Source organism: Beta vulgaris, chromosome 9, assembly GCF_026745355.1.
Source record: "Beta vulgaris subsp. vulgaris cultivar EL10 chromosome 9, EL10.2, whole genome shotgun sequence".
NCBI classification, from domain to species: Eukaryota; Viridiplantae; Streptophyta; class Magnoliopsida; order Caryophyllales; family Amaranthaceae; genus Beta; species Beta vulgaris.
In genome coordinates, this window is record NC_079210.1 from 6,041,708 (window position 1) to 6,113,796 (window position 72,089).

Genomic DNA, 72,089 nt, shown 5'->3' on the forward strand with positions numbered 1-72,089 from the left:
TATGAAGAAGCTCACCATTATAGTCCCTAGTTTCCTCTGAAAATATAATTAGGATTAGAGTATTATTTTATTTTTCTTTTATTTATTTATTTATTTATTTTAGTTTTAATAAGGCTTGCGTGCCAAGTAGTAAGTTAGCATTGTTTATTTATTTATATTATGTTTCCTTGAAACGATAAATTTCCCATTTTAAATAATAATTTCTTTTCATTCTTTTATTATTGGATGTGATGTCTTATTCGAGATGTTTATATTGCAAGTCCATAGAGACTTAATATCTGCTCGCAATAGAAACGTGTTGTATGAATGTGCAAATGTGTAATGGTTAAGTGAATAAAAGATTATGTGCATGTCACTGAGATAGTCGTTATGTTATTTTCAGCGTAGAATGGTTCGGTCGGGAGGCACGCGTGAGATCCCTCTGAATGTCGAGCAATTGATACGTGACATAGTACAAATTACAGCTAACCTAGCCCAAGGTCATAACCGGGATGGGGACTTGTCTGAAAAGGTTACTCATAGGAACCCACCAAAACTGAATGGGAAAGGAGGGCCCGGGGAATTGGAGAATTGGGTTGGGGAGTTTGATAAGCTTTTCTTCACCCTCACCTTCCCAGATGACAAGACTATTCCCTTAGTTAGCTATTACCTACAGGGAGATGCCCACTTTTGGTGGACTCAAGCTAAGGACAACCTCTTAAAACAACCTGGCTTTGGGTGGGAAGCTTTCAAGAAGGTCTTAATGGATAAAATATTACCCACCATACCTCAAAAAGCAGATTGTCCAAGAGTTTATGATGCTAGAACAAGGGATCATGTCTGTCGAGGAATATTACCGCAAATTCATCGAGCTAATGCGATTTGCTCCTGAACTTACCCTTACTGAGGAAGTAAGGCCTTACGTTTTGAATTAGGCCTTACCCTTGACATGTAAGGGAGACTGGGGGAGATACCTTCACTTCGTTAGACCATGTTTTTGGCAAAGCTTCTCATTTATATGCCATAAGGAAATGAGAGGAAGAAGATAAACAAGGTGAAAAACGGAAGGAGAATCCAAACCCCGAGGTTCAACGATTTGAAAAGAAACACCATGGGAACCAGAACCACCAAAACTGCCAAAGAAACTTCAATAAGGGACCCAATAAAAACAACACTCACCATAATAACATTAATCGTAATAATAACACTAATAATTACAGACCTGTGCGTGTGTACAGGTGTAAGAAGTGCCCAAACAACCATCCTGTGAGAGATTGTGAGGGTAATAAGGTGAAGTGTCGTGAATGTGGGAAATTGGGGCATAAAGCGTTTCAGTGTTACTAGAAGAATAAAGCTAAGCCCAATGGTCAAAAGAAAGGGAACTACGGAGACAAGTCTAGGGATGGGAATGATGGAAATGCATAAAATGGGTCAAAGAACTCCAATTATTTCAAACCACCAACCAACACCAACAATCAGGCACAAAATAGGAACCATGTGACCAACAACAATGATAATAAGGGTAAGGAAAAGTTGTATATGATGACAGCTAGCAAAAAGGAAGCTCGTAGGATGTTGTCACGGGTACTTTTTCTATCAACTCTACTCCAGTTAAAGTATTGTTCGATTCTGGAGCATCATTTCCTTTTATTGCCCATACAACTGTTAAAACTCTAGCACTGGTTCAGTCCGAGTCAATTTCTATGCATATAGTTATTCCGTCCGGGGATATTGTTAATTGCTCTAAGAGATTCCTAAATGTGTCGCTGAAAATAGGGGAGAGATTCTTTCCTTTCCGATCTTATAGAGTTTAATTTATTGAATCTATACATCATTTTGAGAATGGATTGGCTTGGAAAGTACAGGGCTAAGATAGATTGTGATGCACATGTACAGAAGGTGGAACTGAGAGATTCTCCGGAAAAAATAGTGTCATATAGGAGAATACCTCGAGAACCTGGGATTAAAGTAATCAATGGTTTGCAACTTAAGAGCTTTATAGACAAAGGATGGCCTTTATTTATGTGTTCCGCGAGAAGGGTTGAGGATGATCCAGTGAGACCTAAGGATGTGTCTATAGTTAGGGAGTTCCAGGATGTTTTTCCTGAAGAAATACCCAGTATGCCTCCAAGGAGAGATGTAGAACTAGTATATGGGACTGGACCTATCTCCAAAGCCCCATACCGAATGGCTCCAGCAGAAATGAACGAGTTGAAAAACCAGCTGGAAGAACTACTCGAGAAGGGGTATATTAAACCTAGTATGTCACTGTGGGGAGCCCCTGTCTTATTTGTGAAGAAGAAGGATGGTAGTTTGAGGTTGTGTATAGACTACCGTTAGTTGAACAACGTCACTGTGAAAAACGAATATCCATTACCTAGGATAGATGACTTTTTTGACCAACTTTAGGGTGCAGTAATGTTCTCCAAAATTGACTTAAGGTTAGGTTACCATCAATTGAGGATTGCTGATCAAGATATACCTAATATAAGACTGCCGTCAAGACTAGATATGGATATTATGAGTTTACTGTCATGCCTTTTGGGTTAACCAATGCACCTGTTGTTTTCATGGATCTCATGAATAGGATTTTTCGACCCTACCTCGATAAATTTGTAGTCGTGTTCATAGACGAGATATTGATCTATTCAAGGAGCAAGGAGGAACATGAGGGTCATTTGAGGCTTATTTTACAGACACTTAGGGACAACTAATTGTATGCAAAGTTTTCGAAGTGTGAATTTTGGTTAGAAAGAGTGTCATTTTGGGGTCATATCATCTCTAAGGAGGGTGTCTTAATAGATCCTACAAAAATAAAAGCTGCGAGTGAATAGCCTACACCAAAGAATATCACGGATATAAAAAGTTTATAGGGTTTAACCGGTTATTATAGGAGGCAGTGGCGGAGCCAGGATTTTAAACTTGGGGATACGATGAATAACTATTTAAAAATACTCTCATGTATATTACAAACGATTTAATATAACATATCACAAATTTCACAAACTAATTCATCACACAAATTGAAATACTTCTCTTACTCAATAATTCAATTAATATTTAGTAATTACTAACCTAGTTTAATCATATAATCATAATTCGTACAAATTAAATTACAAAGAATGAATTTTCATATTATATAATTTATTACCTATAAACATATAGATTATATTTTAATGCTATGAAATACAAGAATACAAGATATAATAATGCAAAACTAATTTTTTAAAAAAATTAACCTGCGAATTGCGATGCTGCTTTCCGGCGACGGCGAGGCGGCGACCGGCGGTGTTTCCGGTTAGATGTACTCGGTGCGACGCTGCGACCGGCGGTGCTTCCAGTTCCCAGTCGCCGGGGTGGTGGTTAACGGCGTAGGCGTTCACGGCTTCACGCTGTGCAATTTAAAAATAGAGGTATTTGGGTTGGGTAACTTACTGAGTGATAGTTTTGGGAGAGAGAGTTTTTTTTTAATTTTGAATAAATATTAGATTTAATTTTGGGAGGGAGAGATTTTTTTTTTAAAAAAAATGTTAATTAATTGTGGAGGGGCCCACCAGTACTTTTTTGTTTGATTCCCCATGCTTACATATGTCACTGTCATCAGTTGGCACATTAAATTTTGCCAGCCAAAGGCCCAAATTAGCCGTTGAAGTGTTGAACAATGAGGCACCTTTTCGGCTTTTTCTCACTCATAGAGATTTTTGTTTTTTTTTTTTAATAATTGCTTCAATTTTTTTTTTTCAATCCGGGGATGCGGCTGTACCCCCACCGCCCCACGTGGCTCCGCCACTGATACGAGGTTTGTGAAAGAATTTCCCAAAATAGCAAAGCCCATGACCAACTTAGAGAAGAAAGATTGCAGGTTTAACTGGAATGAGGATAGTGAAAAAGCCTTTTAAAAGCTCAAAGAGAGATTAACTTCAGCACCTGTCTTAACCTTGCCTAACGAAAATGAGGAATATGATGTTTATAGTGATGCGTCAAAGAATGGGTTGGGTTGTCCTCTTATGCAAAATGGAAAAGTCATAGCCTATGCGTCCCGTCAACTGAAACCATATGAAGTTAACTACCTGACACATGACCTAGAGTTGGCCGCAATTGTTTTTGACTTAAAAATATGGAGACATTACCTTTACGGGGTGATCTGTCGAATCTTCACCGATCACAAAAGCCTCAAATACATCTTCATCCAGAAAGACCTTAATATGAGACAGTGTAGGTGGTTAGAGCTCATTAAGGACTATGACTTGGACATACAATACCATGAGGGTAAATCAAACGTTGTTACTGATGCATTAAGTCGCAAATCTAGCCATAGCCTGAACACCTTGGTAGTTGCCAACAAACTTTGTGAGGAATTTTCGAAACTCCAAATAAAAGTGGTTCATGAAGGGGACGTAGAAAATTTGTTGAGTGCGCTAACCATCCAGCCTAACTTCCTAGATAAAATAAGAGAGAGTCAGCGTGGAGATGTAAAACTTGAGTGAGTCAAAGCAACACTTAAGGAGCGCAAAGCAGGATGGTTTGAAATCCATGAAGATAGGAGTATACGCTATAAGGGTCGATGGTGTGTACCGCAAAAATGTCAGGGGTTGAAGCAAAAGATAATGAGTGAAGGTCATAACACGAACTATTTCGTCCACCCAGGGGGGATAAGTTATATAAGGACTTCAAAAAGATGTTTTGGTGGCCTGGGATGAAGAGGGCAGTAGCCGAGTTTGTTTTCAAATATCTGATGTGTCAGAAGGTTAAGAGTGAACACAAGAGACCTCAAGGAAAAATTTAACCTCTAGATATTCTAACATGAAAGTGGGATTCGATATCCATGGACTTCCTTGTAGCCTTACCTAGGAGTCGGGGAGGCAATAACACAATATGAGTAATAGTGGACAGAATAACCAAGACTGCGAGGTTCATATCCATGAAAGACACGTGGAGTATAAAAGCCCTAGCCAAAGCATACGTTAAAAATGTCATTCGATCGCACAAAGTACCCACGAGTATAGTGTTGAATAAGGATTCGCGATTCTCTTTGAATTTCTGGAAAGAGGTCCAGGAAGCATTTGGTAGTGAGCTATTGATGAGTACAACCTTTCACCCAGCTATAGACGGTCAAACAAAAAGAGCCATTCAGACCTTGGTAGACATGTTAAGAGCTTGTGTGCCTTAGAATACTAGGGATCATGGGAAGACCAAATGGACCTCATAGAATTCTCATAAAACAACAATTATCATGCTAGTATTAAAATGGCTCCATTCGAATCATTGTATGGGAGAAACTGTCGTAGTCCCTTGTGCTGGAACGACATTAGTGAGACTATAGTGTTAGGTCCTGAAATGATGTAAGAGACGATGGATCAAGTGTGAGTCATTCAAGAAAAGATTAAGGCTACACAAGACAGGCAAAAATATTATGCAGATCAGAAGTGAATGGAAGAGAACTATGAAGTTGGTGAAAAAGTGTTGATTACTTAAGGTGTCGCCAATGAAAGGAGTGATGTGATTTGGGAAAAAGAGGAAGTTAAGCCCTAAGTTGACCATATTAGATTTTGGCGAGAGTAGGCAAAGTCATTTATCGCCTGGAATCAACCAACGAGTTAGAAAGGGTCCATAACGTGTTTCACGCATCCCAACTCCGGAAATACGTACCTGACGAGCCACATGGCATAGAACCTGAAAATGTAGAGTTAAATGAAACCTTGTCTAATGAAGAAAAACACATCAAGATCCTAAACCACAAGGTATGTAGTACAAGAAATACGGACGTCAAAATTGTGAAAGTGTTGTGGAGAAATCAAAATACTGAATAAGCCACATGGGAAGTACAAAATGCGATGTGTCTAAAGTGCTCGAAGCTTTTTCAAGAGGTAGGTGAGTTACGGGGACGTAAGTTTTCTTTTAAGGGGGAAGACTGCGATAGAATTTCGCGCTTCCACCCTAAAGTTTGTTAAGTCTATTAATTATGTGTATTTATTGCTTATATGACGTGCGAAAACTAGAAAACACTTATGAAATATTGGGACTTAATTAAAAGTGCAAAAGATTGTCACTAAGACTGGCTACCTCAAAGTTTCGGGAAGAAACTTCCTTTAAGGGGGGAAGCCTGTAACACTCCGTATTTTTGGGAGTTATTCTTTTATAAATGAAAAAGATATAAAGAATATAAGTGAAATTATTTCAATACTATTTACAAAAAAATATACAGTTTAGGTAAGCCTATAGTTACACCTCAATTGTATAACCTACTAAATAAAATAAGAAACAGAAAGTTGATTTAGGACCAAATCCTATTAAACTTAGGTTTACCATCATATAAATAGGAGAAAAGGAAAAAAAGATAATAAAAAATCAACAAACCCTAAATACTACTAGTCAGCCGTTTTCCTCTTGCCCTTCCTCAAAATATTCTCTCTCCTCTTTTCTTCTCCCTTGTCACTCTTCTTTCTCCTCCTTCACACTTTTCTTCTTCACTCCCCTGTACTGTCGTCAGCCTTCGAGTGGTCAGCGAGCATCCGAGGGTGTTATAGTGTATGTGTGTGAAGCGAGTGCGAGACTCGAGGAGTGGTTTCGAGTGCTGCGCGAGAGTTGCGAGTGTTCGAGGCGAAGTTGTGCGGGTTGTGTGTGCGGTCGAGCCAAACAAGGGTGCGAGGTTGTGTGCGAGCGTCGAGTGTGCGTGTTGTGTATGTGTGCGAGCATCGAGTGTGTGACGATGTGGGTGTGCGTGTTGTGTGTGTGCAACGAGCGATTAGTTATCTCGGCTGATGTGGGTGTGAACGCTCGAAGGCGAGCGTCGTGCGTTGTGTGTGATTGTGTTGTGGTCGCGCGAGGTAGGCGACGGGTTGTGCAATGTCGTAGGTTGTGCGACGCTATCGGAATTCCATCGCCGGCGAGACTGTTCGGTATAAAAAAAAAATAATATAAACTTCTCTTGTATGACTTAATACTCCCTCTAGTTTTTTATCATTCTCACTTAGAATCTTGACACTATTCATATTTAGAGAAAATCTTCTCAAGAAAAATTTCAATTTATAAGAAAAAATATAGTCTTGTAGGATCTTGTTTGATTTATATCAATTAGTACATTATTAATATTCAGTTGTTATAATTTTTACTAATATATGATGAAAGATATTTAAGTTCAAAGATGTGCATTGGAAGATGTGCACAAAAAAGTGAGAAAGATAAAAAAAACAGATGGAGTATTTTATAATCTGATTTTGTAATTTTAAGTTGTAATTTGAGTAAGTTGTAAATTGATTGAGTTTTTAAGTTGATTTAAGTTTGTAAATTTGATTAAGTTTTGTAAGTATAAGAAAAGTATAAAGTAAGTAAAAGAAATTAGATTTTTTAGTTATAGTTGTAATTCTTATAATAATCCTGTTATTCAAATCTGATTTTCGGTAATACATGGGTATAATGGTTTAAGTTGAGTTTGTAAATGAAGTAAAGTAAAAGTTAAAGAAATCAGATTCTTGACTATACTATTAGTTCTTAGGATGATTTTAATTCTCAATTTTGATTTAAATTATACCTATGTATAGTGGGTTAAGTTTTGGTTATTATGAATAAGTATAATACTCCATCATTTTCCTAAAGATCTTCCTTGTTACTGTTCGTACACATACCAAGAAGGATCTATTTGTGTGGAGTGGGTAAAGTAGGAGTGAGAAAGGAGTTAAGATAAATAAACAAATAAAAAGGGGTTAAAGTAGGAGGGAGAAAGGGAGTAATATTAAATTAATAATGTTATGGTGGACCATGTGATAGGGACATGAGAGGGTAAAGGGGGGGGGGGAGAGGGAATTCCAAATAAGGAATAAAGTAAAAGAGGGAAGATCTTTTAGAAACGCACTTAAACGGAAAGAGGGATTTAGGAAACGGAAGGAGTATAAGCAAACTAAAATCAGATTCGTAAACATATTATTTATTAGTTCCCAAAGACGTTAGTGTCCATAAAGTTTATGAAAAAAAAAGGAAGTAAACAACAAGCTTGTATTTTTATATTCCAAAATACTAAGTTTTATATAGTTAGAAGTTGTTTTTATTTTAATAATATCAAGGACATAGCACTGAAATATTTTATTATTCGATTAGGTCCCAATTTCATAAGCGAACGTTTAAATAGTCAACGAAGATTCTTCGTTACAAGGTACGTACGCGTACTATTCAGCTGGATATGTTAGTATCATGTTAGGTCATGAAGTCTTTCATTGGAACCTAGAATCATGATAGGGAACAATTGTATGATTAAGATTGATGAGATTATTTGGTAGCATGAAATGGATTAGAAATCTGTATGTATTTTCTAATTGCATGACTTGTGAATTGGATTGCATTATTATTGGAATGCGTAATTTATCGTATCACAAGCATGGAAATTATTGGATTGGTATCTTTTGATATATGGTGTACTGTAGCAAGGATGTTACAAGAATCAAATAATTGAGCAATGTATCTAAAAAAGAACATTAAATGATTACATGTTTAATGTTATGTGAATGGATAATACTAAGAAAGGATTTTGGCAATAAACTTATAGTCGGACTCCCTACAAGTAATGAACAATGGGGGAGTGTGGGACTTGTTCTACACTCCTACGCAGGCCTACTATGACGACAATAATGCCCTTATAAATTTTGATAACTCAAGTAAGCGGAAGGCTCCGTGAGATCTTAGCTTGGGGGTATGCATACTAAAGTGATGGATGTGGGACGGAACGAAACCGCATTTGCATTTCATCTAATAGAGCAAGTTGTCTATTCAGGATTAAGTAGCCCGTATGATTTTAGTAAGATGACGTTGCCCGTTCGCTGTCAACTAAATTATAAAAGTAATAAATGTAATACTATCGTAGTATCATGTTTAGGAATGATTCTTATTATTTTGATTATGCATAGTATATCATCTCACCGTTTAAGTACGTACTCAGCATAGTTGATTGTTTGTTATTTGTGTTTGTTGTTAACTTGTGATGAACCATTGATGCTTATTGAAGGGGTAGCAGACTAGATATAATGGTGTTGCTGCAGGAGATTGGGCATACGGGGGATATTCATAGTTTCTGAACTTTTAAATGTTTTGGTTTATAGAACTATTATAATTTACTTAGTTTGTGGTTTGAATAAAAAGAGGTCAATGATGATTCCCGAGTTGTAGTTAACATTTTATTTCTGCTGCAGTTTAGTTTTCACAATAATGATTTGAGTTAATGTCTCATTTCAATAAGCCTTGCGTTTCACTGTGGCGGTAACACTCCCAAAGTCGATGCGACGTAGATAAACGTGTACGGATTTTGGGGGTGTTAGAGTTGTGATAACTAAGTTTTAATGATGAAAAAGGTTTTTAAACACTTTTAAGAAAGATTTAAAGTATTTTATTGTTGCCGTAAATTTATAAAGCATAGATTGATTGTGTATTTATATTGGTTGTTTTAGGCGGAGAATTCTCTTTAGGCGATTTTTAAGGTTGTGAAAGTGGCCTCTCGATTTGTCTACACAAGGTACGTACATACCTATCTTTTGATTGGATTAGTATCATGTCCTAAGGATAAGAATCATGTAATATCATGTATAGGGAACTTTTATTAGTTCATATGTGATTTCTATTAAGTTGGATTTGTATGTTTTATGATGTTGTGTGAAGTATATTAGTTATGATATTTATATTATGTTTATATGGAAGAATGATGCAAGCATATGAGATTTGAGAACTTTATTGTATTAATTTACACGAGGGATTAATATACATGTTGATTTGGATCATGAATCATGTTGTTTCCTTATTTGAATTATTTAATTACTTTATGAGGACCGATGGCCTTATTTGATTAGTGGATTATTATACCTATAAAAGGTTGGTTGGTTGTTGACTTGGTTCAACGTATAAAGGAAAGTTATGAATTAAAGTTGGAATTAATCTTGGGTTGTTAAGTTGTTGTTGATCACCTTATCTAATCCTAAGATAAAAATAGAAGTTTATGATTGCTTGATGATTGTATTATTTTTCTTACTTGTGAGTCATAACAAGTGAACAAATTATTAATCACCGTAAAGTAATATATGGATAGCAATAGCTTTAGACTTGTGCACGTCTGAAGCGTTGGACAAGTATGAGTTGCAGTACATGGTGATAGCCCATGACTTTCCTTAGGAACGTATTGACTTTCGTGTTCTATTTATATTTCAAAGGTTCCTCGATATCGTAGGTCAGGGGAATACAGAGTCGCTCCCGTATTTCGTCTTCTAAATTGAAGACTGGATTTGGTTTAGACAACTCGTTCCATTGACTATTCCATCTAAATTAATTAATCTATTAGTTGTGGAATTTAGTTCAGTAAAAGTAGTTTGCAATGTTATTTTATTTTTATTTATCCCTGCTTATTATTTGTTAGTATCATGTCAGGATTGTTTATTTATTTATTTCTTTAGTATGTAGTACTCAACTTTGCTGATTACGTGCTTTGTGTGTCTATGTTGATCATGGTTATGCCTTATAGATCATGTGATAACCCATTTAGTGAGCAATCTCTAGGGATCAATTATGCATCGTCATTTACAGATTTTGAAGATGATGCATCATGGATTCGGGATTGGAGAGCTTGTTTTGACTTTTTAGTATAGTTGACTTTTGACTTTTTGTAGTTGACTTTGACTATGGTCATTTACTTTGACTATTCAGTTTGACTTTGACTTTTGTTGCTTTGACTTTTAGAGTTAACTTTTTGGTTGACTAAGTTTTCTTTCTAAAGTTTATTTATTATGTTTTCCGCTGCAAAATTCTGAATAAGCCGATAAGTTATCACACGTGCGATAATACTTTGATAATTCTCTAGCTTTTGTATTTGAAAGGTATTTTGGAAATATAGAATTGTCGGGATGCTACAATCAGGGTCCGTTAGAACTGGAGTACTTGTTCTTTGGCCTTGCGCATAAAAGAACCAAAAAAAAAAAGACTACAGTGAGATTGCCTCAACTGGAACTTGAAGTTCCAATGAGACAGTGGAAATAGTTCAAATAATTCAACAAAATGCTATAGAAACTAATTGTCTCCTCGACAACGACAACAAAAAACTTAATGGGTTTTAAAATTATATACTGCAAGTACATGGTGTCTGTTGTTATCAGAGACTTAGAAATTACGGGTCGATCTACAAGGAGAGAATTTATATAGATTGATATTCAATTACTTAACTATTTCAGGAAAAAAATGTTGAATGAGTAATAACTAAACTAAAGTAAACTAGATCATAAATGGATGGATGTAAATCAAACAATTTAAAACCTAGGGCATTCAGTTAGCCTACCATGCTTATACTAGTTCAACCAATACAATATAATTCAATAATACTTGGATTGAGAGACGAGCAATTAAAGTATTTTCTTAATCCTACGGTCGGGCTTTATCACTCTTAGATCAACATATGCAGTATGGACGCTAACATAATCAAATCTACCAAATTGTAACAAGCCTCTAATGAGTATGAATTAAACAATTATAATAAATCAATAGGAATTACTCTAATTTAATCCAAACATTGCATAACTTTAGTCATAATTAAAGAGGTATAAACATGACTTCCCTCACTTAACCCTAGAAATAAGCTACTCACTCCTGATGTTAACGAACATATAATGAACACAATCAAAGTAAAGGAATCCATCAATTTAAACTAAGTAAGAAAAAATACCGAATGATTGAAAAACAATGGAAGCGAAATAAGCGATCTTTAATAAATCTTCAAGGAGTAGAATGCAGACAAAACTAGAGAGAAACTAAGTCTTTTAACCTAATAAACGAGAAAAATAAGATGGTTTAATTGAAAATTCTAAAATCCTATATATATTGTTTGGTAAAAGTACGAAAAAATACGAAAATAAGTCATTCCGAGAAACCGCCTGGTAGGGTGATTCTTTAATTACAAGCTCGGTTGGAATTTCGTTGTCGGTCAACCAGGCAACGCCGCCTGGTCAGGCGCCCAAGAGAATTTGGAGTCTTTTTTGCCCAGTCAGTCGGGCCATTTGCACATGGGAGAACTTACCTCGCCCGGTTAGGCAAATTCCCCAGTGTACCAGACAAGAGCTTTTCTTTAGCTTTTAACACGAATTCTTCATCCAAACTATTTGACTTGCTTCCCGAATCTGCTATGGGCTATGTAGTATCATCGGACTTTCCTTTCGTGGCTAGATTAAGGCATGAAATACATAATCTGCACAATAAAATGTAAAGGAATAAAATCAAGCCTAACCATATCAAATCACACAAAGATGAGCTCAAAACAGTAGTCAATGTCAAGGAAGCAAGGATAAAAAATCTAGAAAAAATAGACACATCAAAGCCCACATTACAAATTATTGTACTCCCTAACTCCTTTTGTTGTAATCCATATACTATGTATGTATACACTTTGTACCTTCACACTACAAATAATTACTCCACTTATTTTGGTTAGAGTGCTTCAAGCAAGGCTTGACCTATTGGTAAATGTTTAGCTCTCATAACTTAAAAGGTCATGGGATTAAACTCCATTAGGGACTCTTTGGTAGGGAGCTTCCCCCTATCATTCTCCCTCATTTTCAACGAGTTTGACTTGCGAAATTGACTAGATATTTAGGAAATAAAACTGGTAGAACAATTCTAATGAGCTTATATTAAAGTCGTAGCATAAAATTAACACTGCCATAATGTTGAATTTACTACATTACGTACACAAGGACTCTTGGCAATCAACCTCCCGGGATACACGACTACTTCTCATCCGATTAAGTACAAAGTAACAGTTTGAGAACACCTCGAATAATGCCTAGAATATAAGATAAAAATTAGACTGTGTTTTAAAGCTTGAGAAGAGAGTCGGATTTTTTTTTTGTGTAGAAGAAGACTGACCAGACTCTCATATAAAGGAAAGTCCATAAAACAAAAATGACAAGCAATCAATTAGGCGTATATCAAGGCATAGTGTAAATAATAATAAAGAAGGCAATAATTTGTAATGGCGCAAAATCAGAGAGAATAACAGTTATGAAATCTGTGAAGATATAAATGTTGATTTTCGGCAAAAAAAATATATAAATGATGTGAAAAAAACACCAAACAGCCACGACCTACCACTGCGCGTGTGTGGTGATTTTTCCTTTCCTCTAAACTTCCAACAAATGTATAAAGAACATTGTATATAAAGGATGCAGGAGACTACTAAACTACCAATGAGGTACAATGAGCTTTTTGATCTTTTGAAACAGAACTTGTATTGAGAAATACTATCACTCAATTACTAAGGGTCTGTTTTCCCCAACTTATTTTCAGTTCAGCTCTGGACAATACTTTTACTTTCACATATCACTATTCATTTCAGTTCAGTTCAATCCAGTTCAGTTCAATTCAGTTCAGTTTAGTTTAGTTCAGTTGTTTTATACCGAAGAGAAGAGGCCCAACTCCAACATGATATACATGTGAAAGGTGTTAGTTCATTAGGGTCTTTCACACCTCACTTTGACCATATTATTCTTAACAAAAATCATCATATGAAATGTTGTTGGATTTGTTTCAATGAATATTTTCATAATATCAACTTTTTATAGTTATTCTTACTAATATATCAAAACAAAAATCATCATATGAAATGTTGTTGAATTTGTTTCAATGAATATTTTCATAATATCAACTTTCTACTCCCTCCGTCCCATAATATAGTGCTTGTTTCTTTTTTCACGGTCTCCAAAACGTAACTTTGACCTTTAATATCTTCAATTCCTTATTAATAAAAAAATATAAAAAGTTGATATTATGAAACTACACATTGAGACGAATCAAACAAGATCCTACATGAATATGTTTTTTATATATACAAATGAGAATATTCGGTCAAAGATTTTAAAGTTTGACCACCAAAAATGAAATAGGCACTATATTATGGGACGGAGGGAGTATAATTTTTACAATGCATAATCGGAGATATTAATAGTCAAAGTTGTGCATTAAAAATCGTAAAAGTCAAACTGTTACACTTGCTTAGAAACGAAGGTTCGTAATTCCCGCCAAGGTTGAGAGCAAATTGACCGGGTACCCGGTTCCAAATATGTGCTGTGAAACCAAAATTTAGGTTCAGCTTTTGTTCTAATCTTGGGAAGGTAACTAAAGACTCATGCAAAGAAAGCCTTCTTGTTCCTACTATCTCCGAAGTATTACTTCATATAAACAAATATAATCGCATGGTGTTATAGTGCATATAGTAGCTTTATCGGTATTAATAATAGCTTAGCCAAATTAGCAGATGCTAAAAGCATAGTATTAATTAGTTGGCACGCTTCTGAACCTTTCACAAAGTTTTAGAGTTGCTTGCTTTTCCTCTTTTCTAGCTTGTAGGATTATATGCATCAAAAGTTGCAAATGTATTGACCCAACCTGGTAAGTGATATAATAGTGCCCTGTTAACTATTTATTCAGTAAATTAATCATTATAGGCTATAGCCTTATAGGTTTAGTTTTGCAAATGAATGCTAGCAACTAAGACTATATTTAGTTGACCTGAAATTTTCTGATCTGAACTTCGTTTTTCTGATCTGATCTGAACTGATCTGATCTGATCTGAACTGATTTACAAGATCTTATCTTTTAGATTTTTCTTAATATATAAGAAAAAATATAGTCATGTGGGGTCTTGTTTGATTCGTCTCAATGAGTACTTTATTAATATTCAATTATTATAATTTTTACTAATATGTAATGAAAGATATTTAATAGTAATAATGATTTTTAAATATAAGCATGATCTGAACTGATCTGATCTGAACTTATTTTTCTGATCTTATCTGATGAGATCTGAAATAAGCAAAAATAGGGTGAACTGAATATAGCCAATGTAGATTTTAACCCAAATTTATGTGGTACTACTGAAAATTGCACATTTTTATTTCTTTTGGTTGAAAACTTTTTTTAACATCGGAGAAATTTGCATTAATTGAAAACGAAAGTATAAGTTACAGAAAGTATATCCAAACGATAGACGAAAACTCAACAAACACTAAAATGAGGTAGACTAGCTCTTACAACCCAATGAAAATAAAATTGGCTAAACGTTACAAACCGTTATGTTACCTTAACAATCTAACGTTCTATGCATAGGATATGATGGAAATCGCATAGAAAACTTCCCTTGGGAGTTTGTTGATGGAGATGACCTTTGTGCATGTCTTGTAGCTAAAGAATCATTGACATATGGTAGATACTGTCGAGCGATTAAACCAAAATGATTTTCAAAGATGGATTGCCAAATTTGTTCTTGTGGAACCACAGGTTCACAAGACAGTAAATCCCAAGACCATAGAAATGAGAAGTCTTCTTCAGATTTTAAGGATGGAATTACCACTAAAGTCATATTCTTACTTGACTTCGTTTCCTGCACAAAGGGTATGATGATTATCTCCTCAAGAGTCAAAGACTCGACATTTGTTGAGGTCGAAACTTACCCCAAATCAAATTGGAGAGCTTCCCACAAGATGCATTTTTAAGTTGTGATGGCTTCCAAAGCCATCACATGAACATAGGTTGATATGAATTTCTTTAATTCATCACCCAACCACCTGATCCAAAGTTCGAAAACGAAACATGCATGCTACAGTCCTCAAAGAAGAAGATCGAACAATGACATATTTACATTCTAATTGAACCTGAGAATAAGGATCTTGATAATAATAACTGAAACCTAAAGTTCTACATATCTAATCATGGTAAACTTCAAGATGAACTATACTATTTATTTTATTTCTTAGATCAGTCCTTGTCATAGAAAAATCAGATCTACCCATCTGGACAAATACACATAAACCAAGACAAAATCTCAACAAACTAAGTTGTTCGTACCACCAGCTTGCCACGCGACCCTCCATGCCACCTCCGTTGGACCATCGGTGCTTCGTACTCTTGCTACGTTGCACCTTAATTTCTAGGGTTTTGCCCCCAATTCTTCATGTGGGGTATAACAATGATGTGAAGGAAGAACTTAGAGAAGAAAGGACAAAAAAAAAAATGGGGGACGACATGGGGAGCTCGACCGCCACCAACAGAGCGATGAGGGGCAGGCGGCGATCGAGCTCTCCTTGGGGACTGAACTTTGGCGAGGAAGGGTTTCACGTGTGAATGGGAAACCTTCCTCCTAATTTAGTATAATGTTGGTTTGATTAAAAACTTATTGCCTCTTTTTAACATTCATTTTAGCATTTTGTTCAAAACATAACAACTTTTTTAATTTCCTAAATAATTCGACAATGAAAAAGATCTTTATTTCGATTTGGTTTAAAATATAGGAAGCTATCAAAACATATTACAATAAGATTGAAATGGCTTTAATATAACATGTTGAATATTTAGCCATCTATCTTATCCATTTACTTGTGTAACTTTTACGAAAAAAGTAAAAATATAATATTTACTTTGTTTTACAATATAACAGTTTTTGTGGCATGTAAGGTGTTAGATCGATGTTCTACCCAATTGCATTGCTCACAAGTAATAATAGCATGTAACATACCCAAGAAAGAACAATAAAGAAAACAAATTTAATTAACGTGGAAACCTGAAAAACCCACGTAATGTACCACCAAACAATGCATTACAATTTTCGGTAATGTGTACGATACGAAGACTTATATAAAACTTTAATATAAATTGACAATCATTTTTAGAAGACCCCTTTATGAATTGGGATCATTCCAAATTGATCGAAAATTGGGATCCTTCTAAAACAAATTGATTATAATTTGCAATTTATGGTGCTAGATGTTTTGGTAGAAATAACAAAATGTAAAATTTCTTTTATACTCTTACTAATAAAATTTGAGAAATGTTCACATATAAAGAATTTAAATTCGAAATATAAAGATATCATAAAGGAAAATGATTTGAATAAAGATTTGAATTAAGCATTTATTACCTTAATTGATGTGAAATTTTATTGTCATGAATTTATAAACTGTTTCCATTTTAAGACATGTATTTAATGCTTATATCTCTATTACATAAGGGAAGGGGGGACCTATGGTGTCCTCTTTTGAACTGACTATTTTGCCCCCCTTTCCCTTACTTAATTACAAAAATAATATCAATACCAAAATGGGGATTCAAACAAAGTTACCGGAAATTAAATTTCAACATCATTCCCAAATCACTTATGTTAGGAAACTTTACAAATCCCTTTCTAAATCACGTTCAAGAAATCCCGCAAATCACTAAACTTTGCAAAAAACTAAAAATTAACTTACAAACCAAAACTAATACAGTAGGGCGTAAATACATAAAAAAAAATATTCACAAAATTCACTTACAAATGATTGTTCTCAAGAACTCACAAATTCACTTACAAATTATTCTTTACCTATACACGTTATGCATAAAAATCTGTAAAAAAACATAAAATTTCGACGGGGATATCACACATTTCCATCGGCGAATTGCAAACTTCCAAAAAAAGGTACATAATTTTTTTAATCTTCCAAGTTATTTCAAATTAGTTGAAAAAACAATAGCAATTGTTATGTAGCGACTAACAGAAAAAAGGGAGATGATAACAATTAGTTAAAAAGGACTTAAATTTAACCCTTTATTTTCACATGAAATGAGAGAAAAGGAAAAAAGTAACAAATTTATTTTTTTTAAAAAAAATTCCAATATTAAAAATTCTGCTCATAACTTTTGCAAAAAAACCATTTTCACAAATAAATTTTGAAAAAAAAAAAAACAAAATCAAAGTTTCCGCGAACAGTTTTCGCAAAAATCAATTTTCAGAAAAAAAAATTAAATTAATTTGCTAAAACCATTTTCAGAAAAAAAAAATTACATTATTTTGCGAAAACAAATAGTGAAATAAGCACCAAGACAACTATAAAATTTTGAAATGGAAAAAAGGGCTTTTATACAATTTAAATTTAATTCATTTTCATGTTAAATCAGAAAACAAGATAAAAGAAACGATTGTTTTTTTTTAAAAAAAAATCCAATATCAAATTGTGTATGAAAATTTAGAATTTTATCTCAAATATAATTTTAAATATGAGACTGATGAAAATTTTAAATATAAGTTTGTGAAATCATAAATTTAGATGTTAGGCAAGGGGAAAAAAAAAACTGAAATTGATTCATACTTTTCGGATTAAATTTTGGGATGATAGATAATCGACCCAACAAAAAACTGAAGTTGGTTTGCTTCCTTCAAAAGTGGTTGATACGGCTGATGGATTCTTGATGAACTAGATCTACTGCTTTGCTTAATACTTGAAAAGGCTGATTTTCTTATTGTATAGTATATAGTTTGATGAACTAGGTTCCTTGAAAATATGGTTTGTAGATTTGTAGTGAGAGGTGAGAGAAAATGAATAGCAAAAGTAGTGGAATTAAACTGATGTTGCCAAGTAGTGGAAAAGGTAGTGAAATATTTTTTGTTAAAATTCTAGAAGGATGTGCCTACAGGCTACAACACGTCACTCAAAATTTTGGGTCTAAAATACAAGTGTGGATCAAAGTATAGATTAGCCAAATTATAATATGGGTTTCAAATACAAGTGTAGATCAAAGTATAAATTAGCCAAGTTATAATATTGTTGCACTGGAAATTCAACGTAACAGATAATATGGACTCAATTTTTTTTTTGTTCAATAGAGATAAGTTTAACTAAGGGAGTAATACTGTAATGCTACTTAAGTGCAAAGAGTTAATGACTGCAAAAGAAAGAACAGAATGTAGAAGGAATACTATTTGATTGTATTCACAAAATGGAGGTGAGCTTAAAATACTAACTAGCATTTTCTTTTTGTTTACTACTTAGTAATAATAATTAGGCCTAAAAATGTCATCGCACGCATCGCGTGCATAAAAAGCTAGTGTAACCTTAAGCTAAGGTTACATATAACATTACCCTAAATTAAACTGAAAAGGGAATATTTAATCTCAAACGAATATGCATTAGGGAATTTTCATTGCATCAATTTGAACAAATCTTCCTAGGACTAATGATACGAAATGATGGTGGAGGGGTCTAGACTACTTCTTAGTTGAATATGTAATGATTAAGTCTGATATATGCCTCAATATGGCCCATTAATTTCAAGCTTAAAAGAAGGAGAGACAACCTCAGCTCCCCCAACCAGTTGTGAAATGAAAGTTGTTAATTCATAAAAAGCATTGTCCCATTATCTCACCCACACAATCAATGCACATGAAAACAACAAATTGACACACTTTCATGTTTCATCTCAGATTATGTTTATTGTTTGGTTGAAACTATACTTTCATCAAAGGGGTTGCCAGCCATAATTCTGTATTAGTCAACTTGTTCAAGCAATTGATGGCAATGATTAGGTTGGATAATTAGATCCATTTTTTTTTTTTTGTTATGATTTGAGTCACTGTTATACTGGATATATCTTTTATTTTATGATTTCTTTATATGTTGCCAAACTTAAGATGGTTCAGAATAAAGTCTTCCAATCAATGACAATGTATAGATACACATTACCTAACATTGTTGCATTATACTATACTTATGTTTCATAAACTTGGTGCTTGTTTGGCATAATACAGAAAGTGGTTTTTCCAAGGAAGTTGGTTTCATATGAAATTGTTTTTTCTAAGAAATATCTAATCTTTATTTATTTATCATAGAAATTTTAATTTTTAATGTGCATTTTCACTTGTCTGGAGGACCTAATTAAGTAAATCATTTAGACTGTGCGAGATAAATCTTTCTTGGAAGTTTTAATTCTCATGTTTTTGCCAACCAAACAATACCACATTTTTTAATATTTTATAGGAATTTTGACTTTTTATATATTCTACGGTTAACCAAACAACACCAGATTAGGAGGTCATCATGGGAGCCCAATGGTTGGAGCTCCCACCTCCCAACCTCATAGTCAAGTATTCGGCTCTCATGAGCCCAAATTTAGGGAGTTTGTGTAAATATTTGCTTTTGGATATTAATCTCCAGTTTTAAGTATCTGGAATTTCTTTATAGGTTGGGATTCCCCTTCTTACCCCCCTATTCATAAAGGCTGACCCTGCTTGGACCAATAAATTATCCGATAAAAAAACACACTAGATTAACTAATACGATGTAGCTAGTTGCTAGCTAAATATAACTACAATGACTCGTCTTATACATGGATTAAATTTTTTTATTATAAATTGATATATATTTATTATAATCCCACTAGAGGCACTTTGGAGATGTCATTCTCTTACCTTTCTCCCACTTACAAAGGACATTGCTTGTGTAGTTAGGTTAGATTGATCTATACAAGATGCAGGTCCAGTGTGACATTTCTACTTAGCAATTTTAATCTCTTTTTTTTGCTGTAACCAGATTTAATAAGTTCACGTGAATTCGATTCAATAAATTTCAGTGAAGAAAGCACATCTTAAGTAATAGAATCTTTACAAAAAAATATAAATTATGAGATTTCTTTGATCAATTTTGTTTTTCAAATGCAGTTTTTTGTAGGGATATATCAAGTTAATAGAGCATTTTGTGGGGATATATATCACTAATTTTTTTTTTGTGGGGATATACCAACCTAAATTTAAGTTTTGTTAAAAGGTACCAAAAATACTATTTCTGGCGAAAAAGTCAAATTTCGAACTTTTGACTTGCTTAATTATTACTCTTTGTATAGTGTGTGATATCCAATTGCTTCTATTACATTCATTTTCCTCCAACTTCCTCACTGCCACTTTGTGACTCACTCACGAGTTCCTACCAAGTCAAAGGCCGCAAATAGTATTTTTGGTACATTTTTTACGAATCTTAAATTTAGGTTGGTACATCCCCGCAAAAATATTTAGTAAGATATATCCCCACAAAATGCCCTAAAGTTTGTTTTGTAAGAGACTGTCTACTTTTAAATTAAAATTAGGCAATGATAAATCCAATATTAAAAAGAGAATTAGCCAAATAGTAACTCACTTAATTTCTTTCGGTGACTAGTTTAATCCATTTAGTGACTAAGTCCACTTTTATATTAAAATTTACCGTCTTTTTTAATAATTTTTGAATACGCTATTACCTTGATATATCTCCGAAAAAAACTCTTAAAAAAAACACATATTTTAGTTTCAATCTGGTGATAAGACAGGTAGACTACGTGAGGAAGTTAAAAAAAAACAACAATTTTGAATCATCTTTTTTGTTCAATGATAAGTTATGAAATGTTTTTATCAAAACACTCAAAGAAGGGCCATAGGTATATTTTAAGGCGGGAACTACCAATAACTATTTTAACTGAGAGGATTAGTTGAGCGGGGCCTGATTAAGATTAATTAAGTAAATTCAATGATAATATTGGCTACATTATTTATGATTGTGGACAAGGCATAAAACCGACATGTATTGTCACGGGGGCTGACATCACCCCCTGGTTAAAGGCCAAACCAAATCCATGAAGATCTTCTCAAGCCCCCCCTATTTATTTATTTTTGCACCAAAATGAATTAATTATTCATATATATTTTCTCCATTTTTTATACTTGCATCATTTACTATTACTTACAACGTTGATATTCTTAGCCATATATTTGACTTGAAACATATTCTCTCTAAGGGTAGGTTATCCCCCAACTTATTTTCAATTCAGTTTAGTTTGGTTTAGTTCAGTTCAATTTAGTTCAGTTTAGTTCAGTTCAATTCAATTTAGTTCAGTTCAGTTCAATTCATTTCAGCTCTAGATAATACTTTTACTCTAACATATCACTATTTATTTCAGTTGAGTTCAGTTCAATTCCACTCATTTCAGTTCAATTCAATTTAGCTGTTTTATGCCGAAAAAACAGGCCCTAATTCAAAATCTATTCTCTTTTATTTTATTTGGATTGAGTAAAATTTTTAGGAATATATTTGACACGAAACATATTTTCTTCTATTTTTTAAAAAATAAGATAAAATCTCTTGTAAGGAAGGGAGATTAAAGATCCCTTCTTATAAAGAAGAAAACTCGATCCCACAATCAAAAATAATGTTAATAACACTAAGTTATTACCTACTATTTTATATTTTTTTTCTATTTAATCCATATTCCATATGCATATTTTAATATTGGGAGTATTATACTAATAAATGGAGAACATATAAAAATTAGGGTATTTCAATTTTCTTCCTCCAATTTCTGACTGACACACTTTCTCTCTCCTCTGTTTATCAGTAAAACCTCCTGCACCTGCTTCTGAAAACAAACACTGAAAAGGGTGCAGTCTCTTTCATCATCAGTGTTAAAAAGCCAAAAAATACGAAACTATAAAATAATAATAATAATACAATATAATGAATTTCCTTTTCCTGTTACAAAATGAAATTGAAATTTCCGTCAAATAATCCAAGATAGAAAAGAAACTTTAACAGTTAAATTTCTTTCCTTTTTATTTTTTGTGGGTTTTGATTCTTGAAATCTTTGTGGGTGATTTGCTATAACTTTTCCCCACTTTGAATGATTGAGATAATAATGTGCGCCAATCTTCTCAGCAAATGCTCTCCACCCAGTAGAAGAAGAGAGGAGAGAGAAAATTAGTGAGGTAAAAAAAAAGCAAGAAAACCCTCATCCTCCATTTTTTTTTTTTAAAAAAAGTTCATTTATTTCTTGTTGAAAATTGATGATTGATTTCAGTTGCCAGTTGGGTATTTTTGTTTGTCATGAACTTGAAGTGGGTCTTATCTGAAATTTTCATATGGGTAATGGGTTTGTTTAAGACTTTAGTATTAAAGAAAATATGATTAAGCTCTTCTTCTTTTAACTACTTTAGTACTGTCAGATAAGAGAGAAATTGTACTGCTGAAGAAAGTAAAGTTTTTTAGGGGATAAGACAACTTCCTTTTCTTCTTTCTCATTGATGGGTTTATTAAATATTGTATAAATGCAATTGGGTTTTTTTTTTTTTTGGGTTGATTTGAGTAATTTTATGGTTTTAACATCACTATGTTGTTAAGTAACATGTATGTTCTTCATGTGTTTGATTTAATGCTTCAGGAAGCAGTACATTAGACAAGAACAGATCTTAGGTTTCTGGGTCATTGTAAAGTCATCAATTTGGTGAAAAGTGTGGTTGTTTTGAAGAAAATTACACAATTCTTGCAGTGAAGTTTTGGTCAAAATGTCTATAAATGGAAACCACTCTACTTCAAATGGCAAATTTAAGATGAAGAAAGTAAAAGATTCAATGCATGGATCTGGTGGTGTGTTAAAGTGGAAAGGGAAGTTTACAATGTTGCTTCATGTGGTTTTTGTTGTTGGGATAAGTTGGTTCTTCTATGGTTTGACTAGTTGGCTCACAAGTTCACAAAACAAGATTTTGCTCTGTGGTGATTTCAAGAATCTATTGTTTAGGGATTTTTTCGATTCGAGCTCTCACCAGCTTCATGGTTTTTCTGATCAGGTAAATCTTTGTAACAAGAATCTTCATGGTAAATCTAATTTAAGAAAGTAAACTTGTTCTTTTGTTAGTTGTGTAGCCTAAATATGGCGGTTCTGATGAAGACTTGGGCTATTGTAGTCTTATTATCATGCTGCTGAAACTTGCTGTTTAGTTTGATGTTTGATGTTATTGCTTATGGAATTACTTATACAAAAAGTTTAATAAGTTGATGGGCAGAATTTGAGGGGGTGAAAATTGATATTCAATTATTTGAACAGGGCAACTAGGATTAGAACTTAGGATTCTTGATTATCGTAGTGTTTGTACCATGTCAGTTTTGGTCATATTTAATATGACAATGGAAACCTGAATTATGTTTATCATCACTTAGAAGTATTTGGGGTGAAACATGTGGAAGAGACACAGAGTAGTTTGGTTCTTGTGCTGCTTGCAGATAGGATAACCCTCATAAAGGGGGAGGCGAAGGGATTGCTCTGTATTAGTATGATTGTATTGAAGACTTACTTTGGGAATAATCTACAAAACAACTCATATTTAAGAACATATGCGAATTTCAACAGATATATCTGTATACCTTCTGCTCGAATATTTCTTGCATTAGTGCCAAAGGGTGGTTAGTAAGAAAAAACATTATGTAGGTTATTCAGTTAACTCCTAAAGATGAAGTTATATCAGCCTTAGCTTTAGCAAAGTACTACTAGTGCTTTTTCTGTAATCCTAGCTGTTATATGAATTATATGAAATGAAATTTATGTCCTTGTCATTCCATAAGACCATCACTATAGTAGTAAAGCATTCAGTATTTGCGGAGTATAAGTTCTATTATTCTTGACTTGTGTTCAGGGGATTTCTGCAAAATCAAATATAGCTTATGACGCAACAGAAGATGGCTGTAGGTCTTATTGTTTTTGGTCAACAAGGACCTGTTGGTGGGTGCTTATAGGTATGATGGTAATGAGTTTGAGGATCTCATATTTTCGCTTTAAGACATGGAGTAAACAGCAGTTCTCCTTACCCCAGCCTCAGCAACTGCAACAGCAGCAGCTTATGCAGCATAAGCTTCCTTTGCAAATCCAGAGTCCAGCTAAAACTGCTACGAAGTGGCAAAAGAAGCTCCTATTACTGTTTGTTCTTGCTATGGTTGTTGTATCAATTTGGATATTCTATCATTTTTACCAAGACACTGTTTTCAGAAGAAAAGAAACGCTATCCAATATGTGTGATGAGCGAGCCAGAATGCTGCAGGATCAGTTCAATGTGGGCCTGAATCATGTCCATGCGTTAGCCATTTTGGTTTCTACTTTTCACCATGGAAAAAGTCCTTCTGCTATGGATCAGGTAATTTTTTACCGAATGTGCTCTTCAAGTTGCCTATTCTTGCTATGATATGGGGAGGCTATCCAAGCAAGTAAAAAACTCCCACTTTATAGAATTGATTGTCACGTTGTCAAAACCTCTCATAATCAGGATTCATAAGAATTCACTTTACTACTATTATGATTGTTGTCTCCTTCCCATCTTCTCATCATCATTCCACTTATGTGATGGTATGTTTGGAATCATACCCTAATCTATTCTCTCATATTAAATATGGGAGATATATGTGGACTCTCTACCTTCTGTTGATTGTTGAAGTATATCTTATATTCTGGTGGTTGTGCAGAAAACATTTGAAGAATATACTGAGAGAACTGCTTTTGAGAGGCCACTCACCAGTGGTGTTGCCTATGCATTGAAAGTTACTCACTCTGAGAGGGAGTCATTTGAAAAGAGACAGGGATGGACTATAAAGAAAATGGAGCATGGGGATCAGACTCTCGTACAAGACTTTGATCCTACAAAGATGGATCCTGCACCCATTCAAGATGAATATGCACCAGTTATATTTTGTCAAAGGACAGTAGCTCATATTGTCTCTATAGACATGATGTCAGGAAAGGTACACTGCTGTCCAATTTATTTAAGCTATTATGGTGCGTGCATGTTTAGTGTATCTATATATATCACTCCCTGGTATGTAAACATGTGATAGAAAATGATGAGAGAATTGAGCTTCACTTGTATGGCTTAGGGAAAGAGTTCAGAATATATAAAATATTTAATACTGTAACTAGGAAGCTAGATAAAACCCAAAATAAAAAGGAAACTATAAACTGTGTATCCTAGGACACGAAATGGCACAGGAAGTAAGAATAACAGCATGTCGTGCTGAAGGTGTTTCATGAGAAACAGAAGCTCCTAGAAGCAGCGACATGCCTTTGTGGCTAATGGAGCTACTGTGCAGACCTCGTACACATCTAACAGCTCCAGCATCATCAGGTCTGGAATAGTACCCTGGTACCTTGGTTGTTGAGCAGCTGCAGCTCTCATTGCAGGGCATTTCACTTTTGATACTAGCATCTTTGTTATTAGTTGGAACCTCTATTACTAATTATCTCCAATTACCTTGCCACAATTGTGCTGCACACAAATCTGACACCACAACTAGAAATCGGTACTTGTGTACTGAGAAAAGCTTTATGTATCCATTTGGATCCTTAGTTCACATATCTTTCTCCTGAATTACCCTTGAACTTATCTGAATTGAACTTTATGAACTTATGTGATGTGATATGAAGTTGACTTACCTGAACTTAATAGCCCATCTTATTTTTTGAACATATTTAGTCCATATTATACGTAAGTTGTAAAGAGTAGGACCTCATAATTAGTTTAGTACTTTTAGTTTGGGGAACTGTGATTGAAAACTCTCCGGATTTAGGACTTGTAAACGGGCATTGATCTCTGGAACATAAAGTTCAAGTTTCTATTTGTCTCATTACCAATAAAGTCAGGAATGGAGAGTCATCAGAGAAATCTAGAACTGACACGTGGCAGTGTCTATTCCAATGACTATTGATACAATTAACTGTATATCTGCAGGAAGATCGTGACAATATTCTGCGAGCCAGGGCAACTGGAAAGGGTGTCTTGACTTCTCCATTCAAGCTACTCAAATCTAATCACCTGGGAGTGGTACTTACTTTTGCTGTCTATGACCGAGAGCTTCCACTAGATGCCACTGCAAAGCAGCGCATAGCAGCAACTGTGGGGTAATGTTTATTTTTAACCAAATCTTGTAGCATCCTATACTTTTCAACAACGCATGAAAATATAGGGTTTTTCACTGTTTCTAGGTATCTTGGTGCATCTTATGACCTCCGGTCACTAGTGGAAAAGATTCTGCAACAACTTGCCAGCAAACAAACAATTGTTGTGAATGTCTATGACACAACAAATTCAACGGCACCAATAAACATGTATGGAACTGATGTTATAGACACAGGTTTTTTGCACGTCAGCAGTCTTGATTTTGGGGATCCTACCCGGAAGCACGAGATGCATTGCAGGTAACATATATAGGCTGAACATATTTCATATGATAAATTGACCCGGGGTAAAAAAAAGAAAGACTTCACTTTTGGTATATATGTGCTAACCGGAGTTGTGTTGATTTTTCCTCTTCTCCCCCCCCCCCTGTTGTAGGTTCAAAATCCGGCCACCTCCTCCTTGGACGGCAATATTGTCTGCAGGTGGAGTCCTGACAATTTCCTTGCTCTTAAGTCATATTCTTCATGCAGCTATCAATAGAATTGTTAAAGTAGAGGAAGACTGCCAAAAAATGACGGTGCTAAAAGCTCGTGCCGAAGCTGCTGATGTTGCAAAATCTCAGGTGGGTTTCATACTTAAGTTAAATTTACTCTTTATGAGCTTAGCAGCTGTTTTTTTCCTTCTAAAATTGAAAAAGAAATTGTTTGAGGTAATATTTGTGTCCATTTTCGACTTATGGTTGGTTGCAATTGTCCCTTTTTCTTTATGCAGTTCCTTGCTACTGTGTCCCATGAAATAAGAACTCCCATGAATGGTGTTCTAGGTAAGGCTGTGACTGCTTTTTGAATATTTCTGTTTATTTAGATGTTATGTTATTTTTGTTCTGAATTTTGGCCCTGGTTTTCAGGTATGCTGCAAATGCTGATGGATACTGATCTGGATGCTGATCAGCTTGATTATGCCCGTACAGCTCATAGAAGCGGGAACGAACTCATCTCCATCATTAATGAGGTTCTTGATCAGGCCAAAATAGAATCAGGCAGGCTAGAGCTTGAAGCAGTACCATTTGATTTGCGTGTTATTCTAGACAATGTTGTTTCACTGTTCTCGGATAAGTCTCATGAAAAAGAAATTGAAGTATGATCAATGACTTAGCCATGTGAATTTTAATTTCTTATTTCAACTTTTATTGTGTGGGGGTAAATTGATGCCTAATTTTAATTTTTATATCCGACCATGGCAGTTGGCTGTATATGTATCCAACAAGGTGCCTGAAGTCGTGGTTGGAGACCCTGGGCGATTCCGGCAGATAATTACCAATCTTGTTGGTAATTCTGTGAAGGTTAGTTTTTCAGAATTATTGTTGGTTCTGTAAATGTTAGTTTGTTAGAATTATTGTTAATTCATTGTCCTCCATTCTAGAGTCTGGACAATTAGTAGTTTTAGACTTCATGGTCTTAATTTGGCCTGGTATGGGAATTATGTGATAGTGCCAATAGATTCTTTTAGCCGAGCCCACATTAATTGGACATATGTGGTTCAAGAATGTATCATTAAGTGAAGCTTTCACATCTTTGGGGTGGAGCATGTGTCCAGCTTTGCATTTCTTGAGCTAATTTATTTTATTCTCTACTGTACTAGGTCCACTAACCTTTTGTGTATAAAGGAAAAAAACTACTAGTGTGCACCTTTTGTTGTTCTTGCATCTCGTAAACATGTGTGAATTATGTAGCGCATGTATAATTCCTGGTGTAGTCAACTAGTCATTGTGCTTTTTCAATGCGACAGTTTGAATATAATCTCAGTGGAGGAAGTAGAGATGTGAGATTTTTAATTTTGAGATGCCGAAAATACAGTGCGATACTTCCATACAGTACCAAATAAAATTTCTGATATTGGGAAGATTATTTTTTGTCCAATTTGGAGGTCTGAAGCTTTAGTAAGGGAGCAGCTTTGCACAATAACCAATGATTTGTATTACTTGTCGAATTTGAGGAAATTTTAGAGACTATTGATTGTAAAAAATACCTCTTCATTAGTTTGTTTGAGCACAGATATTTCATTAGACAGGATAGAGATGGTTTGTATGATGGTGTGAGGTTTTCAAAATGACGAAGTTCTGAACATATCCTTGATAATAATATGGCTCATTGGAACCACGGTAGTAATTTTAGATAATTAAATCCAAAATTTGCAGCGTTACTGATCTTTGGGTGAATAGACAAATTTTTTTCTTTGTGATCTTTGTTTTTTTCCTCTTTTTCTTATTAATTCTAGCAGACTACCTCAATTTGTTTTCTTGAACGGGGTGAAGGTTGTATCTCTTTGTAGTTGTTGCGTTTGTGGCCTTATATTACCGCAATTTTGTACCCACCTATAAGAGGTCAGTAGCTGTTTAAAAGTTAAGATAGCGTCCTTGTGCTCATCTTAGGAAAATTTAGAGCAATTTCATGGATGTAAAAGCAATATACTTTCCTCCTTTTATCATTGCAACATTTCCCTTATCTAGAAGTTTCATATTAATTGCAACACTTCTTGTCTATGGGCTCGTTTGGTTGAAGTTCGGAAGTATAACTTCCCATGAATGTGCATTGCCTATGAAATTTTATTTCCTAGGAAGTACATTTTTTTTTTTTGGTTGAACATTGGAAATTCTATTTCCCATGGGAATTTCCACTTACCTAGGGGGGCCTAGGTAAGTTATTTTCTCCATTTTGTAGGAAATTGAACTTCCTAGGAAGTTCTGTTTCCCATGTTTTTGCCAACCAAACAACAACACATATATGTACTTCCTAGGAATTCTAACTTCTCATGCATTTGAAGGTTAACCAAACAAGCTTTATGTTTTTTTTTCTCTCTCCTTATCACACGGGTCCCTTTTTCATCTCTCTCTCTCTCTCGCATCTCAAAAAATGTGCAACCCCTACATTTTGCAATTATTAAAGAACGGAGGAAGTACCTTTTTTTAGAAAGGGGATGGAAAAAATTTAGTCCTTATATAACTTGTAGCCTAATGGGTTTATATTTTTGAGGGTAAACTGTTTGTGATCTTCTCTATTGACAAACTGTTTCTTCTACCTGCAGTTTACAAATGATAAGGGGCATATTTTTGTTTCTGTTCATTTGGCTGATGAAATGAGGGCGCCACCTGATATGATGGATGAAGTGCTGAGGCAAGGACTAAATCCATTGAAAGATGGATCTGAACGGAATACTCTGAGTGGTTATCCTATTGTTGACAGATGGAGAAGTTGGGCAAACTTTAAACAGTTAGGTGGTAAAGAAAGTCTTGAGAATCCTGAGTTGATCAAATTAATAGTGACAGTAGAGGATACAGGAGAAGGAATTCCTCATGATGCACAGAGCCGCATATTCACACCATTCATGCAGGCTGACAGTTCCACTTCGCGACACTATGGAGGGACTGGGATAGGATTGAGTATAAGCAAATGCTTAGTAGACCTTATGGGAGGAGAAATTGGATTTGTAAGCGAGCGTGGTGTTGGAAGTACCTTTTCCTTTACTGCTCCTCTCATGAGAGGAGAATTAGACTCGTTAGACGCAAAATGGCGCACACATGAATCATCTTTTTCGGAGTTGAAGGGATTGAGAGCTTTGGTTATTGATAAAAGAAGCATACGAGCTGAGGTCACACGATATCATCTTCAGAGACTGGGGATATCTGTTGACACAGTTTTCAGCCTTCAGTCTTCCTTCTCATTTGTTTCTAACGTTCCAAATACGAGGTAAGTGTTCATTTTTTATCCCCTTGCAGAGTAGTTTGTTTTGGTAGTTATGTTGATAAGATTTGTGTTGTGTGATAATGATGATCAGGCAGCTCCTATAGCTTTTACTTAAATCCTTTAGTTATGTTAATCATATATGCCATAGATCTCATGATGTTCATGCCGAGGGAAATACAATTTAATCTAGTATCAGGTTAACCAACTTTTGTATCAAAAAAATAGAAAAAGGTTGACCAACTTTCTGTTCTTGTGCTTTAGTGCTAAAAGTTGAAAGCTACTCCTCTTGTATCATTGATGATCATAATTAGAACTCTGCGGAAAGTATTTGAAATGCTCCCTGCTAATGTAAGGTGCTCATCATGCAGTGCTTCAGCACCACTATCCATGCTTCTCATTCACAGGGAGGTATGGGAAAAGGAGTCTGTTATTGAGCTTCATCGCCTGCTTAAAGATGCAATGTCGAAAAATTCTACAGATAGAGTGCCCAAGTTATTTTTGTTGGCCAATTCAATGAATACTTCTGAGCGGAGTGAGCTTAAATCATCTCATTTGGTTGATGGTATAGTCGCAAAGCCTTTAAGGTTGAGTGTCTTAAGTGAATGCTTCCATGAAGCCTTTGCAAATGGGAGGAAAAGGCAGTTGTATAAAGCGAAACAACCTGCCAGTTTTGGATGTTTACTTAAAGGAAAACAAATTTTGGTGGTTGATGATAATGCTGTTAATCGTAAAGTGGCAGAAGGAGCTCTAAAAAAATACGGAGCTATTGTTACCTGTGTAGACAGTGGGAAGGCTGCTGTAAATAAGCTGAAGGCACCCCATAACTTTGATGCTTGCTTCATGGATTTGCAAATGCCAGAGATGGATGGGTAATGTTTCTTGGCCTTTTCCCCTGTGATTCTTGGTCTATGCCAACTTATCTCTACTACTCCCTCCGTTTCTTTTTTATTTACTCATTTCACTTGAGGATAACCAAGGAAGAAGTCCAAAAGTGAGAAATTAAAAAGATGGAGAGAGAAATTATAAAGTGGGTTTATTAAATTAAAAAGTGGACCACATAGGCGGAAAAGGAGGAGAAAATAGATAGGACATGTTACTTAAAATAGAAAAAGCAACAGTGTGTAGATTATAAAAAAAAAAAAAAACAGATCAAAAATGGAATTGTGTAGATTAAAAAGAAATGATGCAGTCCTATTCTAACTTAAAAGTATATTATCTATTATTAAGGTCTTGTCTGATTTGTATCTATCTTTGTGTTTGTCCTCTGTCTAGGTTTGAAGCTACAAGGCAAATTCGTCAGAAGGAAAATGAGTTCAATGAGAAACTTGATTCTGGGGAAGTTTCACTGGAGTCATTTCCTAATATGACTTGTTGGCACACTCCAATATTGGCAATGACAGCGGATGTAATTCAAGCCACCGATGAAGAGTGCCGCAAGTGTGGCATGGATGGTTATGTGTCCAAGCCATTCGCAGAAGAGCAGCTTTATTCAGCAGTGGCTTGCCACTTTGAGTCCAGATGACAGTGTGCTAATAACTCCTTCGAACAGTTAAATCATTTTGATGCAGCTGAATGTAATCCTCACCCACGCAACACCCCACAGGGTTTTGATCATTTAATCTTCCAGTGCAGAAGGTAACAATTATGACTAAATTCATTAAGTTAAACTTCAAATTACTCTATTTATCATACCATGAAAGTTTTATGTACTCTCTTCGTAGTACTTTCCTAATATCAGAGAAGAGAAGGGATTCTCTACTATGACTTTTATCATTGTCTTCCATGTCCTCACTAATGTTTTCTGTCGCTCATAGGTATTCAGGCTCATAGAATGATGGAATTCATAACTCTGGTATAGATTCACACTGCTGATGGAACTAAATTAACTGGCTAAAGACTCCTGAACACATCGTGGCAGGTTGATCACAACAGGGAACTTGTGAGATGATTCTGTATATATATCTGATTTGTCGTAGCTGGCTAGGTGCTTCATTCAATCATGTCTCTTATGTACATTCAAAACAAAAAATGCTGGACACATTTGTTGAAATCTTTAGTATTGTACTTTCGAAATTGCATGTATAGCTATTGAGTTGGACAACGGTGGGTTAGATTAGACAGAGTTGTTAAGTAGGAAGTCTATAACATAGGAGCATTTGATGCTAATGGTCACTTGATTACGTTTCGAGACTGCTTAAGATGCATTTGATGTAAACAAAATGGAAATGTTAATCCAATGTAAGTAATATTTCTTTGTTTCTCAGGTCTTTATTAAGTATCATGCATTTGGATTATGTACACTTTGTTTTTCCATTTAGAATCTATGTTGGTTGTTAGTTGTTTGGTTGATTGTATTTAGCTGTTTTTACCAGTTCTTATGATTCAGAACAAGAACTGGTGGGCATGTGGCAGGCAAGATAATCAAAGGTGTGATTCGCCCATGTGAATATATAGTTGGAGATAAATGTGTTATGTGTGAAATCATGAAGCAAAGAAGCATGTGCAGCTAATGATATTTTGTTCGCAATGTCAATGGTGAAAAAGTACAGCTGATAAACCATGTGCATCTCGTATCAAGTGTTAATTCTTGTTTTAGTTAATGGATATAATCATATAATACATGCAAATATGCAATGGTAGGTGATGACTACCTCATCTAATGGTAGTTAAAAGGTAATATATAACTACCTTATCCAAAGGATTCTATCTTATTAATTATTTTCTTCATGATTAGTGACATATCTTTGGGTATGAAGAGATAAGATACATAAGCTTATGTGTGATTGAGGATGTAAAATAATATGATGAGATCATGCTCTTATCTTTCTCCTCAATCAAAACTGCAATTTGGTGCATTTGAGATTGTTTAATTAACTTGTACACAAAGCTTGATGTTGAGTCATTAGTTGTGGATGCAACAATGGTGGCTATTGGCGACCCACTCTTGATAACGATAAGAAAAGAACAAGTTAAACAACTACATCAAAATCAGTGGCCACTACCATATAATAGAAGAAAAAAATTTACATGGTTTTCTCACCAAATGACCCCGAGTGACTTTTTCCTCCAAATATCTCTGCACTCTTCAAAAGTCACTATATACTTCCAAGTTTTTTGAGGGAATATACTCCTAAGTTTATATATATAAAAATAATGGAAGTTAAATCCTTAGTCATTAATTCCTAATGAACATAATTAACAACCTAACCTTTAATTACCCTACCTTAATCTCTCTCTCTCCGTCCTCTCTTTCAGCATAGTTGTCCTCTTCTTTCTCTCTCCATCCAACAACCCCCTTCACCTCCAAATGGATGGTTTAGGTTAGCTTATGGCTTCGGATGTGAGAAACCACTAGGGTAGTTTGCATGTCTTAGGTTGATGAGAGCTTGATTCAACTATTTAAATAGATTGAATTTTTTTATTTAGGTTTGAATTTTGGAGTTTTAGACAGCGGTGGAGGTGGAGGTGGAGATGGAGGGGCTTGGAGGAGAGAGACAGAAGAGGATAACACTTATTGTGAAAAAAAAAGAAGGAAAAGAGAGAGAATAAAGTAGAGTAATTAAGAGTTAATTTGTTAATTAGGGATTAATAATGAATAAAGTTAACCGCTATTAACTATTAAGGACATTTATATGTATTTGTATAAAATTCAAGAGTCTATGGTGAAATTTGAAAAATGTAGGACTAAAATCACTTAGGAATATTTGATGAAAAAATCGAAATTTAAGTCATATTTTGTGTTTGTGGTGGTGCTAGTGTGCTTTTTCGGGAAATGAGGATGCTCATCATCGACCTGAGGGCGTAATAATCCTTGAATAGTTGAAGCTTAGGTCTCCTTTGAGTCCATTAGAAACATTAGAAGCCCGCATGCACAACTCCATTATACTAAAATCTGGCCCAACCAAAGAAAATGCAAGAACCCCCCCCCCCCCTTTTCTTTATACACAAGTGGTTGCTTAAAAGTATTGATATAATATGTGTATCAGCTCATCTTGCGAGCGGCGCGCACGTACCAGTCAACCAGTCAGCTTATTTCAAAATGTCATATCTCACTCGTTTTTTATTGGAATCTAACGTTTGATCAGGCGTTGGAAAAATATCGAGCCAAATTTCTCAAAAAAATTGAGCGTACCGTGAGATATGGCCTGTTGAAGTTGACCCTTGTGCACAAACTTTTATGAACAAATAAAGTTACTCTTATGAGCAAATGAAGTTACTTGTATGAGTATGTGGTTACTCTTAATAATAAAATGGTGTCACTCCTATAGATAAATGTGGTTATTTTTATAATAAAAGGAATTCTAATCAGTTTACTCTTAAGAATGAATGATGTTACTCGTATGAATAAATGAGGTTACTCTTGTGAATAGTTGGAGTTACTCGTATGAATAAATGAGGTTATCTTGTGAATAGTTGGGGTTACTCGTATGAGTAAATAGCATCATACTACGATTAAATGAGGTTATTATTAAGAACAAATGAGCTTACTCGTATAAATAAATGAGGTTACTCATATTGATAAATGAGGGTTGTTTTTTTAATGATTGGATTTACTCGTATAAATATATAAGGTTACTCGTATTATAAATGGGGGTTATTTTTGTAAACATTTGGGGTTATCGTTATGAATAAATGAGGTTATTGATATGAATAAATGAGGTTACTCATAAGATTAAACTAAGTTACTCATATGATTAACAAAAAGGCAGGTGCGAAACATGACGGGGTCGGGTGGGAGTCGCAGCTCCGGCCAACTTTTGAATTTTCCTAAAGATCAAGGTTGAAAATGTAATTTTGTAAAACAAAATACGTTAATACTCGACCCTTTAAAAATACAAATTATATATTTAGTACTAAAATATTTTTCTACTTTTGCCCTTGAAATTTGGATAAAGGTTAAACAAGTTTATTATGTTCACTAGCTCAACTTAAAACCTCATTCAAAAGAAAAACCAAATCTTTCAAAACCTCAAGACCTTCGCAATTTAGATCCTGCACCAGGGTGTAGGATGAGGAACCTACACCTTGGCCAAAACTACGTAGTTTTGATGTTTTTAGAAGGACCAAAATTTGGCAGGCTTTTGGCAGAATTTTTAGGTGGGCCAGCTCTTTCTCTCTCATCACTCACTCATTCCCTCTTTTTCTCTCTCATTTATTTTTCAAGAACCATTTCAATTATCTCTCTCATTTATTTTGTTCTTAATTTATTTCTCCCTTATTTTCATTCATTTCTATTTTAAATTTCCAAATGTTGATATTTGATTTTATATTCTGTTTTGCATTTTTAAAACTTTTTTTAATGTACAAATGCATATGGTTTGATGTACAATAATATACGAGTGTACATTTGGGGATTTTCAGTGATCAAAGTATTGACCATCAGTGTACATTGTGAATTATCCTTATTTACGTTGGTTGTGGAACCTTTTTTTTATTATTAGCCCCACCTACAGTTGCATGTACATGCACGTACATTGCATGTACACTTTGTTGACATTCATGTACATTAAGTGGGTTACAATCATGTTGTTATGTGTTGACCTTTTAATCTAGTACCCATATTGAGTTTTTTTTTTTGTTTTGTTTGTGTCTATAGAATATGTTATGCATGCATGTTAGTGAAGCTAATGTATATTTAGTCATACACAATGATCATTAACGCAACTTTAATGTACACAGAACAAAGTCAGCTCTATAAAATAACTTGAACATTCAGTCATAACAACATTGTACATTTAGGCTTAATAATTGAACAATCTTGCTAGAATAATTGTACATTAAGTCATATCCAGTGAACATTCAATCAAACAATAATGTATCCTTATTTTCATTGATCAAAGTAATGACCATCAGTGTACATTGTGATTTATCCTTATTTACGTTGGTTGCGGTACTTTTTTTATTATTAGCTCCACATACAGTTGCATGTACATGCACGTACCTTGCATGTACACTTTGTTGACATTCATGTACATTAACTGGGTTACAATCATGTTGTTATGTATTGACCTTTTGTTTTAATACCCATATTGAGTTTTTTTTGTGGCACCTGGAGCACTATGAGGTATAGGACTGTAATTGTACATATTGAATTTCATTAGCGAACAAACATCAACACATCAGAATACAAAGATTGCAAATTACTCACTTGACATCAGCTTTAGGAATTGGGTTACTTTAATTCTATTATGTTTCTTTGTACATTTTTGGCTTCGTGGTTGTTCATTAGCAAAATCAAAATGTACAATGACATCCCCCCATAAAATCGTCAATAACACACAATGAACAATAATAGACATCCAAAAAAAAAAAAAACTCAATACGAGTATTAAAACAAAAGGTCAACACATAACAACATGATTGTAACGTTAACCCAGTTAATCTACATGAATGTCAACAAAGTGTACATGGTAGGTACGTGCATGTACATGCAACTGTAGGTGAAGCTAATAATAATAAAAAAAAGGTACCGCAACCAACGTAAATAAGGATAAATCACAATGTACACTGATGGTCATTACTTTGATCACTGAAAATCCCCAAATGTACACTCGTATATTATTGTACATCAAACCATATGCATTTGTACATCAAAAAAAGTTTTAAAAATGCAAAACATAAAATAAAATCAAATATCAATATTTGGAAATTTATAATACAAATGAATGAAAATAAGGGAGAAATAAATGAAGAACAAAATAAATGAGAGAGAGAGAATTGAAATGGTTCTTGAAAAATAAATGAGAGAAAAAGGGAGGGAATGAGTGAGTGATGAGAGAGAAAGAGCTGGCCCACTTTCATAAATGCTACCAAAAGCTTGCCAACTTTTGGCTCCCCTAAAACCATCAAAACTACGTAGTTTTGGACAAGGTGTAGGAGCATCCTACACCTTGGTGTATAATCTACTAATTGCAAGACCTTAGCTTGTAGTTCAACCCTATACAAACCACAATTAAAAAGAAAACCAAGTCATACACGAGAGGGAAAAAAAATATGAAACTCCTTCAGGCCAACCATAGTCCACACATCAAGCAGCTCCACGGAAACTTACGCCAAATTCAAGACCATAAATCCAAACAAGCCCATCTTTAACCTAAACATGCAAGTTTGCTAGTAGAGTGAAATTGAGAGGATCGAAGAGAGAGAGTAATTATAGGGTTGTTGGGTTGTGTCTTACTAAACAACAACATAATGATAGGATTTAGGCTTAATTCCACTAATTTGTACGAATCAATTATACAAATAAGATCATTAAGTACATACCTTATCTACACCCCTCATAAAAAAAATACCTTATCTACACTAAACTTGATTACTAAGTCAACTAACATTATTTTGCCCACTTAATTTCAAGATAAAGTCATAATTAAAAATACTCCCTTCGATCTACGTTAATGATGCATATCTTTGACTATTAATATATGTAATTAAGTACTGTTAAAGGATAAAACTTTGATATTACTAAAGTACGATAAATCAAATAAGATCTCCATAATTATGTTTTTTCTTATATATTGGAAAAATTTAAAAATAATGTTAGATAGTGACAAGATTCCAATATCAATAAGGAACCCATGGAGTACTAAATAACTCCAAATCTTTAGCACAAGTTCATCTGATAGACTCATTCCCAAAAAAAAAAAAAAAAAAAAAAAAAAAAAAAAAACTGATAAAGCTCACAACACTAATATCAGTAGCTAAGCTTTTCATTAACTACATCATATAATATATATATACTCATAAGCAAATAATTCACACTTTTGCTCTTGATTCTCATAGAGCTTATCAGAATAACCTCAACTAGTGGACCTATTTTCTTCTAAAATAAAGTAACATTATCTTTAGTGTCAAAAAAGAAGTTTCAAGGTTGATCAAATTTAATTATGTACAAACAAAGGAAGTTTCAAATATTCATCAAGGTTCAATCAGGTGTAATGAGTCATGATATGTGATGTTATCGTTTTATATAGAGTCTTTTCATGCACTTACAAGCTAAAAAGGATGCCAATGGTGCTTTAAGGAGTCATTTTATGCCAGCTTTTTCCATCTAGTTGTGATTTTCTGATTTGTCTCGAATTGGAGGTTTTAGGGAATTATTTCCCTATCTTTTACTATTATATGATCACTACACTACATTGGAGGTTTGATGCGGCGTGCCAAGGCCTCAAGGACATTTTCTAGGACCCTTGGGCAAAAGAAGAGCTAAAGACTTGGCACTTGAAGCCAAGAGCGAAGAGATAGCAGATAGGCCTGATCCCATCTGGCGCCCATAAGTGACATATGAAAGTTTTGTTGCGGGCCAGATCGGACGTCCTTCACCCGCTCGTAATTTGCTGGTGAAGCCTGATCTGGCGGGTCGCCCCGTTTGCACCGGGCGTGCCTGTGTGTGCTGCTGTGTGCATTGCTGATGAAACTTAGGCTGCCTAATTACATCGGGAGTTGGACCATTTTGTGCTAAGACCAGATTGTTGATCCCGATTTCATCGGGAATGCTTGGCCCAATCGGGCGGTTGACCCGACACACGCATTTAATATTTTCCGCACTATTTTTGTAATACTTTTCCTATTTGTTTTAGGTTTAGTATAAAGAGCCAAAATCAGAATATTATTATTGACTTTTTGTTTTAGCTTTTGTTTTCATAGTTCTCTCTCTAGAGTGATTCATAAACCGTAATTTATTGCTTTCTCTTTGGATTCAAGATCAAATCTTCGGATTATTTGCAAGTTCAATAAAGTTCTTCAAGTAATATCTTTTATTGCTTTCTATATTATTGATTTGATTCATCTCTTAGTTATTTGCAACCAATCCAAGTATGAATTATTATATTGATTTTGTTATTATTTTCATAAACATGAGTGAGTAGTTTTATTTCTAGGATTGTGGGGATCTATGTATGCAATGAGGGATTGATAGATTAGTCCAATTACCTTCGAATTCAATTGTTTCCTACGGTTCAATCATTCATGCTAGATTTATAAATTAGGCCTGATTTGTATTTCTACTATTGCAATACTGAATCTGCTTCGAGAGGAGAGACATCGTATATGCTTTCAATCATTAGGCAGAGTGATCCTTGACCATGTGAGAGCGGCTAGGTGATCTTTGAGAGAGGTAATATTCGAGAGAAATTACATGTGCCCTAGATAAATTGAATTGTCAGGTAATTGTCATTCGTCTCTGATTTCCTGAAGTTTATGCATAATGATCCACAATTTTAGTTCTCTATTAATTGATTCATTCCCTCGTATTTGATTATGTTATTTACTTAGTTCAGTAAACAACTCTTTTCATCTGATTTAGTTAGTATAATATTAGAATTCAAATACAATAGTATAACTTTCTCCCTCTGGATTCGATACTGACTTTCCTGACTACTATTTAGTGGACCTTAGGTTATGTTTGATTAGGTGATATGACTTTAGTATGTCAATATGTTAAGCAAAATTCAGCTAAAAGAAAGCACCCAAACTCAAGATATCTTGAAACCGAATACTACTCCTTTGCTTTCACAAAATTATTTGCTTTCACTTGTGATACCTTTCAAAAAACAAATTAAAACAAAAACAAAAATCAATTTCAGTTTATCCATATTTTCAAGCAGCAACAACTAAATGAATGGACGTATGCATTAGTTACCACTATTACTCTCTCTCTAAAATTGTTTTCCTCTGCCTTCTCTCTATAACCAAAAACAAAAACCCCTAACCCTAAAACTCGCCGGAGATCCGGCGCCGCTTAGGTTTCCGGCGGATCTCCGGCGAGTTTCGTTGTTTTTTACTTCGTTTTTCTGTTGGTTTTGATGTTTTTCTCACCTTTTTCCATCGGCTTTCGTCGCGTTTATTCGCTTTTGTCAATTTTCTTCGCTTTCGTCGGCCTCATCGTCTCGCCGTCGAGGTTTTCCGGTCGTCGCTGCTCCCTCCAGCCTCCTCTCCACCACCATTTCGCGGACGCATCTTCTCTTATTCACAGCGCCATCATCTTCCCCTCCTCCCCTGTTTCGTGGTCAGTGTTTCCCCCTCCCCCTCCCCCCAGTTTCGTGGTTAGTGTCTCCCTCTCCCCTAGTTGTTCGGTTTATTTGGGCCTCCCCCTCCCCCTTCCGCCCATAGCGTCGTTTCAAGGCAACAATAAGTTTACAGGGCTTCCCCTTCCCCTCCCCCCTTAGTGTTGTATCCAGAAAAGGTAAAATTACAGGGCTTCCCCTCCCCCTTTCCCCTTTAGTGTTGCTGAGTCGGGTGTTTATCACGGTGGTTGGCTTCCCCTCCCCCTTAGTGTAGTGTCGGTCGTTCATCCCCTGGCTCTTTGAGGTGCGTCCCCTTACCCACGTTCAGTTTAGTTTACTGATTTTATTGTCGAGGTTTTTTGGTTGGATTAGTCTGGTTTTTTTACTATTATGGTGGTGGTAATTGTTACATCAATCGGTGTCTGTAGTTGGTTAGGGTTTATGTGGCAAGCGATTTCATGGTTGGGGTTTGTTTTATCCGATTTTCGTAATCGGATGGTTCTTCGAGATCTAACTCTGGTTAGATTTCATTCTCGCTTGGTAATGATTTCATTTATCATTACCTTGACAAAACGAAATCTGAAGACGGTCCCCCAATTTCTCAATTGGGGTTACAGCATGTCAACTTATTTGAGCTTCTCCTCACCGGAGAAGCCTGCAGTACCCTTCCAGAAGGGTACAAACTCGACCATCAAATTCCAGGTGAGAGAAGGTCACTGGTATTGGTCTTGTTGCGAGTTCATAATCTCGCTGGTACCTAGTTACCCCGCTCGTGAAATCAGCTCTCTCCTCCTCTTTTTATCCGGATTCTGGCGATTGTCATCCACCAGAAGAAACGTCATCCACCAGATCGAGCAGCTTTATTTTAGTTTATGTTATTTCTGTTTTTGCTCTTGTTATGTAAGAGCGAGTACCGCTCATTTTAGTTTTTATGTTTATTTGGTTGTTTTTTAGTTTAGGTTGTAACTTTGTTTTTCATCAATGCACAATTCTTCGATGTCAAAAAAAAAAAAAAAATTAAAAAAACTAAATGAATGAATAATGCCAAATAAATTTTATATTTTAGAGTAGAGGGGAACAACAACTTCAATTTTGGTGTGTCCATTGACTTAGAGTGTATTCTCTATCTTAAAAAGAAAGTTTTAGAGTTGATTAGATCTAATCAGCAGGTTTGATCAAGTCCAATGAGGCCTACCAAGCAATAATTTTGTTATGACAGATGTGAGAAAGAAACAAATAAAGAATGCAAAACAATGAAAAACAGACAACAGATGTACGTGGTTCACCAATTTGGCTACATCCACGGCAGAGAGAGAGAATATTTTATCGATATGAGAAAACCAGATTACAGAGAGAATTAGACTAAAATTCGTAGTATAAACAATTAGGTATCAATAACCTATTTATACTCTCGTCAGAAAATACGCGTTTTCGCGTTTACCGGGCACCCGCCCGATCGGGCGGTATTTTACCAATCCCAGTTTTGTTGCGCTCCCGGTCGGGCGAGAGTCGCCCAGTCGTAATTCGCGAGCTCGCCCGACCGGGAGACCTAGCCCGATGCCATCGGGCGTCTTCACAAAAACAACTTTTCTCAAATTCGTCACGGGCCCGATCGGGCGGTACCCCAGAAGCTCGTCTTTGACGCATTTTGACGAACACATTCAAGGCACTATTCTTACAAAATCTCCACCTTGATTTGAATCCTCTCACAATAACCAGAAAACCAGATGCATTGATCACAACGCCCATAATCTCCCAACACCAGATTCCTCCCAAAAGACAACCATAACAGATTTGTCCCTAAGCACTCCAGAATTGCCCCAAGAGGGCAACTAACAATCACGAATATTGAGTAAGTCCAAACAATGTTGAAACTTACTCTGCGGAACCGGCTTGGTGAACATATCAGCAGGATTATCAGCAGTTCCTACCTTCTTCACCTTAATTCTTGTCTCACTTCTCAGAAAATGATACCTGACATCAATGTGTTTAGTCCTCTCATGATGGACTTGATCCTTGGCCAAACACATCGCACTTAAGCTGTCGTAATACACAGTTGTCTGATCATGATGTAGACCCAAACCACTAATTAACCCCTTTAACTAGATTCCCTCCTTAACTGCTTCCGTCAAGGCCATATACTATGCCTCAGTAGTAGACAAAGTTACAGTAGGCTGCAAAGTTGCTTTCCAACTTACCACAGAACCACCAAGAGTGAACACATAACCAGTCATAGATCTTCTACCATCCACTTCTCTAACATAATCAGAATCAGAATATCCTGCAGCTAAACATGCCATATCACCTCCATAGACCAGACCAATATCTAACGTACCTCTTGTTGGAACATTTATAGGGTAATGGGTTTGAAACTCATAAGGGTATGTACTAGAAGAGGAGGAGGTCTAGTATGCAAAAGACTAGAGTGCATCAAGTGGCAAAACGCATTGATAAACCAAGGGAGACAGAAGACTGGCCGTGAGTCGCGACAACCATCGCGAGTCGCGACCAGTGGCCCGTCGCGAGTCGCGACAGGCGTCGCGGGTCGCGACCAGCGCCTCGCGACTCGCGAGCTTTTTCGCGAGTCGCGACGTGTCTTCTGCCTTGGAATGCGAAAAGTTGCCTCGACGTTTTATATCCGTTGTGATGCTTTGTTGATCATTTTAATGACTTTTAAGGTCCTTTAATCAGTAGATTAAAGACCTTTGATGAGTGATTAAGATGGGGGTTATGTGATTAACCTCTCTAGTCAATGTGATTAAGATGGGGGTTATGTGATTAACCTCCCTAGTCAATGAAAGGTTTATTCTTCCTATATAAACCTTGGGATTCCTATGAGTGAAGGGTTAGAAGAAAATCAGAATTTTCTATTCTATACTCTCTCAAATACTTCTTGCTTAGCTTAAGAGAAAACTTGCAATCTTCTCTTGAGTGTTCTTCACAAACACAAAACACAAGTTCTTGTTGATTCACTTAGAAGATCATCTAAGTGGATTGTTTCTCTCCATTGTATCTCATTAGTTATTTCGTGTTAACCCGGTGATCCTAGAGGGGCGAAATTAAACTAATAGGAAAGCGTAGTTTCCGTGCCTTGGAGTGGATATCCGGTTCTCTCATTGATCACACACCTAACAATCTATTAGTTTAATTTTCTCTTTTTCCGGATATGGCTCAATCACTCAAGGACATGACTATGAACTTCCAAAAGTTGGATAAGTTTGAGGGGGTGGGCTATCGGAGGTGGCAAAAGAAGATGCACTTCTTGTTGACCGCCTTGAATGTGGTGTATGTGTTATCAACTCCTATGCCACCACTCCCGGAAGATGGAGAGGAAGAGCCTCTTGAGACTACTAGGAAGAGGATAAAGTGGGAGAATGATGACTACATTTGTCGTGGTCATATTCTCAACTCTCTCACCGACCCGTTGTTTGATCTCTACCAAAATGTGGAGAGTGCAAAGGAACTTTGGGACGCTCTTGAGGCCAAGTACATTTCGGAAGATGCTTCAAGTAAGAAATTCCTTGTTAGTAATTTTAATTCTTTTAAAATGACTAATGATCGGCCTATTATGGAGCAATTCCATGAGGTTCATCATATTTTGAACCAAATAAGATCACATGGTATGGTGATGGATGAGGCAATTGCGGTTGCCTCAATCATTGACAAATTACCAAATTCTTGGAAAGATACAAAACATCTTTTAAAACATAAAAAGGAAGACATGTCCATGGAGCAATTAGGAACTCATCTTCGTATTGAAGAGGGGATCCGGGCTCAAGATGGGGTTAAGGATACTACTCCTAGTATTCCTAAATCTACCGTTAATTTGGTAGAGGTTGGTGGGTCTAGTAAGACCAAGAAATCCAACAAACAAAACAACAACATAACAAAACCAATGTTGCAAACAAGAAGAGGAAGACCCTCTCTTGTTGGATATGCAATGGTCCTCATCTTAAGAGGGATTGTCCTTCTAACAACAAGAAGAAGACAAAGAACACACAACCTAGTGTTGTTCAAAACCAAGGTAACAATGCACATGTTAATGTAATTGAAGAAATGCATTTTGTTGCTATGATTTCTGAAATTATGTGTGTGCAGGTTGATGATTCTTGGTGGATAGATTCGGGAGCCTCTAGACATGTGTGCAATAACAAGGATTTCTTCAAGTCTTTGAAAGATTTGGATGATGGTCCAATCTTGTATAGGGGAATGATTCTACGGTAAAGGCTAGAGGCATAGGCCAAGTAGAATTGTTGTTAACCTCGGGAAAGACTTTAACTCTCCGGGATGTTGTGTATGTACCGGAAGTTAGGAAGAATCTTGTGTCAGGAGGTCTCTTGAATAAGTATGGTTTTAAAGTTGTTTTTGAGTCGGATAAATTTGTACTTTCCAAGGGTGGTATTTTTGTTGGACAAGGTTTCTTTTGTAATGGAATGTTTAAATTTAGTATTGATAATAAAATTGGTACTAGTTCTATTTACATGCTTGATGTTTCTTCTCTATGGCACAATCGTTTATGTCATGTGAATTATCGTAGATTATATGACATGTCTAAAATGGGGTTATACCTCCTTTCGATTTAAAGTTAGAGAAGTGTCACACTTGCGTGCTAAATAAAATTACAAAAAATCCTTATCCTAGTGTGACTAGACAAACGGTATTGCTTGAATTGGTGCATAGTGACTTGTGTGACTTTCATAGTTCACCTTCTTTAGGAAATAAAAATATTTGTAACTTTTATTGATGATTTTTCAAGGTTTTGTTACATATATTTATTATTTACTAAAGATGAAGCACTAGAAAAGTTTAAGACCTTTAAAATCGAAGTGGAACTCCAACTTAATCAAAAGATTAAAAGACTTCGAACGGATAGGGGTGGTGAATATTATAATCCAAGTTATTTTAGTTCCATTGGTGTAATTCATGAAACAACCGCCCCATACTCACCTCAAAGTAATGGTATAGCGGAAAGGAAAAATAGGGTCCTAAAAGAAATGGTTAACACATGCTTTCTAATTCGGGTCTTAATGACGGTTTTTGGGGTGATGCAATTTTAACTGCATGTTACATTTTAAATCGAGTTCCTAATAAAAGGAATAAGACTACCCCTTATGAACTTTGGTGTAATAAAAAGCCTAATCTCAATTACCTTAAGGTATGGGGTTGTAGGGCAATTGTCAAATTGACGGAACCTAAAAGGAAAACTTTAGGTGAAAAAGGAATTGATTGCATTTTTATAGGCTATGCGGTACATAGCAAAGCCTATAGGTTTTATGTCATTGAGCCCAATGACTTTGTCTCTATTCACTCCGTGATAGAGTCAAGGGATGCAATATTTGATGAGACTAGATTCTCATCGATTCCAAGACCAAAGGACATGATACCTAGTACTAGTTCCAATGTTGTAGATGACATTTCAAATGATCATGATACTACAACACCGGAAATTAGGAAAAGTAAACGAATTAGAAAAGAGAAATCTTTTGGACCGGATTTTCAACTATATTTAGTTGAAGGGTCAAGGGAGTCAATTTCGACTCAAATTTCATATTGTTACAATATGGAGGAGGATCCTAGGTCCTTTGATGAGGCTATGAAGTCTCATGATTCTGCTTTCTGGAAAGAGGCAGTGAATGATGAAATGGATTCTATAATGGGTAATCACACTTGGATTTTAGCTAATTTACCTCCCGGTTGCAAACCCCTAGGTTGTAAATGGATTTTTGTAAGGAAAAAGAAAATCGATGGAACCATACTAAAACATAAGGCCCGGTTAGTGGTCCAAGGTTTTAGGCAAAGATATGGTATCGATTACTTTGATACTTATGCTCCAGTAGCTAGAATAGCTACTATTAGACTATTGATAGCATTAGCTGCGATTCATGGTCTAGTAATTCACCAAATGGATGTAAAAACTGCTTTTCTTAATGGTGAATTGGAGGAGGAAGTGTACATGAATCAACCTGAAGGGTTTGTGGTTAAAGGTCAAGAAACTAAAGTTTGAAATTAGTTAGATCTTTGTATGGTCTTAAACAAGCACCTAAGCAATGGCATCAAAAATTTGATGAAGTTGTGTTGTCTAGTGGGTTCAAAATAAATCAGTCCGATAAGTGTGTATATAGCAAATTTGATAATAACGGTAAAGGAGTTATAATTTGCTTATATGTTGATGATATGCTTATTTTTGGGACTGATTTGGAACAAGTGGAAAAGACCAAAGTCTTCCTTTCCTCTAGCTTCTCCATGAAAGATTTGGGTGAAGCGGATGTTATTCTAGGTATTAGAATAATAAGAGGGAAAGGGTCGTTTTCTTTATCACAATCTCATTATATTGAGAAAGTGGTCAAGAGGTATAATGAGTCAAATTCGACTCATTTTGCTACTCCTATGGATCCTAGTATTCACTTGGTTCCGAGTAGTGGTACTCCAATTTCACAATTGGAGTATGCAAGCTTAATTGGAAGCTTGATGTATGCTATGACTAGCACTCGGCCGGATATAGCCTTTGCTATTGGCAAGCTCAGTAGGTATACTAGTAATCCTAGTATGTTGCATTGGCAAGCATTGAGAAGAGTGTTAAGGTACTTGAATAAGACCTTGGATTATGTCATAACATACAATAGAGAACCTTCTATCTTAGAAGGTTACTCGGATGCTAGTTGGATTTCGAATAAGGAAGATTATTCATCCACTAGTGGTTGGGTGTTTCTTCTTGGAGGAGGTGCCATTTCATGGGCTTCCAAGAAGCAAACATGTATAACGGATTCCACTATGGCATCGGAATTCATTGCTTTGGCTTCTTGTTGCCAAGAAGCGGAATGGCTAAGGAATGTGTTGAGTGAGGTGGACTTATGGGTGAAACCAATGTCACCTCTTGCTATCCATTGTGATAGTGCATCAACCATAGCTAAAGCATATAGTGAAGTCTACAATGGCAAGTCAAGGCACATTGGAGTTAGACATAGCTATGTGCGGGAAATGATAAGGAATAGTTGTATAACTATTAATTTTGTTCGGTCTAGTTTGAACTTGGCGGATACGTTTACAAAACCGTTGTCAAGGGAACTAGTGAACAAAATGAACAAAGGGATGGGTCTTAAGCCTATTGATCAACCTATGGTGAAGGAAAACTCTATTTGATGTCTAATACAACGTTAGATCTCAAATTCAAGGAGGATAGTACTTCTCTAAGAGGTTGGGAGCACTTGTTTAATACATCCCGAGGTTAGTGCTTGTTGCTACAATGATAAAGAGGTTGAATTTTATTCTTAATAAATCTTTGATAAGGTGCTCAATTGTAGGAGCATGTCCGGAAAGATTTACCTATGTAAGCTAGAAGTTTGGCCGCTTCATCAAGTCTTAGGCTTGACTTGGAATGCTTATGAATGGATATGGACACCAAGGCTTCATAGGTGTCGGAGGTTTTAAGAACCTAGTTTATGTTTGTGTGTATTAGTAACTTCAATAATTTGTAATGGTTATATGATTCAAAGCTTTGTCTATCATTATGATCTAAATTATTGTAAAGATTACTTTTACTAAATGGAAATTCAATCGTTAGATATTTCCATGATGCATGAACATGTGTGTTTGCGATTTATAGCAAGTTAAAAACTTTTCAACATTACCCTATAAATGGGAGGAGGATTGTTGGAACATTTATAGGGTAATGGGTTTGAAACTCATAAGGGTATGTACTAGAAGAGGAGGAGGTCTAGTATGCAAAAGACTAGAGTGCATCAAGTGGCAAAACGCATTGATAAACCAAGGGAGACAGAAGACTGGCCGCGAGTCGCGACAACCGTCGCGAGTCGCGACCAGTGGCCCGTCGCGAGTCGCGACAGGCGTCGCGGGTCGCGACCAGCGCCTCGCGACTCGCGAGCTTTTTCGCGAGTCGCGACGTGTCTTCTGCCTTGGAATGCGAAAAGTTGCCTCGACGTTTTATATCCGTTGTGATGCTTTGTTGATCATTTTAATGACTTTTAAGGTCCTTTAATCAGTAGATTAAAGACCTTTGATGAGTGATTAAGATGGGGTTATGTGATTAACCTCTCTAGTCAATGTGATTAAGATGGGGGTTATGTGATTAACCTCCCTAGTCAATGAAAGGTTTATTCTTCCTATATAAACCTTGGGATTCCTATGAGTGAAGGGTTAGAAGAAAATCAGAATTTTCTATTCTATACTCTCTCAAATACTTCTTGCTTAGCTTAAGAGAAAACTTGCAATCTTCTCTTGAGTGTTCTTCACAAACACAAAACACAAGTTCTTGTTTGATTCACTTAGAAGATCATCTAAGTGGATTGTTTCTCTCCATTGTATCTCATTAGTTATTTCGTGTTAACCCGGTGATCCTAGAGGGGCGAAATTAAACTAATAGGAAAGCGTAGTTTCCGTGCCTTGGAGTGGATATCCGGTTCTCTCATTGATCACACACCTAACACCTCTAAGATACAGAAAGATCCTCTTGACCACCTGCCAATGCTTCTTACCAGGATCACCCATGAACCTACTAACCATACTAATTGCATGTGCAAGATCCGGCCTAGTGCAAACCATAGCATACATCAAGTTCCCTACTGCACTAACATACGGAACCCGACTCATGTACTCCTTCTCCTCAGCAGACTTAGGTGCAAAAGCTACAGACAAGTGACTATTTGAAGCACTTGGAGTATATATAGGTTTTGCTATTTACATGCCAAACCTTGACAATATCTTCTCAATGTAACCTTTCTGTGACAAGAAAAGTTTCTTCTGAGCCCTCTCCCTATAAATCTCCATCCCAAAATCTTCCTTGCTGCACCCAAATCCTTCATTTCAAATTCAGCACTGAGAAGTTCCTTCAATTTCTGAAACTCGACTTGTTCCTGAGCTATCAACATATCATCCACATATAGCACTAAGTAGATAAAAGACCCATCTGTCAGCTTGTTTGATACACACAACAATCATATGAGCTCCTGTTATAGCTAGCTTCATCATATAGCTGTCAAACTTCTTGTACCATTGCCTTGGAGACTGCTTTAAGCCCATATAAGGACTTCTTCAACTTGCAAACACTGTTTTTCTTTCCTGGAACCTGGAACCCATCTAGTTGAGCCATATATATTTCCTCCTCCAACTCTCCATGTAAGAAAGCTGTTTTTACATCTAGCTGCTCAAGCTCAAAATCCTGATGTGCAACTATTGCTAGTAGCACCCTGATGGAAGTATGTCTGACAACAGGTGAAAAGATCTCTTTGTAGTCTACACCCTGTCTTTATGTGAACCCTCTTGCAACCCGTCGAGCCTTATACTTGACCCCCTCTTCAGATGTTATCCCCTCATTTTTCTTGAAAACCCATTTGCAAGTAACAATTTTTCTTCCTGAAGGCTTAGACACAAGCTCCCAATCTCGTTCTTATGAAGTGATCCATCTCTTCCCCATTGCAGCAAGCCAATGAGTAGACTCGTCATGTAACTGCTCCCTATATGTGGATGGCTCATAAACATCCACCTCTTCAGCAACCTGCAGTGCATAAGCCACCATATCTTCAAAACCATATATGTTTGGAGGTTTCCCAAAACTTGTCTGTATAGGATGCTCCCGAGCTAGGCTAGGTGCCTCCTCACTTGGTATGGAAGATGACGGTTCTTCAGAACCAATGCGTTGACAGTCATCACTCTCATCATGAGTGACTTGCTTCTCCACCTGTTTATCAACACTACCATTATCTGATACTACAATGGACGTCACAGTAGTATTAAACATAGAATTTTCATCAAAGACAACATTTCTACTAAGTATAACCCGTCCCTCAGACGGAGACCAAATTCTATAACCCTTTACTCCATCTCCATAACCCACAAACACTCCCTTTTTAGCCCTTGGTTCTAACTTACCTTCATTCACATGATAGTAAACATTACAGCCAAAAACTCACATATCTGAGTAATCTGCAGGCTTACCTGACCACATCTCATATGGTGTTTTGAGATTGATCCCAGAATAAGGTCCACGATTTATCAGATAACATGATGTACTGACGGCTTCTCCCAAGAACCTTAGTCTGTTAGTCATGCCAGCATTAGAGAGCATGCACCGAGCTCTCTCCAAAAGTGTCTGATTCATTCTTTCTACTACACCATTCTGCTATGGTGTATTTCTAACAGTGTGATGCCTAGCAATCCCTTCATACTTACAGAACTCGTCGAACTCAGACAGACAAAATTCCAGACCATTATCACTTCGTAGCCTTTAAAATTCTTGAAAGCTTCACCTTTTAACTTCATGACAATTAACCAAGTCATTCTTAAATAATCATCTACGAATGAAACAGAATACCTGTGACCTCCTAAAGACTCCACGCGTGAAGGACCCCAACAATCAGAGTGGATATAATCCAGAGTACCTTTTGTTCTATGAATGCCTTTAGGAAACTTGCTACGATGTAATTTTCCAAAAACACAATGCTCACAAAACTCCAGGTTTGTGACCCTATGGCCACCCAGAAGATAAGCTTTGGAGAGGATTTGCATTCCTCTCTCACTCATATGACCAAGTCTCATGTGCCATAGCTTGGTCATATCCCCTTTCTGAATTTCAGACGACGCAGCAGCAGTTGAATCTGAGAGAGTAGAACCCTGCAAAAATATACAAAGTACCACACTTGACCCCCTTCAACGCATCCTTTGAACCCTTGCAGACATATACAACTTTACCACCACCTCTGAAACTGAACCTTTTACTGTCTAATAGACTAAGTGAAATCAGATTCTTAGTCATCTATGGAACATGCCTAACATTTTTCAAAGTGCAGAAAGTACCATGATGAGTCCGAATCTTGATAGAGTATATTCCAACTGTCTTATAGGCTGCACTATTTGCCTTTGAAATATTACCCCCATTTACTTGCTCATTAGTAAACCACTCTCTGCGAGGACTCATATGACACGACGCTCCAGAATCAAGAACCCACACATTACTACAATGTATTTGATCATTAGCAACTAGAGCAAGATCATCCTCATAATTCAGATTTTCTGTTGCAACAGCAGCAGAACCAGACCCAAATTTGTTCTCCTGATGCTTCTTTTTAGGACATTCCTTTTTCCAATGCCCTTTTTTATTTACAGTAATTACAGACATCATTAGGTTTAGGACCCCCTTTAGAATTTTCAGATTTCTTAAAATTCTTTTTACCATGTCCTTTACCACTACTACTGGCCACTAACCCAGAAGACTGATTATCTGTACTTGTATTACCACCAGATGCCTTATGGCGCAATTCCCTAGTATGCAAAGATGATCTGACTTCTTCTAGGGACACAAAATCTTTACCAACAATGAACGATTGCACAAAGTTTTCATACGATATAGGTAAATAAACAAGCAGGATTAAAGCGGCATCCTCATCTTCCACCTTTACATCAATATTACGCAATTTAGCAAAATTGTATTTAATTGATCTAGATGATCCCTAAGAGGCATACCTTCCTGCATTCGCAGACTGAACAGACGTTGCTTCAAAAGCAACTTGTTGGTTAGAGATTTTATCATATACAAACTCTATAGTTTCAGCCATAGACCAGATGCGGTTTCCTCCTCCGCGAGCTCAGTGATTATGTCATCTGCCAGACACAACATAATCGTTGAATGAGCCTTCTCCTCTAGAGCGGTCATCTCAGCGGTAACTGAATCTGTTGACTTCTGTGTCAACGGCGCCCACAACCCTTGTTGCTTCAGTAAATCCTGCATCTTGATTTGCCACAGACTGAAACTATTCCTCCCAGTAAATTTATCAATCTTCACATTCATCCCAGACATCTTTCTCACCCACATCGAACACAAAGCTCTGATACCAATAATGAAAAACAGACAACAGATGTACGTGGTTCACCAATTTGGCTACGTCCATGGCAGAGAGAGAGAATATTTTATTGATATGAGGAAAACCATATTACAGAGAGAATTAGACTAAATTTCGTAGTATAAACAAGTAGATATAAATAACCTATTTATACTCCCGTCAGAAAAACGCGTTTTCGCGTTTACTGGGCACCCGATCGGGCAGTATTTTACCAATCCCAGTTTTGTTGCGCGCCCGGTCGGGCGAGACTTGTGCAGTTGTAATTCGCGAGCTCGCCCGATCGGGCGACCTAGCCCGATGCCATCGGGCGTCTTCACAAAAACAGTTGTTCTCAAATTCATCATGGGCCCGATCGGGCGGTACCCTAGAAGCTCGTTTTTGACGCATTTTGACGAACACATTCAAGGCACCATTCTTACAAATTGGTCTAGTGGTAAGGAGAGCACCCTTCCAACCTCAAGGTTGGGGGTTCAATTGCCCACTAGAGACACTTTGAGGGTAGGGATTCCCCTTACCCTTTCCCCTTACTCTCATGTATGTGGCCCATTATGACCTTAGTGGGCTCCTTACCACTTCTGTTTACCAAAAAAAAAAGTCCAATGAAATCTAAATACAGTATAAGGTAAAAACAGGAGTGTTAAATCTATTAGAGATTCACTTCAGATAAGTATAGAGGAGAACACACCGAGTACTGACTTCCCAGTTCCCACCATTGACTTACCATCACCAAAAAGATAAAAAAATTCTAAAATTCAACAAAATTTATGGTTATATGTCATTAGACACGCCCAATGTTTCACTTAATACTACCTTATGCACCCACTTTAATTGATGCTGAATTGCTGATTCATGTCATGTCGGTCAATAATTCCAAAAGAAAAAACTTATACTATTAAGTTAACACCACCTATAGTGTTACTACTGGCTCCAAGTTGTGGCTCTTCTAAAGAAAAATCTAAAAACATTTTGGGACAGAAACATTCTACACAGATGACGTACATACATTGAAAATTATGGATAGACATGGCGAAAGTTTCTCTCTACGTGTTCCCTGTGTAGGACGATATATAGTGGACGGCCCCTTTTCAATTAACAAACACACATTGGCCTGCCTTTAACTTTAAGTAACAAACACATAAAGAATAAAGTTGACTATTTGTTACATACCACTTTTATAATTCAATTTGTTCCCATATTCTTAGCAATATATCACAACATACAGTTTATGATTTTCTTACACAACCCAGAAACTCTGCTGCTTCAATTTGTTCCCATATTGTTATTCAGGTGCTCTTCTTGCTTTGATCATTTATTTTGTTTATTTCTTAAGTATTTGCATATCTTGTTGTTAATTTTCATTTCAGTTTGAGATTGATATTGTATGAAGTTTATGAATTCATCATTATACTTAACTTTATGATAATTTTTTGTGATAACTAACTTAGATTATGCATGATTCTGGGTTTAAAGACTGTATAAAATTGGTTGGTTTTATAATATTGGTTGATAAGGTGGTTGTTGGTAACTTGGTATGGTTGAATCTCTTCGGGTTCCAATTCTTTTTTTTCACATTAAATTTCTGGGTTAACTTTTTGGCTATGTTTTAGTTTGCCATTTTTATTATCTCACTGAGTGTATGAGGTGTTCCCAATCCCTAACGTACAAATTATATCATATATATACTCGGATGTAGGCTATTATTTGCTTATTACTCATTTAAAATTATCTAAATGAACCAAAATACATACGTAAAAGGAACGTTTCAAATGAGCATAAACTAATTTTGCATATACCATACATATGGTATACCCAAGTGTATGATGAATGAATAACGATTGGGAACAAATAGTGTTCGAGAGGGTTTTTTTGGGAACCAAGAGCGAAATAGGTCTTCTTGGTAAGAGTGTAGGAAATACTGGATAGTGTACTACTTCCTTCGTTTCAAACTACTTAATACATAGTGAAAGGGAAAAGTTTTAGATAACGATATAGAGGAATGTGGGATGCCATCACTTTTTTAATAAGAAAACATTAATTAAAGAAGTATTTTTTAAACAAAGTGGGGACCACAAATTTTTGAGAGTATTTTAGATTTTTTGGATAAAAAGAAATATTATAGTATGTAGCAAATAATGTGATATTTTTATTTTAAGATAGTGTAATAAGTATTTTGAAATAAACGAGGTATATTCTCCTCAAAAAAAAAAAAAAAAAGCGGGTTATATATATGGCTTTTTTCTAAACTCTTTACAATGCTTAAATACTTTTGGGATATTTTGGTAACTTTAGCTCCTTATATGGGGTCCAGGATAGTGTTTTGCTGGGTGACCCGCAACAAGATTGTTGAAAAGTATCGGTAATCTAGTAGTCTATGATTCTAACAATTGGAGGCAAAGATGAAACTTTCTTGGCAAATCCCACCTGATATCACTGTATTTTTGACCTTTTCATTTGATATTTAAATTATTTTTGGATTTTATATGATACTATTATAGATTGGACTTATTCTCTATTATAACATTATGTTAACTAAAACATTAGTTTGGGGGTTAAATAAAATTAGGAGTTTGTCTAATTTTGCGTAATTAAGGTTTTGGGAGTCATTTTTGTCTTTAACGATCAAATTTAAGCTTCAATTAGGTAAAAAAAAAAAGTAGGCATTTTATGACAAGTAAAATGAGGTTCTAGTCGTTTTTCTCCAATTTCGAGTTCAATTTTGAGCCATAAAAACCAAAATGACTTTCAAATCTTAACTGAACTATTCTCGATGCACAAGACACGTAGACGAGGCAAACTACTAACCCTGTTTAACCCAAGAGCCAAAACTAATGTTTTCTTTAACAAAATGTTACGGTACAGTGGTACTATATAAAATCTAAAAAAAATTAAGATACCACATAAAAACGGCCAAAATATAGTGGTACCATTCATCCGCAAGGATGTTTTAGGTTGGTCCCCTGATTGAAGGGTCTTCCTAAGTTTTCTCTCCTTATAAAAAAATAAAATAAAAATAATATAGTGGTACCAAATGTAATTTCCCTAACTTTCTTTGATCTTGAATTGTAGTGTTCTGATGTTCTCTGTATATATATTCTTATCTAGAGTCAAAGGGAAACAACCCTTTTTTTATTAGGTAATATAAGAAACAGCCTTTCATCATCATAGAATAATGCTCTATGTATCTGACCTTTCAAATCCCCCATGAGGGAAGAGTCATTGGTGAGATATTGTTGTAATCTTCTAGATTCTATTTACATTCACTTAATATTAAGTTGTCTATTATTTGTTGTAACAATTATTTTCCTCACTTAAAAAGTAGTATTTATGAACAAAATAACTTGTTCTAGGATAGAACTTCTGAGACTATGAGAATTGGCATAACGCACACTGTTACAATATCATTAGCATCATATACTATTACTATACTATAGACTACCAAACTGGCCATTAGAGTCAGGAAATACTTTGTATTAAACGGTAGAAACTTCTATGTTGGATGCTAAATAGTCTGCTAAGAAGGGCAGATTTTGCTAGTAAAAGCTCGTAAGTTTGATGAGACGCGACAAGATCAACTGATTAAACTGACGGTGAAGAGATTTTATATGTTCTAGATGGGAATATAAGGGTGGTTCAATCACGCTTATGAAATGATGCTACTATGTATGGAATATCTTTGTTATTGTAATAAGTGATCATAAATTATTTCGGACATCCTAAGATAGTAAGACTGACTGTCTTTACTTGATATTCGGATTTGATTTGAAGCCATTTGAGAAACTTAAATTGTTAATAGTTTGTGTTGATCATATCTCAGTAGTAATTTGTTCAAAATTGAGAAAGACTTTTTAGTTTCCTTGGTCTCACACATGTTCCAGGTGATCTTTTACTTGCAGCAACAACTTAGAAGATTTGATGGCATCAAGGATGTTACACAACGATCTGCTGGAGGAAATTTTATTAAGGCTGCCAGCCAAGTCTTTGCTCAGATGCAGGTGCGTTTGTTGGTCTTGGAATTCCCTTATTATCAGTCCGAAATTCATCTTGGCGCATGTTTACCAGAACAACGAGGCCAAAAAGTATCATGTCCTGCTGCGAAGTTTTGGTAATGCAAACAAAAAGGTGAGGTATAAACTGTGCCATGATAATGAAAATTTGGATGAGATCATGACAATTGATTTCCCATTTGTGAGTCAACATAATGATTTCTTTAGAATGTTGGGTTCTGTGAATGGACTAGTATGCTTGTCAGATGATATTGTTGAAGCAACAGATACCTTAATCTTATGGAATCCTGTGATTAGGAGATATTTAACCCTTCCCAAACGCGAACTAGATGCTGAATCAACTTATTTGGGGAGATCAGTTTTTGGTTTCGGCTTTGACTCCTTTAGCAATGATTACAAGGTTATCAAGATTGTGTACCGTAAGAATCCTGATTTTGAAGCTCTCCAAGTTGAGGCCTCAATTGCTATTTTTAGACTTAGCTCATGTTGTTGGGGGCTTAGTGAGTCTACTTCAATCCCTGTGCTTGATACTCGCCAAGCGTATGTAAATGGAATTATTCATTGGTTGGCATACAACAAACTAATTGTGGGGTTTGATTTAAAAACTGAGGCATTCATAGATATGATGCTTCCCAAAACCTTGCAAAATTCCAACATTAGTGATTTAACAATCGCCTCATGGTGTGACTTGCTCTCTGTCTTTGAAAATGGGTACTGGTCTGGGAAGCTTTGTTTGTGGGTGATGAAAGATTATGGTGCACCTGATTCATGGGCCAAACAGTTTGTCATCGAAACGTTTGCAATCGTTAGAAGTCTTAGAAGGAATGGCTGTGTTATACTAGAAAATATCGGTGAGAAGTTAGTTTTATATAATGCAAAGACCAACCAATTTGAGGAATTCAAAACCCATGTTGAGGGTTCTATACGAGGTTTTCATATGAAATCTTACATAGAGAGCCTAGTCTTATTAGATAAGGTTGATGCACAATTCGTTCCCTAGAATTCACATGTTTAACGTTGGATGATGAAGCGATTCGAAGAAATATAAAGCATGGAATGGCTACTCAGTATCCAAAACTTCTTCAGGATAATTATCATGATCAGTTGTAGCTTCAAACCTGCTAATGAAGATAATATGTGTAAATTTTAAGTTCTTTTGGGTTTGTGTGTATATGTATGCGTGTTCGTAGTTTTCTTCCTGTTGTAAAATGTTGAATCTAGAACTGTTTTTGAAACTACCTGTTGTAAAATGTTGAATCTAGAACTGTTTTTCTACTTTCTAATGGAGATGTTGAACTTATATTACAGACTTATTTGATGCTTGTATTGACCAAATGCATCCAGTCATATTCTGTGACAAACTATTACTTCATTTCCCTGAAATTGTGTGGTGGATCAGCTTTGTTTGAATGGATTATTTAGTCAGCTTAAATTGATGTAAAATTTTGAATTTGTTATCATATATTTTCTACAAGAGACTAATTCTTGTTTTGTCTTAATATGAAGCCATGAACATCAACATCCACTTTCAGCCTTACCCACTAAGGGCTAAGGCAAAAACCCTCCTTACCATAGAGAAAAAGTGCTGTTGATTGTTCAAATTCACGTGAAAGTGGGGTTTAGGCTTTAGCTTTTAGAAACTAATTCTACGCCACTTCCTAAGAGTAAATCGTCAAAATTTGTGTGTAGACAACCGTATCAAACACCCTTGTCATAAGAAGATCCACAATCTACAAAAGTGGTAATGTGTGAATTGTGATAGGACATAACAAAGCAATTACCTACAAAAGTGGGAGGGGAGTCCCATTAATGCCATTCTAAAGTTTTGAGTATATTTGTCCATAGAAAAACAAAGAAAACAATCCTATATTGTATTTTTAGGAGTTTTGGTACAAAGATTGAGTTTAAATTCAGCTCAAATACTTCGAGTCCCAAAGAGTTTGAATTTGGATTCCTATACGAAAGATTTAGGATTTATAACTTTGAGTTTGGTCATGTATGTTTGGCATATGGCTTTTTTATTGGCTTTTGACTTTTGGTTTTTCAATTTGGTCCAAAAAAAAATGTTCGGTTATTGGCTTTTTGATTGGCTGAAAAGCTGACTTTTAAGCCAAAATAAAAAAAAGCTACTTGGAGCAGCTTTTTGGATTGGCTTATTATCCCACAAACTCTCTAATAAACAGCCAACTGCCACAACTAATTTTGTCCAAATGCTTTTGCAAACAGCCAGCTTAAACAGCCAACTTAAAAAGCCAATACATACGGCTAATGCTTCTAGCCAGTCAAACAAGCTAACTAAACCAGTCAAAAGCCAACATCCAACCGCTGATTGCCAAACAACCCCAAAATATTCAATATAGTCTTAAGCAGTCTAGCTAGTTTGGACATGATTTTGACTTTTTTGTGTCTACTTACAGTTTTAGATTTTATTTCTAATTGCACTTTCTTCTTTGCATTAACTAATTATTTATTATAAAATGTCAATTTCTTATTATTATGGATTTATAAAATATTATCTTTGTAATTATGCAAATTATCATTATCAAAGATCCAAATGTTTTTATCGTAATACAATGGGAAAAATGGTATCGAGATTCATTTTTTTTTTAAAATGTGAATTGATCTTTTACGAATCGATTGAGTATAAATCATGTGATATGATTTTCAAAAGCGTCCTAAGTTGGACTATGTCAAATTTATAATTGAGTCAATAAAATGCATTAAGGTGAGTGTTCCCTAGTTCCAATCTGTAAGGACGAAATTTCGGAACAATCAAACAACAACGTGCACTCATTTTATTTTATTTTTCGACATTGAGAAATCGTACATTAATTAAAAGAGGAACTACAACTTAATGCTAATACAACACAAACTAAAACAACCAAATAAATAAAACTAAAGGAGCCTTAGAAGCTCGTGCCTTCCACCTATTACAGAAATAAATAAAAATGATACAAAGTCGCGTAGAAAGGGGCGTGTCACTTGTCAGTGCCGATGATGGTGGATGAAAACCTCAGATGGCTGATGGAAGTGGTAGAAGAAGCGGTGGACGATCACGATCCGGACAGCGAACAACCAATGGCGAGCGTCGCGTCTCGTCGTATGAGCGATCCCAACGATTTGTCATCACTTGGGATTCTTAGCTCATGACCATGTGAGGAGTCACATTCCATTGTGACTCACGACTCTCCATCGAGAGTATTTCAAATTTCTCCATGATGTAGGAGAAATGCTGATGAGTGGGCTTGCTGTAAACCCCCAGATGCAACTGGGGTGCCGCCTATAGATTTGAATTTTTCAAGGCAAAGGTCATTAAGATCAATGTCAAGCTAATAGTAGAGCCAAACAAGTTTAGCCCTCAAGCACACCTCCGGTTTTCAAAATCGAAAAATATACGTCCCAACCGTGAAAGCCTATCATCACCTTATCCTTGCTCGGGATCTTCGTGAGTCACCTTGTTCCTCAGCACATAATCCAAAAATCCGACATACTCAATTGTTACTATTTTTGAACCACCAATCTTGACCCAACTGACTAATACTTGTCGATGGCCACAACCAACCACTGATAACAACTTTAGCAACTCTAAAACAACACACTTCTTTATTTGGAGATTAAACGCGCATTTTAATAATAAAAAAAACTGGGCATACTAACATGCAACCGAACTAGTTGGAGAATCCTGGGAGGAGGGGAAAGGGGAGCCCGACACTAACAGGGGGAAAAGGAGAGCCTGACACTAACGGGGGGAGGGAAAAGGGAGCCCGAAACAACTACATGGGAGGGGAAGGGGAAGCCCAAGACAACCACTACATTAAATAAGGGATTGTGCCAACCAAACACGAGGACGGGGATGGGAACCATGACCGACAACACACGGAGGCAGCAATGGGAGGGGGGATACTGACCAACCTGACAACTGACGCACAGGGGAGGGGGAGGGGGAAAACTTGTCGAACAGGGGAGGGGGAGGGTGAAAACTTGTCGAACAGAAGAGGGGGAGAGCGAGCACCGAAGCACAGTGGTGGGGGAGAGGTGGAGAGCTTACACACAGGGGAGGGGGAGATGAAAATCTGACTCACGAACCACCGAACAGGGAAGGGAAGGGAAGGGGTAGTGGAGCGATGAGAACAGGGTGAGGGGAAAACGCGGGGGAGGGAGACTAGAGGTCCCTAATACTAAAACTACACCTAAACGACAATGGGGGTGACTCGCCGGCGACTAGGCTGAAGCATCAGCCGCCAGCGAGCCTGGCTGGGGAGTTGTTTTTAGGGTTTGGGGGAGAGAATGCTTTAAAAAGAAGAAAGGCTTTTTAAGGCCTCCCAGTTTATACTATGATGGCAGTGCACTCGTTTTCTTATACAGAACATTTTCAAATTCTTATAGTTTATTAATCCTTACTAAAAAAAATCCTTTATTTACATAAATACTTTCAACAAAATATTAAATGTTACTCTGCAAGCGTCTGACCCTTAATCATTATTTTTGGCATATTGAACATAACACATATGTTATGTTAAACGGTTTTTTCACCATATACCCCTTACAATTTTTTAATTCACCAAATACCCCTACATTTTTCGAAATTGACCATATACCTCTGAGTTTCTTGAAAATACATTAGAAGCCCTTAATGACTAACGATGGTTAACTCCTTCTAACCCTTACCCCTAACCTAAATCTAACCGCTAACAACCAGTCAACCACCACCACCTCCCCTCACCTGCAGCCCCCACCCCACCCCACCCCCACTGTATTCCCGCAGCCCCTCCCCCACTCCCACGCCCCTACAAACCCCCAACCCCCAACCCTCCCCATCCCCACCCCCCCCTACCCCTTCGAATCTTGCAAACCCCCACACCCGCTCGAATAAAAGTCGAAATGCAAGCCACAATGAATAGGTAATTTGGAATGGACTCGAATTATATTTAGTTTTGATTCGTATTGAGTTTTATGAAAATTTGAATTTTTGAATTGCTTGGATTGAGAGTGATTGGATCCAAAAAATTCAAAAATAACTGAGTGGCAAACAAGCCATTTATTGAACATGGGATTGAACTTAAGTGTTTTCGAATTTTGTATGGATTATTGATTGTTTTATGGGATTGTATGAATTACTTTTATTATCAAATACTTTATTTTGATGCTCATGCTTAAATTATTTGGTCAAAAGATTAGAATTCAAAATTTAATGTTTGAAAATTCGAATTAAATCAGTTTGGAGTCAAATTCTTATTGATTTGGATTGAAAAATTAAAATCTAATTTTTTGTTACGATTGAACTAAGTCTAATTCAAACTATGCAGAAAACTTTCACCTTAGAGCAACTACAATGGCAAGCTACAACCACTTGTAGCTTTGTGTGCCACATCAAATTTCCAAACTACAACATTCCCAAGATACAACCTCTCCCAATGGATAACTACAACCACTTGTAGTTTTTATAGGTCCCACATGTCATCACCATATAAACAATTTTTAATATACAATTATATATATCAACATTATTGCCTATTCCTCCGCCACCAGTGTTCTTCTCAACCTCTTATTGTTCATCAACATCGATAGCTGCTCCTGAAATTGGAGAGTCTTTGTGCATGGTAGAAGCTCCAATACTCTCTCTTCGTGAAATTTCATGAACCACGTATGATTCATGAGGGAAAGGAGGACGTGAGTAGTACATTATAGGCGTAATCGAACGATTACTCGACCTAGGCAGGTAATAATAGGATGGATGGTAATACATTGGAGCGTTGAGGGGAATCGCTTGATTTGGATCATAGTAAGATCGGAAAGTCGGGTGAATCGGTACATTTTGGGCATTTGGATTATTTTGGGTTGGATTTTGGGATGTTTGATTTTCTAAATTTTGAAAATTTTCTAAATAAGGATAATATTGACAATATGAATCTAGAGAATAATCATCCATTCGTAGGTATATTTTTTTGAAGGAAATAATATATGAGAAAGAGATTATAGAAATTTTGTGGATATATTTTTTTACAACATTGTTACTCCTATTTATAGAATTTGAAAAAAAAAAACAAAAAAAACGTTGCATATACTGTAGCACAATATTACCGTTGCTAATTACTTTACAGCTCAAAGTATTTTACAGTTCCATATTACCGTTGCAAGTCTCCTATTATGCATAGAAAGTGAAATGAAAAGTAAAAAGTGAAATAATAAGTGAAAGTGAACCCCACAAAGAGTAGACAACGCAAATAGCTTTGTAAAGGTACTTGACTTCCCAAAGCAACAAACTTTCTTTCACTCGAACAACAAAGCTACTAGCTCAACTATATGTTACTAGCCTTCATATGCACGCGATGCGTGCGTTAATTTCAAAATTTGTTATTCTATTAGATACTTCATTCGTACTTTATTTATGATTAAACTTAAATGTGAAAAATTCAACAGTTAAATGAGTTTAGATATATTAATTCGCTAATGTAAAAAATAAAAAGGTTATGAGTGATTGTTAACATTAATTTTTTGTGAATGAATATTGAACAAAAAGAACAAAAATAATGAGTTGGTTTAACTGAATTAAAGAGTATCAAAGGTAGTGAATGTTCAGACTTTTCATGTGCATGTTGTGTATGCCATCTTTTTTATAAGGTATAATATTTTGTCCATTTAATTTTTGATTGAAGTATTTGATGCATATACCATTTTAAACTTATTTTAAATGGCAAGTTGGAATGAGAATTTTTAAATGATTTGCTTTTGTAATTTTTTTCATTCCATTAATTAGATCATTAAGGGTATTCTGGTCACTTCAAAAGAGAACACCACACCTCCTCCCTTGGCTTATATAATAGAGATTTGCAAGCTGGGACTTAAACTACAACGCTGGAGCTACTCTTAGTGGCTTACTTAGAGCAACTTCAATGGTTAGCTAAAATAATACTTGGCTAAAGATGCCACATCATTTTTCCTTAGTTGATTCTATCTTTGACCAACTTCCCTTTAGTGATTGAGAACGTATTGTGTCGGACTCGTCCGACCATAATCTTGGTCGGACGACTTTCAGGTGGTTCCAATTTTTTTTCAGGTAGTCTTCATTTTTTTTCAGGTGGTTCCAATTTTTTTTCAGGTAGTCTTCATTTTGTTTTCAGTTAGTCTTCTTTGTTTTTCAGTGGGTTTTTGTGCTTCAGTTAGACTTACTTGGGTTTCAGTTGGTCTTTATTCTTTTTCAGGTAGTCTACATTTTTCTTCAGGTAGTCTTCATTTTGTTTCAGTTAGTCCATTATTTCTTTCAGTTGGCCCATTATTTCTTTCAGTTGGTCCAACTGAAAGAAAAGAAAGTCCAACTGAAAGAAAAGAAAGTCTAACTGAAAGAAAAGAAAGTCCAACTGAAAGAAAAGAAAGTCTAACTGAAAGAAAAGAAAGTCCAACTGAAACAAAACAAAGTCCAACTGAAACAAAAAAAATAACCAACTGAAAATGGAAAAGAGGAAAAGAATGAAGACTGAAATTAAGAATTTCATGAAGAAAACTACCAACCTCAATTTGTTGTTACTCGCCACCTTCTTCAAGTTCAAGCCTGAGGAATACGGTAATTTCTTTTGATGGACGAACAGCTTCTATGCCCGATATGCAACTAACTGATGCAAACATTATCAATATGACCATGAGAGGAGGGAAGAAATGGCACAAATGGATCAAAATAGGGATTGAGGGAAAAGATATTGAGCTGGCAGGCTGAGCTGGCAATAGAAAAGCTGGCAATAGAAAGTGGAAGGAGAATGAATGACACCTCACTTAGGGGGAATAAAAACTATATTTGTCCTTTTCTATTCAGTTATTTTTGCAGTAATTCTGTTAGGAGGAATAACCTCATTTTCTTTTTCCTTTATTTTTCTGCTATCATGTAAAGGCTATAAAAAGCCTATTACCGTTGAGTAATGTTCATGCTAATGAAAACAATCTTCCTCTTTTTCTGAATCTCTCTCTCTCTCACTAAGTTCCATTCTTAATCATTATTGATTATTGATTCATTTCTTGAAGGTTATTCTACATTCTAACTTTCTGAAATTATCAATACTAATTCTCATCTCTTAAATGAGGTTGGATTAGATTATCCTAAGCAACTGTAAGTCAGTTGTATCATAGGTATCAGAGCAGTTGAGTCCTTGGAGTAATCATGCCACCCAAACCTACAGGCAGGGTTAGCGAAGAAGGAGAGTATGTGTCATCATCAGACCTCCAGAAGCTAGAGGTAACCATTAAAAACTTGCTAGAACAAAACCAGATCAGTAATAGCTTGAATATAGATAAAAACACCCAGACTATTACAGACATTACAAAGAAACTTGATGAAACTCATGCTCTAAACACCATGAACATTGATAAAAATGCAAAATCAATCTCTGAACTGAGTGATTTAATGATGGGGTTGTCTGTTCAAATTACCAAATTAGTATCTGAGAAAGATACAGAGGGCCAGGCTAATAATGTGTTAGTTAATCACACCCAGGGAAATCAATCTTATCAGTTTTCCACTAGGCTCACTAAGATTGAGTTTCCTAAATTTGAAGGGGAAGGGCTGAAATCTTGGTTGTATAAGTGTAACCAGTTCTTTGAGTTGGATAATGTAAATGATTTGCAAAAAGTAAAATTAGCAGCTATCCATCTGGAAGGTAGAGCTCTGTTATGGCACCAGAGTTACACTAAGAGTAAGGGAGTGGTTAGCTGGAATCAGTATGTGCAAGACATAACTGATCGCTTTGGAGAGATTTATGATGATCCCATGGCAGACTTGAAGGCCTTAAAACAAACTGGTACCATTCAACAGTACCATGACTCATTTGATAGCTTGGCCAGTAGATTAACCTTATCACCTGAACACTTGCTGAGCTGCTACTTGGGAGGACTGGAGGAAGAAATCCAGCTAGCAGTAAGAATGTTCACACCCAGTACCATCCAACAAGCCCACTGTTTGGCAAAACTCCAGGAGGCAGTACACAGGAATAGGAAACCTAAAACACTACCACCACAAAAAGCCTTACCTCCCCTTTTACCTACACCCAAGCTCACCCCAGGTCCTAACTCTTCCTGGAAGGGAACCACACAGAAATTTAACCCTACAAACAACCCAAATAGGAGGACCCTTACTGCTGCTGAAATGGGGGAAAAAAGAGCCAAGGGTCTTTGTTTTTGGTGTGATGAAAAATATGATCAGGGACATAAATGTAAAGGGAAGAGACCCCAGCTGTTTCACATTGAGGTAGAAGATGATGAAGAGGAGCAGGAAACAGAAGAGAGTGAAGAGACTCAAACAGAACCTATGTGTGCTCAGATATCCTTGCAAGCCTTAGATGGAAACTGTAACTTCCAAACTATGAGGATGGTAGGCCAACACAACAAGAAGCCTCTACAGGTCTTGTTGGACAGTGGGAGTACTCATAACTTCCTAGATTCCTCCACTGCAGCAAGGTTAAGATGTAAGGTAGAGAAGGTAGCTCCAATGTGGGTGAAAGTAGCGGATGGGGGTCAAATCAAGTGTGACTCCATCACTAGGAACTTTGAGTGGAGAATGCAAGGATATACTTTCAATGCAGATCTTCTACTACTGCCACTGAGTGGGAGTGATGCAGTAATGGGAATACAATGGTTCACGACCCTAGGTCCAATCCTTTGGGATTTCAAAAACCTAACCATGGAGTTTAAGCAAGATGGCAGGAAGGTGAAGTTGAGAGGGGCTACCACAATGAGGCTAAAAAGCATACCATCTGAACAGCTCATTAAGCTAATACAACATACAGGGGAACTCTCTACGATGCAGGTAGTACCAGTGCATAGCTATTTTAATCCACAACTCAATTCCTTGCAACCTGAGGACAGCCTACATCCTGATATCCTTTACCTACTACAAAAATTCCCTAAACTTTTCTCAGATATTTCTGAATTACCACCTACTAGGGAGAAATTTGATCACAAAATTCCTCTCAAAGACAACACCCAAGCCATAAATATTCGACCATACAGGTACCCTGCAACCCAGAAAAATATCATTGAAGAGTTGGTTCAGGAGCTTTTGGACCAGGGACTAATCAGAGATAGCACCAGCTCTTTTGCTGCCCCAGTAGTCTTAGTCAAGAAGAGAGATGGGGGGTGGAGAATGTGTGTTGACTACAGGGCTCTCAACAAGGCCACTGTGAAGGACAAGTTCCCTATACCTGTTATTGAAGAGTTACTGGATGAGCTACAAGGTACCTCATACTTCTCTAAAATTGCCTTGAAATCTAGCTATCATCAGATTAGGATGCATGATGGTGACATCCATAAGACTGCATTTAAGACTCATTTTGGTCATTTTGAGTACTTGGTCATGCCATTTGGACTGACCAATGCACCCTCTACCTTTCAGTCTTTAATGAACTTTGTGTTTAAACCATACTTGAGGAAATTTGTACTAGTATTCTTTGATGATATAGTAGTTTATAGTCCCACTTGGGAGCAGCATCTTAACCATTTACAGGTTGTCCTGGAAGCCATGGAGGACAATTCCCTTCATGCCAATTTGAAGAAATGTTCCTTTGGGTCCACCAGAGTTAATTATTTGGGGCACATTATCTCTGAAGAAGGGGTTACAACTGAGCCAGAGAAGATTCAAGCCATACTGGACTGGCCCCAACCTAAAACTCTCAAGCAGCTCAGAGGGTTCCTAGGCCTCACAGGATACTACAGAAGGTTTGTGAAGGATTATGGGAAGGTGTGCAAGCCCCTGACAAATCTACTCAAAGTAGATGCTTTTCACTGGAACTCAACAGCAACTGAAGCCTTTGAATTATTGAAGAAAACCATGACTAGCCCACCTGTGCTAGCCTTACCAAACTTTCAGAAACAATTTGTCATTGAAACTGATGCTTCTGGCTCTGGGATAGGGGCAGTGCTCATGCAAGAGGGTCATCCTATTGCCTTTATTAGTAAAGGGTTATCTGAAAGAAATTTGCACCTCTCAGCTTATGAGAAGGAGCTATTAGCAATTGTCTATGCTGTGAGGAAGTGGCAACACTACCTCATGGTCATGCCCTTCATCATCAGGACTGACCAACAAAGTCTGAGATACCTCCTGAGTCACAAAATTGTAACTCCATTTCAGCAGAAATGGATGTCCAAGTTAGCAGGCCTGGACTACATCATTGAGTATAAAAGTGGAGGGGAGAATAAGGTAGCAGACGCATTATCTCGAATTGACAACCCCCAGATCATGGCTCTCCTAGTCTCTACTCTAGATTCCACCTTGCTAGAAGAGATTCAAAGGGTGTGGCAGGAAGATCCTAACATGAAGGCTCTCATTCAGGAAGTGACCACCAACCCTAGCTCTCACCCTCATTTCTCTTGGCAGAATAGCCAACTCAGGAGGAAGGGAAGGTTGGTTATTGGAAACAGCTCTCCTCTTAAAAACAAGATACTCACTTGGCTCCACAACTCACCAGTAGGAGGACACTCAGGGATAGAAGCAACTGTGAGAAGAATTAAGACCTTATTTTACTGGTCTGGCATGAAGAGGGAGGTCACCAATCACATTAAACACTGTGAAGTATGCCAACAGTGTAAGTATGATCATAGCGCTTCTCCAGGGTTGCTCCAGCCTCTTCCTATTCCAGAGAGAGTTTGGGAGGAGATAACCATGGATTTTGTAGAAGGGTTACCAAACTCCATGGGCAAAACAGTGATAATGGTGGTAGTTGACAGGCTCAGCAAGTATGGCCACTTTATCTCCCTATCTCACCCTTTCACAGCTCTCAAGGTGGCCCAAGCTTACCTGGATCAGGTACACAAGCTTCATGGATCACCTAAATCTATTGTTTCTGATAGAGATAAGATCTTCATTAGTGGTTTCTGGTCTGAGTTAATGAAGTTACAAGGGGTACACCACAAGCTGTCCACTGCTTATCATCCCCAAACTGATGGACAAACTGAGGTTCTAAATAGGTGTCTAGAAACTTACTTGAGGTGTATGTGTACTGACACTCCTCAGGAATGGGCAAAATGGTTGGCCCTTGCAGAGTATTGGTATAATACTTCTTACCATTCAGCCATTGGTCTCTCTCCCTATGAAGTACTATATGGTCAATCACCCCCTACACATATTCCTTACTTGGCTGGTTCAACACCCATAGAAAGTGTGGACAGAAGCCTACAGAGAAGGGAGGAGATGATAGCTTTATTAAAAGAGCATCTGAGCAGGGCTCGCAATAGAATGAAACAGCAAGCAGATAGGAAGAGAAGTGACAGGGAATTCATAATTGGAGACTGGGTCTATGTCAAACTCCACCCCTATCAACAACAATCAGTTCAAGCTAGGACTAATCAAAAGCTGGCTCCTAAGTACTATGGTCCATACGAGATCATCAAGAAGATTGGAGCAGTTGCTTATACATTGAAACTACCCCCCTCTTCTAAAATACACCCTACTTTTCATGTCTCTCTCTTAAAGAAACACCATGGACCCTTACCTGTCAGACATGACCCCACTTCCTTCCATATACCCACCTCTGCTGAAACCAGATACCCCATAGCTGTCATTGATAAGAGAACTATCAAGAGGGGCCATCATGCTGTAACTCAGTGGCTAATCCACTGGTCTCACACCGGTCCTGAGGAAGCAACCTGGGAAGATGCCATTGCTATCGAGGAGCAATTTCCACAATTTGATCCTTGGGGTCAAGGATCAGCTCAAGGGAAGGGCATTGATGCAAACATCAGCAATATGACCATGAGAGGAGGGAAGAAATGGCACAAATGGATCAAAATAGGGATTGAGGGAAAAGATACTGAGCTGGCAGGCTGAGCTGGCAATAGAAAAGCTGGCAATAGAAAGTGGAAGGAGAATGAATGACACCTCACTTAGGGGGAATAAAAACTAGATTTGTCCTTTTCTATTCAGTTATTTTTGCAGTAATTCTGTTAGGAGGAATAACCTCATTTTCTTTTTCCTTTATTTTTCTGCTATCATGTAAAGGCTATAAAAAGCCTATTACCGTTGAGTAATGTTCATGCTAATGAAAACAATCTTCCTCTTTTTCTGAATCTCTCTCTCTCTAAGTTTCATTCTTAATCATTATTGATTATTGATTCATTTCTTGAAGGTTATTCTACATTCTAACTTTCTGAAATTATCAATACTAATTCTCATCTCTTAAATGAGGTTGGATTAGATTATCCTAAGCAACTGTAAGTCAGTTGTATCACTAACAGTGTCATTTTTCTGTCTTTTCTCATCTTGCTCCTGTCTAACTTTGTTATATGAATCTAATATCGCTGATCTATCAACTGTTTTGATCACAAAGGCTCCATTCCGATAAAGAAGAGGTTAGATGATCGTACTAGGTTCTTGTCTGTTTGTTTGACAGGCCACAGGCTTCCTGAGAATTGTATTTGGGACCTCTCACAACAGAGGGTTCGACATTCCAGAACATGGGAAAGTCATCACTCCCTCACTAAAACCATTATAGTATCCCCATTAAGCTCAAACATGATTTGAAGGGGCATCGAAGAGAGAAGGACAGTGAATGTCTTTGTGAAGCTTACAATTGGGCTCAGCCCGTCTGACGAGAATATTGGGTCAGATGGTCTGACCCAATACTTTCACTTAGTGATTTAGCTAGTTGCTTAGGTAGGTACTACAATCACCATTTCCTTTTTTTTATATATAAATTATCACTTATTGAAAATCTATTTGTTGTGTAGGATCCAACATTTTGGCTAAGCCAATTTGCTCTATAGAGTCATTTTGCTTAGTAAAGCAAAACTCCATTATATGCTCCAATAGTTAAGCAACTAGCTATATATTTTACAAAATTGCTAGCAAGTCCTTCTTTCGCAACATTGGAGATTATTTGGAGTATCGACCTGTTGTAATGACACCACAACGTTCCAGCATTGATTACACTCCTTAGTCACACGACGAGTGGCACCTTCTCAACACGTCGCCTGTGCCCTTGCGCCGCCTCGCCAAAATCAACTTCACTTTTTACAAACCCAACAACTTTTTTTTTTCCTTCATTTGCATTTATGAATTATGAGAAAGAGAAAATTTCAACATTTTATAAGCCATCCACTAAAAATGTTTACTTGAGATGAAATTTAGAACTGCACCATCTTAAAAATTTAATTGTCATTGTTTATCATTTAGGCCTTTCCAATTTTCATTTGATGAAGGTTCCTGTGGGTTTTATTGCAAATCTTTGGAGCTTCATCAAATTTCTGCCTTTCTTCATCTTGCTTCTCATTTTGGGCATCTTCAAAGGTCCTATTTTTTCTATATTATTTACTAATTAACTCTTCATTATTTTTCTTTTGATAATAAGCTTTAATTTATAGTATTTTCTAACCATTATTTTGTTTAATAAACTGCATTTACTACTTTATGGAAAGCATAATTTTAAGATAATTTGACCCATAACATAATTTCACCCATAACTAAGTTATGGGTGATCATTTGGGCAGCTAAGTTAGAAAATGTTGTCAACTTTAATTACTCTGAATAAGTATTGTAGCATTTAATACTGTATTGTTATTATTCATCATTTCATTGACCTCTAATTTTATAAGCAAATGATACTTGTATTGGTGGTGTAGAAATCACTTATTAGGGTTTATTTTGCCTTAGATTTTGAAGTAGCTTAAATGATAATTTTTTACAAAGTACTAGTGTATGCTAGAATTTAGCTTTTGTAGTAGTGTTTCACAAAAGTCAACAAAACTAGCTGTTGTGTGGTTAGCAAAATCTACCATATATAGCTTCGAGGTACCATTTTTTTCTATTTATTTTGTTATTTCAACAAGAAGTTTATGCCAAAAACCTGTATTAAATAGCTAATTCAATTGCTACCTTTAACACACTACTAGTCTACGGCTAATGGTTACTCATAGCTTGTAGTTATTACAACCGCTAGTTTTGCCGAACATGTCCTTAGTCCTAAGGGATTAGGTAAAGAACTTTCATTGTGAGTTATGAGGATTATGGTGGATGGGTATGGAACAACTTGGTTAAAATCAATTTCATCTTTTAGCATTGGTGCAATTGAAATGTGTGTAGATAGACAATACATACTTATTCCAACATAAATCTTGGTTTTTGGATGCCAATGAACTATTTATTGCAATTGTTGAAGCAGTGCAATTGTAATTTGATAGGAAGCCTACGTTGAGACTTGATAAGTCCTTTCGAGACGGTACTATCGAGTCTCACCTCCTTTCCCTGGTCTAAGTTGTAGTATGGTTATCTTGCAATGAGAAGTCTCTTATTTACCACTAAGAAAAAGTAATTCTGTATCACAATGATTAGACGAACGATTGTTATAGTTAAATCTTTGGTCCCTTTTTTATTAACATGGAAAGTATTGGAGATGGAATATTGTGGAGTTGTTAATTGACATAAACACATGAATTCTCACCATCCAAAAAATGGAGGATTGATCCCCCTTAGCTAAGTGGAGCTTCACATGTGAAGATCTACTTTCCATACTCGGCCAAACAATTTTTTGTACTTCTCAGTTTGCATTGGAATGTTCTTCATTCAACCAAGCGAACACTTGATGATTAACTTTAGTAATCCCTATGTCTAGTATGATCATCTCTTGATTATTGATTTCTTCCTTACATGGAACATGCGAAGTCTTTTTTCTCTCTTTAAAGCATAGTAATAAATGACTCCTTGAAGGTTATTGCTCGTTTGACTATAGATGAAGAATATATTGAGAATAATCATTTAGTTGTCATAAGATCAAATTCCAGTCAGAAAATTAGTTTCACTTGCAATATCATATATATTTTACACTAACAAGATCACATATATGACCAATAAACTAGTAGTTTGAGTTCTCAGTTTCCGACTTTTTCTAGAGTTCATGTTTGCCGTCAATAATGGAGTAGTTCGTGGAAGTACTTTTTCTTGTGTAACATACTGCTATATTTATTTGCTGTTTCTGTCGAAGTTTTTTCTAGATATAACTTTCTACATTTGTCGAGAATTTTATTCAAATGAGGTTTATGCT

At 36.2% G+C, this 72,089-nt stretch overlaps 3 protein-coding genes across 5 annotated transcripts in view; all 3 read left to right on the forward strand.

Moving 5' to 3' along the window:
* The first annotated feature begins 22,168 nt into the window (after positions 1-22,168).
* LOC104883175 (histidine kinase 2) lies at positions 22,169-32,477 on the forward strand. 2 transcript variants are annotated; one of them, XM_010667651.4, is made up of 14 exons: positions 22,169-22,528; positions 22,981-23,386; positions 24,230-24,724; positions 25,050-25,325; positions 26,309-26,478; positions 26,563-26,775; positions 26,912-27,098; positions 27,248-27,299; positions 27,384-27,613; positions 27,720-27,818; positions 29,561-30,222; positions 30,588-31,088; positions 31,492-31,854; positions 32,034-32,477. In XM_010667651.4, the coding sequence occupies exons 2-13, from the start codon at positions 23,105-23,107 to the stop codon at positions 31,739-31,741; spliced, it is 3,417 nt and encodes a 1,138-aa protein (XP_010665953.1). In that variant the 5' UTR covers positions 22,169-22,528; positions 22,981-23,104; the 3' UTR covers positions 31,742-31,854; positions 32,034-32,477. The 2 variants fall into 2 exon arrangements, with proteins under 2 accessions (XP_010665953.1, XP_010665952.1); XM_010667650.4 differs by lacking the exon at positions 22,169-22,528 and having other exon boundaries at positions 22,546-23,386.
* A 20,678-nt stretch (positions 32,478-53,155) lies between these two features.
* Positions 53,156-57,389, forward strand: LOC104883176 (F-box/kelch-repeat protein At3g23880). 2 transcript variants are annotated; one of them, XM_010667652.3, is made up of 2 exons: positions 53,156-53,359; positions 55,966-57,389. In XM_010667652.3, the coding sequence occupies exons 1-2, from the start codon at positions 53,298-53,300 to the stop codon at positions 57,074-57,076; spliced, it is 1,173 nt and encodes a 390-aa protein (XP_010665954.1). In that variant the 5' UTR covers positions 53,156-53,297; the 3' UTR covers positions 57,077-57,389. The 2 variants fall into 2 exon arrangements, with proteins under 2 accessions (XP_010665954.1, XP_010665955.1); XM_010667653.4 differs by having other exon boundaries at positions 53,160-53,359; positions 55,948-57,389.
* Positions 57,390-70,098: 12,709 nt separating this feature from the next.
* LOC104883177 (hypothetical protein) overlaps positions 70,099-72,089 on the forward strand; it is a 5,875-nt gene continuing 3,884 nt past the window's right edge. The window contains exon 1 of the mRNA XM_010667655.4: positions 70,099-70,339. Within this exon, the coding sequence (XP_010665957.1) occupies positions 70,246-70,339 (94 nt within the window). The 5' untranslated portion in view covers positions 70,099-70,245. The remainder of the gene's footprint in view (positions 70,340-72,089) is intronic.

Bases quoted from the DNA above. Each gene is read 5' to 3' on its own strand.
- LOC104883175 (XM_010667651.4), top strand. From the start codon at position 23,105: ATGTCTATAAATGGAAACCACTCTACTTCAAATGGCAAATTTAAGATG. The intron at 27,300-27,383 runs GTAAGGCTGTGA...CCTGGTTTTCAG, and splicing joins TCCCATGAATGGTGTTCTAG to GTATGCTGCAAATGCTGATG. The intron at 31,089-31,491 runs GTAATGTTTCTT...TCCTCTGTCTAG, and splicing joins CAAATGCCAGAGATGGATGG to GTTTGAAGCTACAAGGCAAA.
- LOC104883176 (XM_010667652.3), top strand. From the start codon at position 53,298: ATGATTTTCTTACACAACCCAGAAACTCTGCTGCTTCAATTTGTTCCC. The intron at 53,360-55,965 runs GTGCTCTTCTTG...TTTTACTTGCAG, and splicing joins GTTCCCATATTGTTATTCAG to CAACAACTTAGAAGATTTGA.